General features: G+C 35.1%; 3 protein-coding genes across 3 annotated transcripts; all 3 read right to left on the reverse strand.

Moving 5' to 3' along the window:
* Window positions 1-13,450: 13,450 nt before the first annotated feature.
* On the reverse strand, window positions 13,451-14,377 carry LOC102954770 (olfactory receptor 4K15-like). Its single transcript, XM_015541674.2, has one exon. It carries the CDS (start codon window positions 14,375-14,377, stop codon window positions 13,451-13,453), a length of 927 nt encoding a protein of 308 aa, XP_015397160.2.
* A 9,303-nt stretch (window positions 14,378-23,680) lies between these two features.
* On the reverse strand, window positions 23,681-32,150 carry LOC102954483 (olfactory receptor 4K15-like). Its single transcript, XM_007091419.2, is given in 3 exon segments — window positions 23,681-23,745; window positions 23,864-23,875; window positions 31,229-32,150. Coding segments are annotated over 3 exon segments (996 nt in total). The 5' UTR covers window positions 32,148-32,150.
* A 28,508-nt stretch (window positions 32,151-60,658) lies between these two features.
* LOC102954201 (olfactory receptor 4K2) lies at window positions 60,659-61,609 on the reverse strand. The gene has a single exon (XM_007091418.1). It carries the CDS (start codon window positions 61,607-61,609, stop codon window positions 60,659-60,661), a length of 951 nt encoding a protein of 316 aa, XP_007091480.1.
* Window positions 61,610-66,236: the final 4,627 nt, after the last annotated feature.

Here is a 66,236-nt window from a genome sequence, read left to right on the forward strand (position 1 = left end):
AGTAAAAAAGCTTATCCATGAGCTTACTCGTGATCACAAGACAAGAGGAGTGACTTAAAACCAATTGCATAGGCTCTGTTGATTGGCAAAAATAATTTACATCTGTGGTTCTTGTGGTCATTTTCCATCATTAGTTGTAATCTTTTTAAGTTGTAATCTCTTTAACTCTCCAAGCGATATTCATGGCTTCATGTTTATTGTGTAATGTAAAGTCACACTGATTGACTTTACACTATTTTTTCTGAGCTTTAATTCTACATTTCAAAAAAGATAGAAGGTGGTAAAAATGCCTACCTTACAGAAGGCTTTGAAATGTAAAGATAATAGCTTCTGACATTTTGCTATCAAAGTAATTACAATATGGTAAATATTGTTAATATGTTAAATACCCCCAAATTAACAAAATTTTATGTTACTGATATCGTGGGAATCATACACAATTTAGGTAATTCCTACTAAGGCGATACTGTTATATATTATCTGGGTCTCTAGTTAATCCAGTCTATCCGTTGTTCATCTGTGTAATTTCTTAAAATGCATATTATAACTTTACCTTAATTATCTAAAACTCATTTCTACTTGCTTATTTAGAAGCAGTGCCTGAATTTTCTTTATACATTGCCTTTGCTGGTCAAAATTAGGTTTAGGCCAGGAAATTGTTAAGAGATCCTAAAAGTTCTCATCACAAGAAGAATCTCTTTTCTTTTCTTTCTATTGTATGTGAATAAGATAATGGGTATTAACTAAACCTATTTTGATAATCATTTCAAAATACGTAAATCAAACCATCACGCTGTATACCTTAAATTTATGCAGTGATATATGTCACTTATTTCTCAATACAACGAGAAAAAAAATTGGATTTAGGCCAACTTATGTTTCCCTGCTTATTATTATCCGTGACCTTATTAATACTTTTTTATAATTAATGAAAGAATCGTTGTTTGGGGATGTTTTGCACAGAGAGAAAAATTATTGAGTTATAAATGTCCCATGCTCCTAAAAATATATTTTGTTTGGAATCAGACTAATCCTAATAATTAGCTTAAACCACGTCTCTTTCTCAATCTCTCTCTCTCTCTCTCTCTCTCTCTCTCTTTTTTTTTTTTTTTTTTTTTTGGTAAAGACACAGCCCTGCTATATAAATCTAATTTCATTGAACTGGAAAAAATTTCAAGAAGTTCTATTTTAGTAAATCGTATTAGTTCTGACAATTAATTTGACCAGTTTTAGCAAGGAACTTGAGCATGATGTAATCTTAGCCCCACATGAAAGCAAAAATAGCTTTCAATTCCTGTTTATTTCATACATGAAACCAGTCTAAGTCCCTAGGATATATATCCCAAGTCTTTCATTTTTTCCCACCAGCTTTATTGAGTTATAATTGACGAAAGTTACATATATTTAAGGTATACAATGTGATGTTTTGATATACGTATACATTGTGCGATGATTAACACAAACTAACATGTCTGTTACCTCACATAGTTACCATTTTTGTTTTTGTTTTTTTGTTTTGTTTGTGAGGACAATTAAGATCTACTGTCAGCAAATTCCAAGTGTATGATGTGGTATTATTAGCTAAAGTCACCATGCTGTACATTAGATTCATTCTGAATATTCATTCTTATTCATTCTGAATATCTGAAACTTTGTATCCTTTCATCAATATAGCTGCTCATTTAGATGGATGACTATATCAGCCTAAAGTATACCACTTTGGCATATTGATTATTTTGAGTTAATGTTATTTGAGAAATAGCCAGTGCAAGAAGAACACTCTGACCTTCCTTTCTTCCCCTGAAAGGAGATAAATTTCCCATGTGAAATCTCCGATACACCAAGAGGGTAGAAGTTATCCTTATCACCAGACATAGGGAGTTTAGAGCTAAGAAGGCTCCTATAAACAAACATTATTACTTCTTCACTAATACCTCAAGCCCAAAGCCCTTTGTCATGTCAATTCCTCATATATTTATTGTTTCTTTGTCTAAAAGGTATAAAAGCTTCCTGCTTTGGTCACTTCTTTGAGTCTTATACTTTTTATGGGTCTCTCATACATAAGAGTTAAATTTGCTTTTCTCCTGTTAGCTATCGTACATCAATTTAATTATCAGCCAAACAACCTAGAAGGGAAAACTAAAAACTTTCCACTCCTACAATGTAATTACATTCCATACAGGAAAACCCTCAAGTACAGAATCATTTCCTATACTCACTAGAATATTCAGAGCAACACATTTGGTCCACATTTCAGATAGACATTTTTGTGGGGTATGGATTTAGAGCAAAAATTTAAGATGATTCATAAAAATTTAATGAATGAATTAGTAATAATTAGTATTTATAATATATTAGAGCAATAGTTGAGAAGATTCTGAAATATACTGTAAATTATGTTATTTCCTTATCCTGTATGTGACTCTTTGTTTCCCCATTTCTAAAATAAAGTGTTGTTGAGCAAGAACAATCCATAAACAATCCATATGGGTTTGTTATGTAAAATGAACTCTACCTAATGAAAATATTTATGGATGTATTATTTATAAATTAACAAATGAGGTAGATTTTTTTTAGTGATGAATAAAAATTTTTAATCTGAAAAGGAATGGAAAAGAAAGCTTGGATTTGTTGAAAACCTGTTGGTAGCATCTGTTGAGTTAGAGGTTTGTGTTTATATCAAGTGATCTGTACACCAGACCTGAGGGAAAGGTTTTATTATTATGGAGCTATAGAGGAGAAAAACAAGGATTTAGTAATCTCCACACAATTTATGTAGACTAATTGTATTTTCCCATATTACATGATAAACACACTTAATCCCATTTTGCAGTAAGAAATCAGAGTAATAGAGATGATAAGTAACTTGTCTAGAGTTATACCTGGAAAGTCAAGAACTAGCACTTGAACCCAGATCTTTGACTTCAGGTCTAACTCTGACTCTGCATTATACAGTTTTAAATCTGAATGATATGAAACCCATACTGTGTAACCCATAACTGTGTAACTCTGTTACAATTGAAGAGCTCCTCAATAAATGCTCTTGATTCTTATCTTTCCACCTACTATGAAATATTAGTTCTTCACTTAAGCCAAATTTCTCCACCTGGGCACCGTTGACATTTGGGTTTGAATAATTGTTATGAAGATGTCCTGTACACTGTAAGATGTGTAGTAGCATCCTTGGTCTTACCCACTAGATGCCAGTAGCACGTACTTCACTGTTGTGATGATCAAAATATATCTAGACATTGCCAAATATCAGGGAGGGCAGGAGTCACCTTGAGTTCAGAATCACTGAGTTAAGCCATTTTTATCTTGCCCTTGTGGTCTCTCCCACTGTCATTTTATCTTTACATCTACTGACAAAGGGTTCAGTGTGAACCATCAGAGAAATAAGCCCCCTCCCCAAAAACAAGGAAAAAATTTTCCTAATTCTTCTACCTTCTTTTGTTTCTTTTCTACCTATTCAGACCTTACTATACTCAATTATGCCTTTTGCTACCACAATAAGGAAAATTTTATTTATCAAATATTTTTAAAGACCTGGTTATGATAACTAATTTTGTTATACTCTTAAGTGAGACAACCCCTGGAATTCCTCTTGGAATTTTTTACTATCTATTTTAATAGTCTTAATTTATTATTTAACTATTTAATTTATATTTTTATTCCTTCATACACGCACTGCCCCTTACAAATAGATTTCCACTGAGGACCTGGCTTAGATTTCCAGATTTGTTCCTTCCCCTTCTATACATCTTATTCGCTTTTTCTCTTACTTTATGTTCATATCAGTCTCTCTTCATTTTGTTCCCTCTCCTCCTTGAGCATTCCATTCGCCTCTGTGTGATGACCTTTAATTTTGCAGCACCATTTCTCACTACACACCAGTAATCCACACATATTCCTGACAGTTTGTTGGTTGTGGACATTACACAGCCATCTCAGACCACAGCTCAAAATTTTTCTACTCAGTTCAGCTCTTTTTCCCTTTAAACCTTTCTTCACTATGAAACTGCCACTGTTCTTCCAAGTTATAAACTTACTTTTTCCTGGACCTCCCTCTCCCACTTGTAACATCTCATCACTCCTTGAAGTGAAAAAAGATAGTAAAATTTAAAGTCCTTAGCATGACAGACAACCATATATTATGGTGTATATATATATCACTTGCTATTCTCTAGCCAAAACCAGACTATTCAACATTTGTCAAGCTGATAAACACTTGATATTCATTTTCTTTTTTAAAAATGTTTATTTCTGAGAGAGAGAGAGAGAGAGCGAGTGAGCAGGGGAGGTGCAAAGAGAGAGAGGGAGACACAGAATCCGAAGTAGGCTCCAGGCTCTGAGCTGTCAGCATAGAGCCCAACATAGGACTCGTGGACCACAAGATCATGACCTAAGCCGAAGCCAAACACTCAACCGACTAAGCCACCCAGGTGCCCCTATATTCATTTTCTGATGACCTTCACAGATAATCTATTCTAGTGCAAATGCCACCTCCTCTAAAAGCCTTCCTAGAGGCTTAAAAGTTGAAATTTCTTTCTTAATGTTGCTTTAGCACTTTGCTTGTATGTAGATTATGTACTCTCTCAAAGAGCTTTTGTGTAGATATTCTTTCTCTGCCGTGCTCAGTGATTCTTGTATTCTTATGCTTTTTATGTACCATTCACAGGACTTGTTATATAAATGTGCATGGAATATTTTCCATGTATGTGTTTTAGTGTTAACTGAAATATATTTCACTTCACATCGGTCATTTATTCAACTTTTCTGCCTTATAATCTGTGCAAAAAAGACCTTCCCAGTGAATGACTTTCAACTCTGCAAACCATAAACCACCTATATAAAATTCATTTCTACATGGAACAAGAATATTCCATCTCATTAGTAATACAAACTCACACTTAAATCATTAACACCTTAATGACTGGGGCAACTGGATGGCTCAGTTAGTTAAGCATTCAACTTCAGTTTAGGTCATTATCTCATGGTTTGTGAGTTTGAGCCCTACATCGGGTTCTGCACTGACAGTGCAGAGCCTGCCTGGGATTCTCTCTCGCTCCCTCTCTCTCTGCCCCTCCCCCACTCGCTCTCTCTCAAAATGAATAAACTTAAAAAAAAACAGTGCCAATAATCAAACCAGCAATTACAAAGGGGATAAAATAATTCTTTTGAATCATAGCATAGAATATTATTTGTTGTATTAAAAGTAAACCATATTTTGTTTACCAACTGTTTAAAAAGTGACAGAAATGAGATACTTAGAAGAAATTTCCACTATAATTCTATAAAGTTAAATAAATGCTGTCTGATTTACTCTAAACACACAGTAAGTAAAATAAATCATTAATGCTTTATATAAGCCTGATATATATAAATACCTGAGTTTGGTATTTAACACCCACTATTTTTAAAAATAGCTTTATTCCATAAGCACATGTCCACCGAGAAATATATAGCCTTGATTTGCATTTTATTTAATTTCTTTAGGTGATAGGTAAGAGTGTAATAATGGATTTTTTTAAGTACAGAGTTTGTCATAATCTCCCAAGGTACTTTACCTTTGTACATAATTTCTAACAAATTTTCCTAATCATGCTAAGACAACATGAACATCCTCCTCTTGATTCACTTTCTTTGACTTCTAATACACTTTTCTCCCATTTATAGATCTTCTCTGAAGCACAGTGTAATAATTGAATTTGTAACTAGACATAATCTATTTCTAATATATGTCTTTTTCAGGTACAACCTACCTGATATAATGCATATCAGAGATGTAACTTGAATTTTTCAATTTTTCTGTTGTGGGATTAATCTCTTTCTAGTAGCAATATTTATAGATGTTTTTTTTTGTCAAATTGGAGTAGTCCCGTGGTTTTATCTAATTGACTAATTGAAGCTTTGGAGAATTAGTATTAAATAGCCAAGTTCCATCTTCCAATGGGGATTATTATTAATACCTTTCACTACATATGCCCAATGGAAAAAAGTAAGTAACATCTCATATTATTGACAATTACAACGATGACCATAGGAGCAAAAGACAGGGTCATTCAACTCTTGGACAGTATGTAGAGTAAATATCTTCTGTGAATTCTACACAGTTCAACCAGATACTCTAGGGAAGATGTGTGGAAAAGTACATTTCTTGCCTAAATGGAAATGCTTTGGCTTTAATGGAAGGGTATGTTGTATCCTTGCTTCTAGAGCACGTGGTGGATATGGAGGAAAGGATAAGTAATTAGAACTTACAGGACATGGATTCTTGTTCTCAGTTCTGTCAAAAACTAAGAATAAGTATTTGGACAAATGACTTAACTTTGTGAGTCTCTGTTTATCCTTACTTGTATAAGATGATTTTAAGTATTTCAAGTACACTGAAAATAAAGACAACTATTAATATCTTTGTTTAAAATGTTCATCTTTGTGACATTTTAATGTTTACCATATTTCCTTTATTTTTATTAGGACTAAAATATTGTGAAAGGTATTAGAATATGACACCCCAATCCTCAATATATATATTATAAATATAACAACATAACTATACATATATGTGTGTGTGTGTATATATATATATATATATATATATACATATATATACATATATACATACACATACATACACACACACACACCACCCCAAAATATACCACTTTGGCATCTAAATCATTTTGAGCTGAAGGTAACTGAGAAGCAGATACAAGAAAAGCTCACTACTCCCCCGGCTGTTTGCCTAAAAGTAGGACATAAATTTGTAAAGGTGTCCCCCCATCTGCTCTCTACCAGGAAGGATAGAAGTTAATTACCACAGACAACTCTAGATCCTTTTCAGCCCAGAGAGGGCACCAAAGGAATCTATATAACAAACTCACTAAAAGGCTGATGACTTTTATGTTTTATTTGTTTCTCCATATATTTGCCTTCCCACAGTTGGCTCCCGTGGAAATTCAGACACCTTTTCTTTTGTCTTGTCATTTCTCTAAAATTCATAGTTCTTTTAAAATGCTATATAAGACCAAGTTCTAACCAACTCTTTCTGTTACTCATTTCTGAGTGCTCTCATGTAGATGCATTGCACATGTTAATAAACTTCTGCGTGTTTTTCTCTTGTTTATCTGTCTTTTGTTTAATGCACAGGCCCTTAGCCAATAAGCCTAGGATGGGTAGAGGGAAAAATGGTTTTTTTCCCCTCCTACACTTGTTAGTTGGAGCATCTTATATAGCGGCACAAATTAATTTTCCACAGTTAACCTGAGTTTGGTATTTAACATCCCCATGACTTATTTTTATAGTTTTACTCACAGGAACATATCCACAAAGAAATAGATAGCCTGGATTTGCATGTGTATTTAAATCTTCTGCAACTAGCTATTTTCCACTAAATAATTTATTTGAGACAGTTATCAATAGTCATACACATAGTTTTAGGTCATTTAATTTATTTTTTTAACGTTTATTTTTGAAAGAGAGAGAAAGCAAGAGCAGGGGAGGGATAAACAGAGAGGGAGACACAGAATCCGAAGCAGGCCCTAGGCTTTGATCTGTCAGCCCCGATGTGGAGCTTGAACCCATGAGCCATGAGATTATGACCTGAGCCAAAGTCGGATGCTTAACAGATTGAGCCACCCAGGTGCCCCTGTTTTAGTTCATTTTAATGCTGTAGTTTTCTCATTGTATGAATACACTACTAATCTGTCAAGTTTTTGTGAATAGACACCCAGCTTGTTTCAGTGCTTGCTATTATAAACAATATTAAAATGAACATTTTTGTGAGTAAATATGTGCTAGAGGTTCTCCAGAATGTATTCTTAGCAGAATAATTGCTAAATTATAAAGGGCATGTATCTTTAGCAGTACTACATGTTTCCAGTTATCCTACAAAATGGCTTAACACATTTGAACTTAGTTTTATTTATCAATTTATTGCTTCTCAGCTCTGAATTCACCCTTCATTAGATGCCCTGTAATAAACAGAATGCCTTTAAATACTTCTGCTTTACAGTGAGCATGATGTTAACCTTTCTCGGAGTAGGAACCCAGAGGCACATTGCAAGATGAAGAGATTCTGCTACCAGTTCAGGCATGGTCTAGGGTCAGTGGTGTGGATGTGTGGAAACACACTGGAGGCTGTCCCAGCCAGGGACCCAGAATGCAATACTTTTGTGACCTTGTGGCCCCATTCTGGTGATAACCTTTTCACAGCATTCTCCACACAAAAACCAAGTCTCCCCACTCTGAAAGGTTTTTACCCATGCCAGAACCTAGAGTTCTTGTGCACACACACCCCACCAGTTGCTGACTACCTGTTTCCTCACCAGCACAATGAGTAGCCTAACACTTGCCCAGCCATCAAGACTAGCTCTTACCTGGCCAAACCAGTGAACTTCTGTACTAAGCTGTGAGAGGAACCACACTTTCCCCAATGAGTTTGTGCCCTTTCAAGATTGTCCTTCTTTGGGCACACATAAAATATATTGACACATATATTGATTTTTGGGCACATGGGTGACTCGGTTGGTTGAGTGTCCAACTTCAGCTCAGGTCATCAGCTCAGGTCATGATCCTTGGGGTTCATCAGAGCCCCACATTGGGCTCTTTTCTTTCAGCTCAGAACCCACTTCAGATCCTCTGTCTCCCTCTCTGTCCCTCCCCTGTTCTCTCTCTCTCAGAAATAATAAACATTTAAAAAGTAAAATAAGTATATATTGATATTTACCAACTAAGCATATGTTCACAGGTATATTATTGTGGTTATTATTGGCTTTTCCTTGATTATTACTTCTAACTTGTTTCATAAATTTATTATACATTTAGTTTTCTTCTGTGAAATGCCTGTTTTTAACAGTTGTAAAAACTATTAATGGTCTTTCTCATTCACAGAACCCAGGTGGACTTGGTTCAATCAGAAGTATGCCCATTCACAGGAAATGAACTAGATAACATGTCTAAGGTAATTGTGCTATGTCTTTCTCCCACATGCTCCTTAGATCTAGCTGATCATGTTTCAGTTCTGTAGAATTAGCAAATTTTGCTGCCTGTTATTTTTATGGTGATTGTGATATTTTCCACTTTTTCTTATAATTCTTCCCTTTATGCATTTAGAAGCTATGTCATTAGGTTTATAAAAAGCTGGTAAATTAAGACTCACTTCCCTCTCCTCTCTCCTCTCTCTCTCTCTCTCTCTCTCTCTCTCTCTCTCCTATTTGTATTTATGTTCACTATCTTATGCTTTGTTTTTGCTATGTTCCTTTCCTTTTTCATTCATGCCTTCTATTAAGCAGATTGAGTTTGTTTCACATTTGTTTCCTTTACTAGTTTGAAAATCATATATTTTATTTTTACTTTAGTGGCTGCCCTCACAATTGTAACATGCACACATAATATAATAAGTCAAAATTAATCGATATCATTATCCCTTTCCCTTGAGGTAGGAAGAATTTTCTGTCTCATTGAGAGTAGAATGATCTGTTTAGTCTATTTTCTCTCTCTTGTTCAAAATGAAAAATTTCTATTGCACATTTCACTTCACTGATTTAATCCTTTGTGTCTCCCATTCTGCTGTAAGACCATCCATTGAGTTTCGGGTGTTTGTTTTTATTTTTTTAATTTATATATGGTAATCATTAATCGATTACATTTGATTTACATTCACATTTTTATTTACATTTGATTCTTTTTTGTATCTTCTAATTGCGAAGACTTTCTATTCTGTTCTTTGCTGAGAGGTCCAATTTTTTATCATTTATTTTAAATGTATTCATAATTGGTCATTGAAGCATTTTTAGGATGGCTTCTATAAAATCTGTCAGATAATTCAAACACCTCTATCACCTTGATGTTGACATATACTGATTTTCTTTTTTTGTTCCAGTTGAGATTTTTCTGCTTTGTATGATTGATTTTGAATTGAAATCTCAACATTATGTGCAGTATATTTAAGACTCTGAACCTTGTTTAGACTTTATGTTTTAGTTGGCTTATTTTTACACTTTTCTGACAGGCAAAGACAGAAGGAACACCACTTTGTTACTGCCAGGTGGGAATAGAAATTCAGTTTCCCAACTCTGCTTCAGTAGGCACCAGAGGGGAGGTGAGGACACTTTTTGTTACTACTGGGAGGTAAGAAGAGTTCTGACGCCTCACTAGGCCTCCATTGATTTCCCTGGCTGGGAGGGTTAGGATTACTTTGTCACTGCTACTTACTTATACCATAGGAGGAGGTGCTGAGTCCAGTCTGACAAAGATGAAAGTTCAGGCTCCATCTTTGGCCTTTTCTGACACCACCTCTGTGTGTGGGAGTGCTGGGGTAGCTTGTTACATCTTGGCCAGCAGTAGGAACCTACGCTACTCATTTGGCCTTTGCTGGTATAGGTGAGGTGGGACCAAAGATTTTTTTAGAGTGTTTTGCTGAAGTAGAGAAGTTGTATAAAGTTTTCTGTCTTGCTAGGCTGACCCTTTCCTGGTTGTTTGGCTAGAATGAACAGGCTTTCGTTGGGGCTTTTTTCGGGCTGTTTTCATTAGCGTTCCTGAGTTGTTGTCATGTCATATAACATCTTGGGTCCATATCCAGTCTACCTTCTTCTCTCCAAATTTCAGAGTGTTATAATGTTTGTTTTATATATAAAACAATTTATATCAACAAGTGATTATGATTGTATTTAGGAGGAGGGATATGGAAATTATGTCTACTCCTCTTCCCCAGAACAGAAGTCACCTGCTTTTCTTTTATGATAGTAACAATTTCTTCTTTTATATTGGCTTTGTATGTTTAGACATTTTGAACATATTTGTTTCATAACATGTATCCTATCGATTTATTACTGATCTGAGAAGAGAGCAGGAAGTTAGTCTGCTGTTTGTTCCCCCTGACTGGCTGTTCATTGTGGATAGGCTCCTCGTGTGTTTTTGAATTTGACTGTAAACTCGGGTTCAGCCAAAATTCATGTATCTCAATCTTTGGGCCAGTTTTTGTGATGCAACCACTCAGAGAAGTTTTGGTCTTTGTGCTTTCAAATGACCCCCAAAATTCAGTGACCCATTGGGTTCCCAATAGCTAATGTTGATTTTTCAGGTTAAAGCTCTTCTGACTGTGCAGAGACTATAAATTCAAACTCAAAACTTATATATGGGCAATCCCATGATTATAATTTCTAAGACAAAGCAGTTTTTCTATCTGTAGGCTAGGCCACTAGCTTTTCCTTGTGCTCCATAGCACCCTCCTCTGTATACCTTCCCTAAGAGTCCCAGATTGAAAAGATCCAATCCTACATCACACTCTTGGACAGACAAAATTTCCCCCCTAATGACCAAGCACTCTCCATCATTTTTATGACCTGCAGTCACTTTCCATCAATTTTCCTCTCTCAGAGCTCCCACTATTTCAGATGCCATGAGGTCATTTATTTATTTTAATGAATGCATCTAGAATTCGTAAGTATTTTTGCAAGAGTTTCAGAATGACCTAAATTTCAATATTGTCAGAAGCAGAGGTATAATATTATTTTTCTTATCTACAGAAATTTTGTGAGAATCAAAAGAGATGACATATTAACATAATTTATAAATTATATTGTTATCATTAAGTATGTTTGGCTTTATCATTATCATCATCACCCCATCATATGACTCTGTACTATATTGGTTTATTTTTTTAATTCTGTTTCCCAAAGGAATCACCAGAGCCTTGTGGAGTGGTAAAATTATGAAAGTGAAAAGTGAATCAAAAACTGTTTAAAACATAATTGGTATTAAATCCTGTTCCAAACTACCATTTCTTCTACACACTCTGTTTCAGAAACAGCTTGCCTTTGGGGTATGGCTTTCCTTTCAAATACTACAAATCAGAAATGGATGTTATTTGTATCATTTCTTCTACTTGCTGATTTTGAATGTGCTCAAGTCACTTAACTTGTACAACATGTGACTCTTAGTCTTCTAATTGATGAAAGAGGGGATAGACTGTAAGAATTAAATATTAAATTGAAGTGTGAATATGTAGTGTTCCTTTAAAAAGTTAAAATCATTCTGTGTTCTTAGAGCTTTGAAAAAATATATTCTGAATTACGTTTTACTGGTTGTTGTGGATTAGAGAGCATGAATGATATAGATAGGTAAGAGAATAAATATATAGAGCAAAAATATATATTTAGTACTGTTGGTGAAAAGTGTCTACTTATGTATGGAGTGATACACACTTTTGTAGGTAGTCATTGAACTTTGAATGTCAGTTCTAAACTTTAATATGTGGGTTCAGCTATCGGCTTTGCCCAGCAAAGGATTACTCAAGACTGCATGCAAGTCAGGAGAGGTGAGAGGGAGGCTAACGGAAGTCTCTCTGAGCTACTCTCAAGCTCCCGTATTTATTGAGCAGACATTTAGGATAACATTGTGCAATACTCAGTGGGTACATGCCAGTAAGAATGTATAGAAAGGTGCATAAAAACAAGTTAAGACAAGGTGAAATATTCCATGCAATAACGTGGTCTAAGGAATTTATGAGCATAGGCAGGACCTAGCCCCTAAGTATACATTAACTAGCTAAGCGAAGTGAGTGCCCCTTGGATATACATTAACTAGATAAGTGAAGCATGGCATGCTGTTTTCAGCAAGTCAAGAAAGCAGTTTTCTGCTTTGCAATGCGTTCCGTATAACGTCCTAGCCCACAACATAGTTATTTGATTTCCCACATTAATATGCTGATATAAAGAAGCATTGTGGGCTCAAGTTTTAGTATCTGTAACATGGTTAATGTAAATGTATGGATCTTCCTAGGTTTCTCAGTTCAGATCATGAATCCTGAAACATAATCTATTTGCTCTTTGGTCCCTATGTTTGGGTAGTTTTTTGTGAGAGTTCATTGCAAAATATACAAGAAGAAAAATCTCAATCTACTTAGTTTCTTAATTCAGAGAGAAATCATTTGAATAGCAAAGAATGTAAGTGTGGGTATTTGTATAAATTTACAGAGGGAGAGAGAGTTGAGGTATATAATCAGAAAACTTATTCTGTCACCTAAAGATGGTAAGAACAAGATAAAATTTATGGCAATTCCTCTTTCTAATTTGTAATACAAGATAAGATGATGACTGGAGAAAAACTGCAAATCAATCATTCTTCTGAAACTTTAAAATATGAGGTAAATATTTTAATATTTTGTAAATTTTCATATTAAGTTTATTGGATAAAGCATGAATTTTGACAGACATATCTTATAGGAAAAGACATAAATAAATTTAGTCCAAATTAAATAAGAATTATTTCATAAACAAAAAATAAGTCCAATTCTGTTAACATGGTTTGTTTACTGTTAGAAAATACCAGAAGGAAGAAAATGAGTACTCTGATATTTCAGACATAACAGTAGTTTACAGAGTAAGATACACTAACCTGGCTTTTATTATAGGCTATTTATTTATCATAAGGATTATCTGGGAGACTTTCAGAAATGCACATGTCGAGTCCTTAGTTTTTGCATTGCTGATATTACCTCCTTATTTCTTAAGGTGTAAATCATGGGGTTTAAAAGAGGGGTGAAAACAGTATAAAATATGGAGAGAACCTTATCCACTGGGAGACTGCTAAAAGGCCAGGCATAAATGAAGATGCAGGGACCAAAGAAGAGGGTCACCACAGTGATGTGGGCAGTCAGGGTGGCCCTCGCCTTGGCCATGCGTGCTGAGGAGTGCCGTCTCACACTAGCCAGGATGACTGTGTAGGAGATCAGCAAGAGCACAAAGGAGGTCATGGCCATTAGACCACTGTCTGAAAGCATCAGTACCTCAAAAGTAAAGGTATTGGTGCAGGCAAGTTTGATAACCAGGGGAAGGTCACAGAAAAAACTGTCCACTTTATTGGGGCCACAGAATGGAAGGTTTACTGTGAAGGCCAACTGACTTATTGAGTGCAGAACCCCAGTAAGCCAGGAGCCCACCACAAGGATTGTGCACTTGCGTGCACTCATGATGGTCGCATAGTACAGGGGTCGACATATGGCTACATATCTATCATAGGCCATGGCAACAAGGAGCATCATTTCACCACCAGCAAAAACATGCAGAAAAAATATTTGGGTCATGCATCCCTCAAAAGAGATGGTCTTGTGCTCCATAAGGAAGTCAATAATCATTTTGGGGGTGGCAAATGTGGATAGACACACATCAATGAAGGAGAGGTTACTGAGCAGAAAGTACATGGGTGTGTGTAGTGCAGGTTCAGAGATGACTGTGAGCACGATGAGGAGGTTCCCCAGCACAATGGATAAATAGAAAAGTGTAAAAAATGCAAAATAGAAAAGTTGTAGCTCTCGAGAACCTGAAAGACTATGCAATATAAATTCAGTCACTCCCGATTTATTTCCTTGGTCCATGATTTCAAACTTTTGAGATGGGATCAGAAACATTCCTGTAAAGTGAAATGGAAAAAAAAATCATAGTATTGTGGCAGTGAATGAGCAAAGTCAAGCCTGGTATCCCATTCCCCTCAGCATATAGATCCTTATAAGCACACAAATAAATGTTACATGCAGTCATTTTGTAATGACTCTGTAACCGTGGCTTTCATCTCTGAATCCCAGCATGATAATCATGTTTTAAAAACACAACTTTAGGTGCCTGCGGGGCTCAGTCAGTTGAGCATCTGGCTCTTGATTTCAGCTCAGGTCATGAACTCACAGTTTGTGATAGTGAACACCATGTCTGGCTCTGTACTGACAGCATGGAGCTTGCTTGGGATGCTGTCTCTCCCTTTGTCTGCCCCTCCCCCTCTTTCTCTCTCAAAAAAATAAACATTAAAAAAATTAAAACATAAGTTTACATATCACTTCCACAACTAACGGCATACTGATAATAGTGTCATCCCTTCCATAACTTCCATCTCATTTTAAATCACTCCGTATAAGTAATCAACTTTACTTATTTCTGGTTTCTTCCTCCTATTTGTATTTTTGAAAAAATAAATATGTGCTATGTTGGTGGGAATGCAAATTGGTGCAGCCGCTCTGGAAAGCAGTGTGGAGGTTCCTCAGAAAATTAAAAATAGACCTACCCTATGACCCAGCAATAGCACTGCTAGGAATTTACCCAAGGGATACAGGAGTACTGATGCATAGGGGCACTTGTACCCCAATGTTTATAGCAGCACTCTCAACAATAGCCAAATTATGGAAAGAGCCTAAATGTCCATCAACTGATGAATGGATAAAGAAATTGTGGTTTATATACACAATGGAATACTACGTGGCAATGAGAAAAAATGAAATATGGCCTTTTGTAGCAACGTGGATGGAACTGGAGAGTGTGATGCTAAGTGAAATAAGCCATACAGAGAAAGACAGATACCATATGGTTTCACTCTTATGTGGATCCTGAGAAACTTAACAGAAACCCATGGGGGAGGGGAAGGAAAAAAAAAAAAAAGAGGTTAGAGTGGGAGAGAGCCAAAGCATAAGAGACTGTTAAAAACGGAGAACAAACTGAGGGTTGATGGGGGGTGGGAGGGAGGGGAGGGTGGGTGATGGGTATTGAGGAGGGCACCTTTTGGGATGAGCACTGGGTGTTGTATGGAAACCAATTTGACAATAAATTTCATATATTAAAAAAAAAAAGGTTCTCTCTTAACAACAACAAAAAATATGTGCTAAATAAAAAATAAATAAATAAAATTCTTGATAAATAGGAAACTTAAGGTCTGAGTCACACTGACAGGTTTCGAATGGTATTTCCTATAATTCCTAGCAGTGTGACCTTGGGGAAGTTAATTAAACTTTCTGTGCTTCAGTTTTTCCTTCTGTAAGTTGGGAGAAATAATAGTATATGCCTCAAAGGACTATTGTCATTATTAAGAGCATTAGAATAGATGAAATATTCAGGACAGCACGTGGCCCATAACATCAGTAGATGTTAGGTACTATGCCTTTGTTCCATCAATGATGAAAATATTTGCAGGAATAAATTAACATAGTACCTAAATTATTAAGTATGTATTCGTCCTACTTAAGACAATAGCTCCTTCATGCATTTTAATGGTGTCTATTTACATTTAAGCATGTTACTATTTGACTTAATATATTTTTATTTTTTTAATTAGTTCCTAATTTAGATTCTGTGTAAATGCATAATGGCTCTTTTCTACCCAGTGACCCTGAATTTCTGTGACTTTAACATGTGATCTTCAGTCAGCATTAAGTACAAAAAAATTCCCATGTTTACTGATATTATCAATCTATATCTTCTCTAACAATTTATGTAAAAAGGTGTTATGATTCTCAAAGAAATTCTATTTTATTCATTCTTTGATCTTTTTCTACAGTCCCTCACTCATAGATGATGTTCAATAATATTTGTTGATCCAAATATACAAAAACTAAAATTTTTGGTTTCATATCAGCCAAAAGAAAATTGCTTTTATTTTCTTCTACATGCTAATTATCCCTGTATAGTTTGTAGGGAACTAAAAAAAAAAAAAATTCTCTTTTAGAGGCTCTGATTCTTTTCTTTGAAAAATAGCTCTATGTTGATAAGTTAGGAAGTTTTATTTAAGTATTAAAATTAATTTACTAAAGATGACTCTGAAGAAATTAACAGGATGCATATTGAAGAATAACTGAATGCCACAACATAAGAAAACTTACCTTTAGATAGGTAGCGGCCCTGAGTTTTTCGCTGAACTCCTCTAACAGCAATAGTTATGACCATGTATATTACCTGTAAATTATATGTACATATCACCACAATAATATATACATTATAAACTATAATTGAAATTAAAGAATATTTCATAAATGTAGAGAACTCTAAATGTTGTTTTCTTATACTCAAGCAGCTTACTTGCTTGGGAATGTACACCCTAGTTTAGATTCTACTATTTAAGAAAGGTAGGTGGCTCTTTTTCTGGAGTGAAATTCCTCAAAAGCCTATCTTGTGAAATGTAGACCATTAACTCATTACACGTGGCACTCCATTTCTGGAAGAGAAGCCAGGAAGCCTTTGCAGGGCACAAAGAAGCTTTCTCACCTTAGGCAAAATAATCAAGATGATAGAGTCTGTCTTTAGTTTGTCTGTCTCTACTTAACCTTTGTCAACCCAGTGTTCTCTCTCCTTCTTACTACTCCATCTTTTTTTTTTTTTTTAATTTAAACTTTATCTTAAGGGGGGTGCTTGGGTGGCTCAGTCAGTTAAGTGACCGACTTCGGCTCAGGTCATGATCTCACGATCCAGAAGTTCCATCCCCGCTTTGGGCTTTGTGCTGACAGCTTGGAGCCTGGAGCCTGCTTCGGATTCTGTGTCTCCCTCTCTCTCTGACCCTCCCCGTTCATGCTCTGTCTCTCTCTGTCTCAAAAATAAATAAACATTAAAAAAAAATAAATACAAGGTCATCATGTTCCTTTGTTCACACACCTAGTGAAACCTGCAGTAGATGAGATAAATGTCTAAACTTCTGTTTCTTTTTCTGGAATTAAGGAAAAGTACTATAGGGTTCTGAAACTCATTTGCAAAAATCACCTGTATGGACATCTCTTGTTACTGTCGTATATATATAAAAACTTTTAACGACCTACTGTAAAGTATTAAAAGTGGTTATCTCTGGGTAAGAGAGTATAATAGTTTTTATTCTTTATCCATTTATGTATTTGCTGAGTTTTTCTTTCCTGCAATAGGCATATAATCTTTTTAACCTGAAAAAACAGCAAAGCTCTTTTTAATTTACAAGTTTCAGTTTTTTAATTTAGGAAAATCAAGTAATAAGATGAAATAAAATTATCTTTCATGAGAACACATAGAGATAATAACCATTAATTTAAATATATATCCCTAGGGGCACCTGGGTGGCTCAGTCAGTTAAGGGTCTAACTGGGTCAGGTCCTGATCTCATGGTTTGTGCCTTTGAGCCCCACCCAGTGGGCTTTGTGCTGACAGCTCAGAGTCTGGAGCCTGCTTCGGATTCTGTGTCTCCCTCTCTCTTTCTGCCCCTCTCCTGCTTGTGCTCTGTCTCTCTCAAAAAATAAATATTAATATATATTATCCCTATATATACAGTACATATTCTTTTATAACCTACCACTAACAATATATCATAAATATTTCCCCATGTCAATACAGTACTTTTATACCAGTTTTTTAATGTACTTGTGGTATTTTTATTTTATGGAATTTTTCAATTTTCCCTGTTATTAACGTGTAATAACCTTGCTTTTATTTAGCTAAACTTACAATTATACATAACTATTTGTTTAGGAACTCAGAAATTTTTGATTTATTGTACCAAAATTTACACCACTAAAATGATCTGTAAGAATATTTATTTTTCACCTCATTCTTTATTGAATTGGTCATTTGTGTGTGTGTGCGTGCGTGCGTGTGTGTGTGTGTGTGTGTGTATCATGATTTTGGCTCAGGTCATGATCTCAGAGTTCATAGATGGAACATCCCATCAGGGCTCTGCACTGAGGGGGACCTACTTGGGGTTTTCCCTCTCTCTCTCTCTCTCTCCCCCCCCCTCCGTCCCTCCCGTGTGCACACACACGTGTGCTCTCTCTCTTCAAAAACAAAACTTAAAAAAAAGTTTTTATATAATCAATTAGATTCATTATTTTTAAAATTTATTAAAAGGCATATTACTTAATTCAGTATTTAAACAAAACATTTAAACATTAAGCAAAAGCATATTTAAGTAGTTAGGAGTTAAAGTTCGAAAGGTTTCATCTTCCAATGCTGCCTATTATTGGAAAGGGGAGTGCCAGTGTTGGGTGGGGTGGTTGTAAAGGATGGCATTTTTATGGAAATCAAAGCCTTATATTAAAGAAAATTAAATTCTGTCCTATAAATTACAGCTATCAATAAAGAGTTGAAGGAAGGTAAGGAATGGGTTTTCTCAGCATGCTTCTCAACTTGAAATTTCTGTCTCAGCTAGCTCGTCAGTTTTCCTAATACCAGGGTAAGGAGACTTATAAATAAGCTAATCTCTTTTGCATATTCCTTGCAATTGGAAATATACTACTCCTAACCTTAATCTCTTAAAATAAGCCAAGGCTTACTATAAATATTTTCCACAGAAATATGAAAATCCCAGAGATTTTGTTGATCTGAGGATACTCTAAGACCCTGTAGGCCTAGAAATGATTACATAAGAATCCATCTAATATAGAGAGCTTTAAACACCAGAAAAATTATTACATGTTATTAATTCAGGTGAAATTTTATAAATGATAAGGAATACAGGCATATTTTCGTATAAATAGAATTCTTGGATCACTCAGTCCTGTAATTTGCAAGACACACAGTGCTCAGACTATATAACTAGCAACCAGACCAAATCTTAATCCAAATCTCTGTCTTTAACTATTTACTTTTGAGTAATTCCATTAATTCTGTAGCCTATAAATTTAAAAAAGCATGTGCCCTTCCGCCCCAAAATTATTATAGGGTAGATTAAAGGTAAAAGGACAAACAGGGGTGCCTGGGTGGCTCAGTCAGTTAAGCGTCTGACTTAGACTCAGGTCAGGATCTCATGGTTTCTGAGTTCGAGCCCTGTGTCAGGCTCTGTGCTGACAGCTCAGAGCCTGGAGCCTGCTTAGAAATCTGTGTGTCCCTCTCCCCCCCCCACCCCCGCCCTCCCCTGCTTGTGCTCTCTCTCTCTCTCAAAAATAAACATTAAAAAAAAATCTTTGAAGTGAAAAAAAACTCCATAAGAGACAAACTACAAGTCACATACAATAAAGAAAATGGGCTCTCCAACTTTTCCTAATGAAAGTAAGCTAGAGATTTTTATGTATGTTACTCTTTCTGAGCACTATATTACGGATACTTTACTCACTAGCTGAGTCACCAAAGCCAGTACACAAATACTATAAGATCCGTAAAATAATAGAGACTGAAGTAATCATTGTAGTTCACATTAAACTAAGAATGGTTCAGTGCACACAGTGTTTATAAATTGCCCATCAATAGTTTTTAATTAGAAGAACCAACGATGCCATTAAAATAACTGAAATAACTAAATATAATCATTTTTTTTTATTTCACTGATTTTTCCACTTCGAAAACCTTTTTTGGTTTCATCCAGTTAGAAATGATGTGTGTGTATGTGTGTATGTATGTACACATATATGTATGTATGTATAATACTTGATTCAGTAATTTCCAAAGCACAAGGTCTAAAAAAAATCTAGAAGTTATTAAATACAGAATAAAATTGGATTATTATATGTACCCTATAATTTTTGGATGAGATAATTAGCTTCCATTTCTTGTGTGCTTATGTGCTAAAAATTCTATAAGAATGTAGACAGAAATATAGACATATACAGAAGTACAAAGTATATATATGTATATATACATTTATATATCCTACTAGATTATGCACACATATATAATCTTCAGCAAAAAATGCATATATATACATATTATATGTACATATAAAACCTAGAATGCACACAATAACCCTTCAAGTATATTCTATCATTATATTACCAAATCTCAAGTTAAATAATGCAAGCAAGTAACAAGGCCAAAATTTTCATTGTAAAAATTGTATGCTAAGCATTCTAATAATGGTATGTTGGCATAACTATTTGCATGGAAATCAGTGCAACAACTAAAAAACTATATGTGTGTCTATATGTGTAAAGAAGCAAGTGAATTTAAGCAAATATATTGACCATTAACTGTGTCACTACACTAGGTGCCATATAATCAGAAGTAAGCTTAAAGATAACAGTCACTGAGTGTGCAGAAGAGGGTCTGAAGTTTAGTTCCATGCGGAAAAATGAACTCAATCAGAGCATTAAGAGGGAGCTCAAACATGCATATACAAAGTCAATCTCATTCCTATAATTAGAGTATTATATTAAAATAGTTCATTTACAGAGACCTATTTGAAGTGGCAGAAGTATTAAAACTTACATGAATCAACATGCAGTCGCCATACAGACTCACTAAGAGAGGTTGGAATTTGTTTACTGTTTTTATTTCAGAAGTGTCACATGTATAACCTGAGGTGTCATGACGATATGAGAAATGTTATTTTCATATGGTTTGCAATAATCCTTGTGCTTTACACATTTTATTTAAAAGGAAGTAAGGGTGACCATGTATTTCTCAATGATGCATAATTTTGTCCCACTGGGACCATTGTTAACAAGCACTTTTATATTAGAGACCAGTAAATATTATTTCTATCTAGGGATTCACATTACTGAAAAATCATGTTCCCAATTTATCTACACATTAGTTAATTTAATGCCTTACTATAACTGATATAGCATTCGTTTTCTGTGAAAATATATCCAAAGGCAAGGTTCTGAGTGTTTTAATTAGACTGTTCTTATAAAGTAACTCATTCTCTCTGCAGGTTCAATTCTGTCCCAATCACTAATATTAGCACTTTTGTGGAATACCTATTGTTTTAGGACTCATTCTAATACTGTAAAGATAGGTATAGCAAAATATTACAATATTGCAAAACTATAAATCACTTAGGCCAAATAGAATATGTCATTTTTGTCTGTATTCCCCAATTAAATTTAATTCAGAAATTTATAAAAATTGAATACTACATGCAAAACTGCAAATAAGATTTCAAAACGTAAGACAAAGCGCTTATCTGTAAGTAGCTTGCAAATGTGAAGGGCAATTAAAATAAACAATGTAACATAAAATTCAAATAGAAGATTATATGTATTATAAATATATGTATATATGTACATGCATAAATTTAAAATATTTTTTTAATTTTTTTAAATGTTTGTTTATTTTTGAGAGAGACAGAGACAGAATGCGAGTCGGTTAGGGGCAGAGAGAGAGGGAGACACAGAATCCAAAGCAGGCTCAAGGCTCCGAGCCGTCAGCACAGAGCCCGATGTGGGGCTCGAACTCATAGAGCTGTGAGATCATGACCTGAGCCGAAGTCAGGGGCTCAACCAACTGAGCCACCCAGGCACCTCACATTTAAAATATATTTATAAATATATGTACAATATACATTTATAATGTTTTAAATATATGCATATGTGTACACACATATTTATAATATATAGTATGTTTATAAATATATATGTATAATGCATATATACACTTTATAATGTGTGGAACATCAGGAGAGATTATGTTGGAAAGTTCAGAAAAGATAAAAGTGAAAATAAGGAAAAGAGGCTGGAGGAAAAGGATGAGGTAAATACAAAAGAGACAGAAGAAGACAAAAATGTATATTTGCAAAGGACCTTAAATGAGACATAAATGTTGTGAAAGGCAGAGATGGTGATGGAAGATTCCATGACACATACAGACAAATATAAAGGCATGAGTAAAGAAAATTATAAGTAATCTAAGAACAGATGCTCTAGATTGGCTAGAGTATAGCATATGTCAGAGTTTTATTGGACCATATTTTAGAGTATCTTAAACACAGTTCTTAGGATTTTGTAATTGTTGGAAAATGGAATGCTACTCACCTTTTCAGTGCAGGGGAATATGCTTTAGGAATATGTATCTGGCAGGGGTTGGGGAATTAACTAAAGCGTATAAAACGCTAGAGGTGAGTACTTCAAAACTCTCTTGTATGCCTACTGAAGTTGAGAATGGGTATAGACGAAGAAGGACAAAGGAAATAAAAATTTGGGAGATTGGATATTCAGACTTAATTATCTGCAAGCAAGTATCAAGAGGGAAAGAAATCAGAATATAAAAAAAACGCAGGAAGTACCAGAGGGATCTCTAGTCCAGGGCATTTCAAACTTTGATTCATGGAACCCTGGAGGTATTGTGCAAGTGGCCCAACGTATTCCTAAAGGGAAGTGAAGGTTCCAGATCTCCCTCTAATCTACCTTTGTAAGAGAGGGTTTATGATTATCTGTTAACATAGTAAGCTCCTATAGTTTTACATTTTAACAAAAAGTTTGTCAGTGCTTATTTTTATTTTGGCTGAGAAAAAATTAAGTAGGTACCTTCTGCACATGAGGAAATGAAATTCAAGGAAGTTGAACTGTAGAACAGATCTGAGGGTAAAAACTATGTCTCCTAACTGAAAGTCCAACCCTTTCCACCACAGTGGACAAATTAGTTCAACCAGTAACAGTATTGGAAAAAGGGTGCCCCTTGCAGTAGGAATATTTTGTAGACTTTTAGATACTCAGTAGCTGCTTATAAATCACTTTGAGGAGGGGACAATTTTGCTTAGAACTTTTCTATACGTTTGAGAAATAAATTAGCATTTTTATTTAGAACCTTTCTGTGGAATGTGAGTAAAAACATAGCTTTTACTTTCACTATGTTTATGCAGAGAGTGTTTTTTGGCCTTAATAGCAGTAAAGCCTATTGATTAAACAATATTTATTGAATGCCTACCATGTACCAGGAAGTTTTCCAAGCTTGATGGATATAGCAGTGAATAAAACAAAATGCCTGCCCTCAATGAAGCTTTTATCAGGTAGTTGGGAGAAGCAGACAGTGAACAAAATAAATAAGTATACAATATACCTTGTCAGATGGTAGTAAATGCTATGGAGCAAAATAGAAAGCAAGGAAGTGTGATAGATACTGTTGAAGGTGTTGCAGTTGTAGATGTAGTTGTTAGAGAAGACTTCACTGAAAGGATTCGTTTAAGAAAAGACCTGAAGGAAGTGAAGAAGTAAGACATGCAGATATCAAAAGGAAGAGCATTTCTTCCAGGAGGGATATCAAATGCAAAGAGCCTGAGGTAGGTGCCTGGAATTTTCTAGAAACATTAACAATAACAGGTTGACTAAAGCAGGGTGAACAAAGATGAGAAATGTTTGAGTCAAATTAGAAGAACCAGACATATTGGGGCTTACCGGTCACTGTAACAACTATAGTTTCAATATGCATGAAACAGATGAAACCTTTGGAAGGTTCTGAGCAGAGAAGTGAAACAATATGACAGATCTTATTAGGATTACTTTAACTACCATATTAGAGTAGACTGAGAAGTGTGGAAACATAGAAATTTACTAGGAGTAAGTACTTGTAATAATCTAAGCAAATGATGATGATTTGGATCCGGTGGTAGCAGTAAAGGTTAGAGGTTGTGAGAAGTGGTCAGATTCTGAGAATACTTTGAAAATAGATTCAGTAGAATTTGCTGATCTATAACAAGAGATGTAAGAGACAGTATGGAGGATAATTCCAAAGCCCTTGGACTGATCAGTTGGAAAGATGAAGATTCCATTAACTGAAATTGATTTCTCCGTTTACCTGAAGGAACAGGTATTTGAGGGTTTTTGGGGAGTCCAGTTTTAGACTTGTTAAATCTGGGACAGAGGATATCCAAGTGAGGATGGATAATGAAGTCTGGAAATTGAAGGAGAGGTCCAGTTAAAAATATAAAGCTATGTCTCATCACCATATAGTTTTTAAAGCCTTGCGGTTAAATGAGATCAACGGTGGAGAAAGACTCATGGTAAAGACTCTCAAGGAATGAGCTCTGGGGTAATCTAAGAGGTCAGAGAAAGGAGGAGGGATCCAAAAGAGGTTCAGAAAGCACCTCCAAAAATATATAAAGGAAGCCAGTGTTCTAAAGGCCAAATGAAGAGTGTTTCAACAGGGAGAGTGTGAGCAGCTGTATCAAATATTGTACAACTGTGATAGATCAAGTAGGATGAGGATTGGGAATTGATCTCTGGATATAGCAATAGAGAAGTCACTAGTAACCTTGAAAGAAGCAGTTTTAGTGGAATATGGAGCTAAAAGCCTTCCTGAAGTGGGCGCAAGAGAGAAAAAGAAGAGAACTATTGGAGGTAGCATGAACAAGTCTTCAGAGGTTTCCCCATAAATATTTTGTTTATGGACAAGGACAAAGTTGAGAAGTGGATCAAGAGCTAGAGAAGAATTGATAACAAAAGGTTTTTCTTTTTTGCTGTTTCTTTTTATTTAAAAAATTAACTGTAAATGGTGAAAAAGTTCAAGAAGGAAAGCAAAATTGATTACATAAAAGTGAGGGAAAAAAATAGTTGAAACCTTGAAGCCCATGAAAGAAAACGATGAATTAAAAAAATCATCTGGGTTGTTTTTGTTTTGTAACAAATGCAGAAGACAATGAAAGTTATGGAGATGCTGAAAAAAATCATGTATATGAAGGAACTATCAAATTATGTTAGCCTAAAGAAAGACAAAAGAAAATCTTAAACACCTGCCCAAATATGTAATGACCTAATCAATGATTATAAATTTTAAAATTTATTCTGGGAAGCTACTCTAAGACTGGTTCTTCTATATGGGAATTTTAATTAATTTAAAATTTATCATTGTCAGTGACCTAAAGTAATAAGTAGGTATTTAACATGTATAATTTGAATTAAAATCTTACATCTCTTGGAAAAAGTTGATGAGGAAAATATAATTCTGAGTGCTCCTTTGGGCATTTGCAATATAAGTCATGATCCTAACCTGTGTTTGATACACAGAATCCATTGAATACACTTTCAAATTAATAGATGTAAAATACAATAATGAACAATTGTTTTTTTTCCATTATGGTTAAATTCTTATTTTCTCATCTCCTTTAGTTTACTTATCATAATTGAATGAATAAATAATTTAGTAAAAGAGGACATTATATTGCAGAAGTACATGTATAGAAAATTAAATACTTTTCTGTAAAAGAAAATCAGACCTCAATAACTAGATTGCCATATTCCAGAGTGGAGAAACTGAATATTATATAAACAAAATTCACGAATAGTTTCAAATAATTATGCAATCCAAACTGAGCCACACTATGATATTGTGCGAAGTATATGAGATATATTGACAATTTGTTTCCAAAATTAATTAATTTACTTATTTATTTATGTAAAATATGTTTATTGGAGTGTTGGTGTGGTAACAAAACAATAGGGGGACCTCAAAATACAACAGCAGAAAGTTATTTAAATTAGGAATCCCATTACAATTTTGTAACAACTCTGAGGTTATGCTATGCTCACCACAAGTGTAACTACCATTTTTACCATGCAACACTATTTCAATATCATTGACTGTATTCCCTATGCTGTACCTTTTATTCCTGTGACTTATCTGTTCTATAACGGCAAGCCTTTATCTCTCACTTCCCCTTACCCATTTTGCTCATGCCTCCATCTTTTCCCTATGGCAACCATCAGATTGTTTTTGTATTTATAGGTCTGATCATACACTTTGTTTCCTTATTCATTTGTTTTTTATATTCCACATAGAAGTGAAATTGTATGTTGTTCATCTTTCACTTATTAATATCATACTCTCTAGGTCTCTCCGTGTTGTCACAAATGGCAAAAATCTCATCTTTTTATGGCTGAATAATATTCCATTGTGTATATACCGTATCTTCTTTATCTATTCATCTATCAATGAGCACTTTGGTTGCTTCCTTATCTTGACTATTTTAAATAATGCTGCATTTAACATAGGGGTGCACATATTTTTTTCAAATTAGTGGTTTTGTTTTCTTTAGGTGAATAGCTAGTAGCAGAATTATTGGATCATATAGTATTTCTATTTTTTATGTTTTTGAGGAACCTTAATACTGTTTTTCACAGTATATTAACTTACATTCCCACCAACAGTGCACCAGGGTTCCTTTTTTTCCACATCCTCACCAACACTTTTTATTTCTTTCCTTTTGATGCCTGCCATTCTTACAGATGTAAGATGATTTCTCACTGTGGTTTTGATTTGCATTTGCCTGAAGATTAGTGATATCAAGCATCTTTTCATGTATCTATTGGTCATCTGTATATCTTCTTTGGAAAAATGCCTATTCAGGACCTCTGCCCATTTTTCAGATTGTTTGGGGGATCTTTGATGCTGAGTTGTATAAGTTCTTTATATATTTTGGATATTAATCCCTTTTCAGATACATTAGGACTTTTAAATATCTGAGAAAATGTTTATGATATAAGGTATGGAATACACCAGTATACTTAACAATATAAAACCTGAGTGACCACAGTTGACTCAAGTGTTGCTGCAGAAATGAGGTGTTTTAGGCCAGTTGTCACCTGTCTCTGTTGCTGTTACCTGGCTGTGTAGCCTGGGTGGGGACCTGGCTCAGTGTTCCTGCTGCCTTTATCCCCTTGGCCACCTCCATCTGTGCTGGTAAACTCCCATCTGCTCCTGATCAGCTCAACTATACTTTTCTTATTCACAATGTGAGCTATACTTCATACTCTAAATGACAGAGTTCCAAAATGTCATGCCCAGCATCCTAGTCCAGGATTTAAGGTTTTTCCAAAACCAGAGGAATACACATTCATTGGAATATATGTTCAGTGCATCTGATTTAAGTTCCTGTGATGGGTTCATGGCAAACTTTAACAATTTTCCAGAGATTCATAGAATAATCTCATAGTCTGCCCTGTACTTTTTGAACAGAAGGGCTCAGTTTATAATGCATGTTGTTTCCTGCTACTTTACTTGAAGCATGCAGTGGTGTGGATGATCCTGATTTGGGTGTTTACAAAAGAAACCCTTGTATTGTGAAATGAGCAGAATAAGTGGCATAAAGCCTCAAGAAGAACCAAGGATAATATGTGATTTTAAGGAAGAACACAGGGGTTGCCTGGGTGGCTCAGTCAGTTAAGGATCTGACTCTGGCTCAGCTCATTATCTCACAGTTTGTGAGTTCAAGCCCCGTGTTGGACTCTGTGCTGACAGCTCAGAGCCTGGAGCCTGCTTTGGATTCTGTGTTCCCCTCTCTCTTTGCCCCTCCCCTGCTCATGCTCTATCTCTCAAAAAATAAATAATAAAAAAATGTTTTAAATACAAAATTTTAAAAAGGAAGAACACAAGGCAACTCCAATAACTTATTCCTTACTATGGAGTTATAGAGTTAATACAGTTTTCACAGTATGACAAAAAGATACTGCATGTGGCATATCTGTAGCAGTCATTGCTGTCTGGGTAATCTTTGATTATAATGATAATACCAAGAAAGAAGCAACAGTACGGTACAACCTAAAAATCTAAGATGACAGTGACAGTGTCCCACGATGAAGTTCTTGGGACAGGTTACACTCACAGTCCCCGTGATTGCATAGCATGAGTAGTATACCTCCCCAGAGTAAATGTTAGACTGTATTTTTTTTTTTTTTATCAGTTGAGGCTACCATTCTAGAGTGAGACCATCTTGGAGGAAGTTGGGGTGGTACATGACACGGGGGGCAACAAAATATGTTTCCAGTTCATAATGTTTAGTGATCTCCAAAGTAACTACATTTGCATTTCCTGCCTTCCCTTTAGACTGGTGTGCCCCAAAAATACCTGATACAGAGCATGTATGATGGGAGTCTCCTTCTGTTTTCACATGGTCTTATTGTCAGATGTCTAAAGCTTCATGTGCTCCCATATTTTGATGTCAACACAATTTTACAAATAAAATGGTAAGAAGAATAAATGGTACCAGACCAACATCAAGTGATTTTATAAAGCTGTACAAAAATGTGTGTGAAGACTCTTAAGTTCTGTATGAGGGGCAGAAAAGATGAAGGTGAATTTTAAAAGTATTACCTTGAGGGGCACCTGGGTGTCTCAGCCAGTTAAGTATCCTACTCTTTTATAAAAGAGTATATAAAAATTCATATATAAAATATATTGTTTTATATATATATATATTTATATTTATATATATATATAAATTATATATAAAATTTATTGTCAAATTGGTTTCATACAACACCCAGTGCTCATCCCAACAGGTGCCCTCCTCAATGCCCATCACCGACTTTCCCCTCTCCCCCCTCCATCAACCCTGTTTGTTCTCAGTATTTAAGAGTCTCTTATGTTTTGCCTCCTTCCCTCTCTTTAACTTTTCCCCCCTTCCCCTCCCCACTGGTCTTCTGTTAAGTTTCTCAGGATCCACATATGAGTGAAAACATATGGTATCTGTCTTTCTCTGCCTGACTTATTTCGTTTAGCATAATACTCTCCACTTCCATCCACATTGCTACAAAGGGCCATATTTCATTCTTTCTCATTGCCACGTAGTACTCCATTGTGTATATAAACCACAATTTCTTTATCCATTCATCAGTTGATGGACATTTAGGCTCTTTCCATAATTTGGCTATTGTTGAGAGTGCTGCTATAAACGTTGGGGTACAAGTGCCCCTATGCATCAGTACTCCTGTATCCCTTGGGTAAATTCCTAGCAGTGTTATTGCTGGGTCATAGGGTAGATCTATTTTTAATTTTTTGAGGAACCTCCACACTGTTTTCCAGAGTGGCTGCACCAGTTTGCATTCCCACCAACAGTGCAAGAGGGCTCCCATTTCTCCACATCCTCTTCAGCATATATAGTCTCCTGATTTGTTCATTTTAGTCACTCTGACTGGCATGATGTGGTATCTCAGTGTGGTTTTGATTTGTATTTCCCTGATGAGGAGTGACGTTGAGCATCTTTTCATGTGCCTGCTGGCCATCTGGATTTTTTCTTTAGAGAAGTGTCTATTCATGTCTTCTGCCCATTTCTTCACTGGGTTATTTGTTTTTCAGGTATGGAGTTTGGTGAGTTCTTTATAGACTTTGGATACCACCCCTTTGTTCGAAATGTCATTTGCAAATATCTTTTCCCTTTCCATTGGTTGCCTTTTAGTTTTGTTGATTGTTTCTGTTGCTGTGCAGAGGCTTTTTATCTTCATGAGGTCCCAATAGTTCATTTTTTGCTTTTAATTCCCTTGACTTTGGAGCTGTGTCAAGTAAGAAATTGCTGCAGCTGAGGTCAGAGAGGTTTTTTCCTGCTTTCTCCTCTAGGGTTTTGATGGTTTCCTGTCTCACATTTAGGTATTTTATCCATTTTGAGTTTATTTTTGTGAATGGCATAAGTGGTCTAGTTTCATTCTTCTGCATGTTGCTGTCTGTTAAAGCACCATTTGTTAAAGGGACTATCTTTTTTCCATTGGATATTCTTTCCTGCTTTGTCAAAGATTAGTTGGCCATACGTTTGTGGGTCCATTTCTGGGTTCTCTATTCTATTCCATTGGTCTATGTGTCTGTTTTTGTGCCAATACCATGCCGTCTTGATGATTACAGCTTTGTAGTAGAGGCTAAAGTCTGGGATTGTGATACCTCCCGCTTTGGTGGTCTTCTTCAATATTACTTTGGCTATTCGGGGCCTTTTGTGGGTCCATACAAATTTTAGGATTGCTTGTTCTATCTTCGAGAAGAATGCTGGTGCAGTTTTGACTAGAATTGCATTGAATGTGTAGATTGCTAAGAGTATCCTGCTCTCAATCTTGGCTCAGGTCATGATCTCATGGTTCATGAGTTTGAGCCCTGTGTCAGGCTTGGCACTGGCAGTGTAGAGCTGCTTGAGTCTCTGTGTCTCTCTCTCTCTCTCTCTCTCTCTCTCTCTCTCTCTCTCTCTGCCCCTCCCCTGCTCACTCACTCTCTCTCTCTCAAAATAACTAAATATTAAAAAAGAGTATTACCTTGAATTTTTGTGAAGTTATTTTTTAATGCTAAATGGATTTTTTTGATGGATTGCACAAACTTTTTTATGTTAAATGTGTGAAAACAGGAATACAATTAGGATTGTTTTTACTACTGGAACTAAATTAGAGATTACTTGAAATATTTTAGACAATAAAAGAAACAGCATTTTTGGGGCACCTGGGTAGCTCAGTCAGTTAAGCATCCAACTCTTGATTTCAGCTCAGGTCATGATCTCACTGTTCGTAATTTCAAGCTCCACATCAGGCCCCATGCTGACAGTGCGGAGCCTGCCTGGGATTTTCTGCCTCCCTCTCCCTCTCTCCCTCTCTCTCCCTCTCTCTCCCTCTCTCTCCCTCTCTCTCCCTCTCTCTCCCTCTCCCTCTCTCTCTCTCTCTCTCTCCCTCTCTCTCTCTCTCTCTCTCTCTCTCTAACAAGTAAACATTTTTAAAAAGAAACAACATCGTTTTGTTTATCCAATATGGATATCCACTGAAATTTTTATGAAATTAATTTCATAAAATTTAAATTACATAATAATTTGTGAAACATCCTGTCACTGATTTTAGGTAGCATATATAAGCAATTTATTAGATTAGCAACTGCATAATCATGTGAGATTTCTTTACTATAACTATATAACAAAGAACATACATAACATTTATCATTTCAAACAAATAAGGTAACTTTTAAAACAACAGTAACAAGAAGAGAAAAATAAGTCAATGTTTTCTCAAGTTTCTTGTCTGCTCAATTCAGCAAATCCAGTCTTGTGAGAGACAGGTGGGAAAGCAGCCTGTAACTCACATACCGGGTCTTCAGCTTGTGCATTGCTGATTTCACCTCTTTGTTTCTCAATGTGTAGATAATGGGGTTCAATATAGGTGTGAAGACCGTAGAGAACACAGAAAGGACTTTATCCACTGGGAAATTGCTGAAAGGCCAGGCATAGATGAAGATACAGGGCCCGAAAAAGAGGGTCACTACGGTGACGTGGGCAGTCAGAATACTGCGGGCCTTGGCCCTGCCCACTGAGGAATGATGTTGTACAGTGATTAGGATGACTGTGTAAGAGATCAGCAAGAGTAAGAATGAAGTCACCCCCATGAGACCACTGTCCAAAAGCATCAACAGTTCAGGGACATAAGTATCTGTGCAAGCAAGTTTAATGACCAAGGTAAGGTCACAGTAATAACTGTCCACTATGTTTGGGCCACAGAAAGGCAAGTTTATAGTGAAAGCTAACTGGCTCAGGGAGTGCATGATCCCAATGACCCAAGAGCCTACCACCAGGCCTGTACACTTGTACAAGTTCATGATGGTTGTATAATGGAGAGGTTTGCATATGGCTACATACCTGTCTTAAGCCATGGCTACAAGAAGCACCATCTCACCACCAGCAAAGACATGGAGCAAGAATATCTGGGCCATGCAGCCCTCAAAGGAGATAGTCTTAGGTTCATAAAGGAAGTCATGAATCATCTTGGGGGTTGCATAAGTGGCTAGAAATACATCAAGAACAGAAAGGTTACCAAGCATGATGTACATGGGTGTGTGCAGGGCAGGTTCAGAAATCACAGTGAGGACAATGAGGAGGTTGCCAAGTACAATGGCAATGTACAAGAAGTTAAACAACACAAAGAAGAAATACTGGAGCTTCCATGAACTACAGAGTCCCAGCAACACAAACTCAGCCACCCTAGAATAATTTCCTTGATCCATGGTCTCAGGCTACAAGAGAAGTACCTACAGAGAGAAACATTAATAGATTATTATCAACAGCAAGAAAAATAGGCCACAATACTGAAGGGTTTGTCTCAACATTAAAATGATTTAGAGCTAGTCCTATTAGGAAATAGTTTATCTGTAATTTTGACAGATATTTCTTCTGTCAGTTGTCCTTACTAATGAAGGAAAGCTATGAGGTGCAAAGGTAGTAAATCAACAACTCCATTTCATATATTTGTGGGTTAAATCTGATGCTAAGCAAATAACAGATCAGTATTACAAAACCACCTTCCTTCCTAGTACCACCTTCCTTGCCCTGCTTCTGTTCATTATCCACTTGGGATTACCAATAAGCAGCTTCGAGTCTTAGAGAATTCTCAAGAGACCACGTTTGCATTTACTTATCTTTTTCACTGTGGCTTTTAATATGGTTCTCCTTTGCCTCTGTCCTTTGTCTACTACTTAATCTCAACAACTACACCATTAAAAGTGTTTAATACATATTTTCTCTGAAGTTGTGATAGCTGTTTTGAAGTCAACTTCCTTGAAGCTAACATTGTATTATATGAAAATAAGTAAACAGAGATGGCAAATACATCAGAACAGAATATTGATATATAAGGTAATTATAGCAATGAAATGCAAAGATCTGATTTAGTTAAGGTAGTTGAAAAGTAGACCACTTGAAGGCCAACTATAACATGTTATAGTTCTTATAACTATAACTATAACAACTATAACTATAACTATAACTATAACTATAAAACTATAGTTCTGCATGTTATAACATGCAGAAAACTTCCAAAGGAAGTAATTATATCCAAGATAGAGAATTTGTAGGCTTCGATTAGGATTTCTCTAACTTACTAAAATAAGGTACATTCTTTGAAAAATATTCAACAACACCATACTTTCTCATTAGGCAAAAATTGAGATAATTAACAATAAGAAATAAATAAGATAATACACAATTGAGATAATAACTTGCTGATAGATTATAAAATAATCAATTCTGCCTCTGTTCTGTCTGCAACTTCTTTGAAAGAATGGAGAAAACATTTCCAAAGAGACAGAAAAGGATTTGAGATTGATTTTTTTTAAATTTGTGTTTAGAAACACAAGAATATTTTAACTGAAAGGAAGGCAATTTTTTTTATATATTTTTAAGAAAGAAGACTCTCACTTTTCAATTTTTGTGTTATAATTAGAAGTGATAAGTGTCAATCTCTGTAAAAAAAAAACTGTGGTAAAAAAAGTGATGTCAGTGGGAAAAACTATTTAACTTGAAATTGTTTTTACATGCAGTACATGAGCATCAAACTTTTCACAACAATCTGGTGAGGAGGAAGTTGTTGTCCTTAGTTTTCATATAAGGAAATTAAGACTCAGAAAGGTTAACTAATATGCTCAATATTACACAACTAGCAAGTAAAAAATCCAGGAACTCATTCCAGTTCTTCAAAGTTCTTTTCACAGTCATTGATAGTAGAATCTCTAATGAAACCTAAAGAGTATGGTTTAAGAATAGACAAGTGGAATTATCAAGATTGGAAAATGAGAAATTAGTTTAAGAAGTTGATGCAAAACCCTATTAAATATTTCTAAATGTACCATAAATGCACTTTGTGATAACAGCACTTTCTAGTTACAAAGGTAGGAGGGTGATATATATTTTGTTTTCTAAAATGGTTAATGCTTTTTGCTTAAAGGGATAAATTCTAGCTTAAAATTTATTCACCTGGAAAACCTTATTCCCTGGTAATATTTGCTAACTGGGTTGTTGCTATATTGAACTTTACAGAGATTCCCCCCCAAAGAAGCATGAAAAAAAAAAAAACAGTCAAGTGAATGAACAATGAATGCTGTGACAACATAACTAAAATGGAACCATTCCAAAGAATATTTAGATCAATAATTATCACTTGGAGGAGAAGGGGCATCTTCCCTGGAGCATTCTCTTGTGGGGAAGGGAATTCATATTCAAAAGGATAAAGTATGGGTTTAAGAAAAGATTGGGAGTAAAACTCTTCTTTACCATATTTTTTAAATTTATTAGTCACCTATGAAATGACAACTTTATTTTAGTGAAAGTGAATGAGAAATAGATATGGGAGACAAGAGAAGAAAAATGTCAGAAATCTTCACAGAGAGTGACACTGCATCCTTCTACTGAATGCCAATTTTGTCTAGGTGCTGGACTGGGCCGGGATGAACTAGGATAAATATAAAGTGATGTTAGTATGTTTTTGTAGAGTCTCCTTTACTCCATTTTTGGAAGAAAAAAAAACTTAGAACCAAAACTATCAGCTCAAATGTTACAGAACTTGATCCTTAAACCATTTTCCATTATACCCAAGTGAAATTTTCTGTACCACACTAACATGGATGTAAATATTTTGCCGTCAGGGCGAAGAAATTTTCACAAAACTGTAAGTCCACATATTATAAGCCATTACTCTAAGTTTTTCTCTGTAGTTAAAGGTCATATTAACATTTTCCAAAGAGAAAATCCCAAGCAAATGGATCAAGAAAATTGTTGATATAAAATAAAGAAAACATACCTGATTTAATATCTGAAGATTTTTAAGGATGTTGAGATAAGTGTTGGCTAGTTTCGAATCAAATTCTCTTATAAGAGAGCTGTATGAAATGTGTACATATTTTTGAGCTGAGCTATCATAACTATAATAAATATTGACTTAGGCAGACTTCCTCTCAGCTCTCTGTTTCACCCTTTTCCCTTTTATCATTTCTCTGTTTCATTCTAGACTGGGGATTGAACTGGGACTATGGGAGGATAGATGTGTCCCATGGTGAATGTTTTTGTCATTAGATATTCACTAGCTTGTTGAACAGGGAAAATGGCATAAGTCCGAGAACCAAACCACTTTTAGCTTTCTCTCAACAACAACACAGGCGTTTCCCCTGTGTCTTTCTTATTACCAATTACATGCACTATGTTCTGATGGTTTTAGGGAAATTTTGACATGTAGGGATTTCTGAAATACTTCATCAAGAATTGAATTTTTAGTGATATTCCCCACCTTGGTGGGAAAAATAGAAAACTCAGAGAATATCTAATCGCCCACAATGGGGATGTATAATGAATTCCTCTTTTAATCTTTCTGTTAAACACCATTAATAGAGTATCCAGTGTGGATATATTTGTATTCTTAGCATAAATTCTACTTAATTATGATGTGTTATATGAGAATATCATAGCCTGTGTTTGATATGCTAATTTTTATGTAGGATTATTGCATATAGTTTTACAAGTGACATTGGCCTGTAGTATTTTGGAGTTATTTGTGCTACCACATCCAGTTTTGGTATTGAGACAACGATAGGTTCATAAAATAAGTTGGAGTACTCAGAAAAGTCTTTTTATACCCTAGTCTTACTGTTCTTTGAAGGATTGGAAGACACTGTACATAAACTTGAGTTTGTCTTGTGACCTTGTAGATTAACTTTTTTATTTTTTTCCTCAGAGACTGAAATGTTTTTATTTTAATATATCATAGGAAAACATTAAAGAGCAGATGCATGGCTATTTTCATTTGACGTTGTCCAGATTTTTCCTTGTCTATCTTATTGGTATTTTAGGATATTTGAGTATTTGTTAGAAGCAGAATTGAATAGATACAGCCCTACAAAACGTATATGTCCCTGAAAAAAGTTGGATGAAAATCTTCACAACAAATTGAAATACACAGATAACAGGGACAAAATTTAGTTTCCACATGCTAAACATAATACATGAAATCTCTTCATGTTTGCAGTATCTGCGAATGTAATCAAGGTATAATCTTTAGCTCGCGTTATATGCCTGTATTTTTTTTCAATGGTACGCCAGAAAAGGACTGGCATTCTACTTCTACCATAGTTAAAGTTCACCCTATTAATTTCCACAACATGTTCTCTGGAAGTAGGAGGAAAACGAGAAAGAGGATCAGATCTTTCTATGAAACTGTTATTTGGTGCCATATGTAAGCCTGACTAATTGGTCTTCTAGAAGCTGTAAAATAGGACATTCTGTGAAAGGTAAGCATGGCAACTGGTTATCATGAATATAACCATCAAACCAGCAGGGTCTTGAGCTTTCTTTGAAGCTTATTGTGCTGGCCTGCCCCAGAAGATGTCTGCATTACTCTTTTTGCTCAAATTGTTGTGTAGCACAGGACTGCACTAGGATTAATCTGTTTACAAGAAGAAATTAAAACTACATTTTATTTTTACATGTAGGGGCTCTACTGAATAACATGCATCTGAATTTTAAGTTGCAAAGGTGTCTGAAAAGTTAATTTTCATGTGTACCTTTTTTTGAATATTTTGGTTCAAGAAAGAATATTTTAAGCTTTTAAAGTACTTCAGCTCTTAATGTAACTGTATCCATCTGCATTGAAAATCATAACCAATATGGCTGCAGTACACTTCTTAGTAGTATCCAGCACCACTTGCAGAGAGATTCTTTAACATTTTAATTGTACTTGGGTATAGGACTCTAGTGTACTTGGGTGTACTGCATAGCAATATGCAAAATGCAGAAGAGGCATTATACTGATGCTTGTCTGATAATATCACGTCTGTGTTAATGGAAGGTTTTGTGATGTATGAAACTTGTGAATTTATATATAAGTGAATGTGGTTACGTTAGTGTTGTAATGCTTAACTTTAGCTATAAAGTTATAGCACATGAGGGACTTCTGATTTATTGCAGTGTGCAGTCCTAGTTTTTACTTAAAGCATTCTGTTTAGTTTTCAATTCTATGTGCTTTAGTTCTCAGATCTTCAGATGTGTACAGATAGTTCATATTTATGTATTGCATGTAATCATGGTACTTAGCATTAATGCTTTTTGTATTATATAAACAACAAAAGCTATGTACAGAGGGAAACTTTTACTTGTTTGAATTGGTGTTTTCAAAATCCTTGGGTAATACCCAGTAGTGAAATTACTGGATTGTGTGGTAATTCTATTTTTAATTTTTGAGAAACTTTCATACTATTTTCCACAGTGGCTGCACTGATATGTATTCCTACCAACAGTGGCATGAGATGTTTCTTTTTCTCTACATCCTTGCCAACACTGTTGTTTCTTGTGTTTTTTATTGTAGGCATTCTGACAGGTGTGAGGTGGTATCTCATTGTGGTTTTGATGTGCATTCTCCTGATAATTAGTGATGTTGAGCATGTTTTCTTATGTCTGTTAGCCAGCTGATCATTTTCCTTGGAGAAATGTCTATTCATGTCTTCTGCCCATTTTTAATTGTATTATTTGATTTCTTGGGTATTGAGTTTAAGAAGCTCTTTATATATTTTGGAAACTAACCCTTTTTCAGATATGTCATTTGCAAATAACTTCTCCCACTCAGCAGCTTGTCTTTCAGTTTTGTTGGTTGCTTCCTTTGCTCTAAAGAAACTTTTTATTTTGATATAGACCCAATAGTTTATTTTCATTTTAATTTCCCTTGCCTCTGAAGTCATATCTAGGATACTGCTGTTACACCCAGTAGGAGAAATTACTCTCTGTGCTCTCTTCTAGGACCGTTATGATTTCCGGTCTCATATTTAGGTCTTTAATCTATTTTGAGTTTGTTTTTGTGTATGGTGTGAGAAAGTGGTCCAGTTTCATTTTTTTGCACCTAGGTGTCCAGTTTCCCACCACGATTTGCCAAGGAGACAATCATTTTCCCATTGCATATTCTTGCTTCCTTTGTCATAGATTAATTGACCATATAATTGTGAGTTTATTTATGGGTTCTCTATTATGTTCCATTGATCTATGTGTCTATTTTTGTGCCAGTACCATAGCATTTTGATTATTGCAGCTTTGTAGTATATCTTGAAATACAGGATTATGATACCTCCAGTTTTGTTCTTTTTCAAGATTGCTCTTGGTATTCAGGATCTTCGGTGGTTTCATACACATTTTTGGATTGTTCTAATTTTTTGAAAAATGCTGTTGGTAATTTGATAGGGATTGAATTAAATCTGTAGATTGCTTTGGGTAGTATCAGTGTATAAACAATATTTGTTCTCCCACTCCATGAGTATGGAATAGCTTTCCATTGGTTTCATCTTCAATTTCTTTTATCAGTATTTTGTAGTTGTCAGAGAACAGGTCTTTCATCTCCTTGGTTAAATTTATTCATATGTATTTCATTCTTTTTGATGCCATTGTAAATGGGATTGTGATTTTAATTTCTCTTTCTGCTACTTCATTTTAAGTGTATAGAAATGCAACAGACTTCTGTATATTGATTTTGTATCCTGTGACTTTACTGAATTTATTTAACAGTTGTAGTAGCTTTCTGGGTTTTATATGTATAATATCATGTCATGTGCAAATAGTGAAAGTTTACTTCTTTATTACTATAATGATGTCTCTTATTTCTTTTTCTTGTCTGATTGTTGTAGCTTGAACTTCTAGTATTATGTTGAATAAAAGTGGTGAGAGTGTACATCCTTGTCTTGTTCCTGACCTTAGAGGAAAAGTGCATAGCATTTAATTATTGAGTATGATATTAGCTGTGGGTTTTCATTATGGCCTTTATTATGTTGAGGTATGTTCCCTCTAAACCTACTTTGTTGAGGGCTTTTATCATGAATGGATGTTGTAATTTGTCCAATGCTTTTTCTGAATCTATTGAAATGATCATTTGGTTTTTATTCTTTCTCTTATTGATGTAATGTATCACATTGCTTGATTTGCAAACCACCCTTACATCACAGGAATAAATCCCCATTGATTGCAGTGAATGATTTTTTTTTGATATATTGTTGGTTGTTTGCTAATATTTTGTTGAGGATTTTTGCATCTATGTTCATCAAAGATATTGGCCTGTAGTTTTCTTGTAGTGTCTTTATCTAGATTGGTATCAGGGTAATGCTGGTGCTCTACAATGAATTTGGAAGCTTTCCTTCTGCTTTTTGGAATAGTTTGAGAAGAATAGATAGTAACTCTTCTCCAAATGTTTGGTAGAAATCACCTGTGAATCCATCTGGTCCTGGTCATTTGTATGTTGGCAGTTTTTTGATTACTGATTCAGTTTCATTAGATAACCAGTCAGTTCAAATTTTCTGTTTCTTCCTGATTCATTCGGTTATATGTTTCTAGGAATTTTTTCATTTCTTCTAGGTTGTCCCATTTGTTGGCATAAAATTTTTCATTAACAATCCCTGTAATCCTTTGTATTTCTGTTTGGTGAGTCGCTGCTCATCTCTTATTTCTGATTTTGATTGAGTCCTCCCCACCCCTCAATGAGTCTGGATAAAGGTTTATCAATTTTGTTGATGTTATCAAATAACCTACTCCTGGTTTCATTGATCTGTTCTATTGTTTTTAAAATTTTTTTTTAATTTATTTCTTCTCTAATCTTTATTATTTCCTCACTTCCAGTGTTTTGGGGTTTTGTTGTTCTTTTTCGAGCTGTTTGCTATAAACTTTCCTCTTAGAACAGCTTTTGCTGTATCCCAAAGACTTTTACCATTGTGTTTTGATTTTCATTTGTTTCCTTGTATTTTTTTTCATTTCCTTTTTGATTTCTTGGTTGACTTGTTCATTGTTTGGTAGTATGTTATTTAACATCCATGTATTTGTGACCTTTCCAGATTTTTTCTTGTGTTGATTTCTAGTTTCCAAGTATTGTGATTCAAAAGGATGCATGGTATGACTTCAGTCTTCTTAAATTCATTAAGCTTTGTTTTGTGGCCTAACTTGATCTATTCTGGAGAATGTTCCATGTGCACATGAAAAGAATGTGTACTCTGCTCTTTAAGGATGGAATGTTCTGAATGTAAAATCATTCTGATCCAATGTGTCATTCAAAGCCACTGTTTCCTTGTTGATTATCTGTTTAGAAAGTCCCCTTTATAATTGTATTACTATTGATTACTTTCTTTATGTTTGTTATTAGCTGCTGTATGTATTTGGTTACTCCTATTTTGGGCACATAACTGTTTACAATTGTTATATCTTCTTGTTAAATTGTTCTTTTTATGATTATGCACTGTCCTCCTTTGTCTTTTGTTACAGTCTTTGTCTTAAAGTCTATTTTTTCTGATATAAATATTGCTACCCCTGCGTCCTTTTCACTTCCATATGCATGATAAACGCTTTCCCATCTCTTCACATTCAATCTGTATGTCTTTAGGTCTGAAATTAGTCTCTTGTAGGAAGAATATATATGGGTCTTGGTTCTTTATCCATTCTGTCACTCTGTGTCTTTCAGTTGGAGTATTTAGTCCATTTACATACAAAATCCATTTATATACAAAGTAATTTAAGAGTTCTCTGTTCTTTTCTTCTCTTGCTCTCTTTCATAATTTGTTTGGTCTCTTTAATGATATACTTGGATTCCTTTCTCTTCATTTTTGCATATATATTACTGGTTTTTGCTTTGTGGTTGCCATTAGGTTTATATATAACATCTTATGCTTAGCCGTCTGTATTAAGTTGATGGTCACTTAAGTTTGAGCCCATTCTAAAAGCACTAAATTTTTACTCCTCTCCCTGCATGTTTTAGGCATATGGTGTCATACTTTACATCCTTTTATATTGTGAATCCCTTGAATAGTTTTTATAGATATACTTAATTTTACTGCTTTTGTGCTTCTTATTTTTATTCCTGCTTATAATCTTTTCTTTCCACTCAAAGAGTCCTCTTAAACATTTCTTGTGAGACTAATTTAGTGGTGATGAATTCCTTTAGCATTTTTATCTTTTCCCTTTATCTCTCCTTCCATTCTGAAAGACAGTCTTGCTGGATAGAATATTCTTGATCATAGATTTTTTTTTTTCTTTCAACACTTTGAATATATCACGTCACTACCTTCTGGCCTGAAAAATTTCTGCTGAAAAATCAGTTTATAGCCTTATAGGTTTTTCCTTGTATGTAACCATTTTCTTTTCTCTTGCCGCCTTCACATTCTCTCTTTATCACTACTTATTGCCATTTTAATTACTGTATATCTTGATGTGGACCTCCTTGGGTTGATATTGTTGGGGGCTCTCTGGGCCTCCTGGATCTGATATCTATTTTCTTCCCCAAATTAGGGAAGTTTTAAGGAATTATTTCTTCAAATAACTTTTCTGCCCCATTTTCTCTTTTCCTTCCCCTATAACTTGAATGTTTTTATGCTCGATGGTGTTGCTGAGTTCCCTTAATCTATTTTCCTTTTTTATTTTTTTTTCTCTCTCCTGGTTAACTTGATCACTGTCTATAACTCTTTCCTCCAGCTTGCTGATCCATTCTTCTGCTTATTGATCCCCTCTAGTGTATTTCTGACTTCATTTATTGAGTTCTTCATCTCTGATTTCTTATTTATGTTTTTTTATCTCTTTGTTGAGGGTCTCACTAAGGTTCTCCACTCTTTTCTCAAGTCCAGTGAATATCTTTATGGCCATTACTTTAAATTCTCTATCAGGCATATTACTTCTCTCCATTTCATTTAACTCCCTTGCTGTGATTTTTGTCCTGCTCTTTCATTTGAAACATATTCCTCTGTCTCCTCATTTTGTCCACCTCTCTGTATCTGCTTCTATGTGTTAGGAAAGTTAGCTACATCTCTAGCTCTTGAAGACAGTGGCTTTATGAAAAAGAGGTTCTCTGGTGCCCTGCAGTACAATGTTCTCTGTTGACCAGAACCTGGCACTTCATGGGTATCTCGTGTGTGTTTCATGTGCCTTACTGCTGTGGCTGAGCCATGCTTGCCTTCAGTCCAGTCATCTGCAGTTGTTCCCTTTGCTTGTTGCGGGAAAGGTTTGGTCCCTTTGTTGTTAGTCGGCCAGTCGGGGGCCACCTTGGGCTTGAGTTGAGTCTGACCAGGTGTTTGCCAGAAATGCAATAGCACTGAACTTCGGGGTACTTACCTGTGTTGTCTGTTGAGAAGCTTTCATTGAGAAGTTTTGTTGGTGGGTGGGGCCTATAGTCAGACCAGATATCAGCCCCCAGGCCACTACTGAGCTGGTAGGTGTGGTTTTAACTCTCTCTTGGGGCAAGTATCACCTTGGGGTGTTGCTGGCCCCTGTGAATGCTGTTTGCATATCGCCAGGCTTGTGGCACTGTTTTGGATGGATTTTTGTCAAGGGTCTGTTGTAGTGGGCAAGTCTGCATGAAACCACCGTGTGGTGGGACACTCAGTGACAACAAGATCTGTATTGGTGCTCTGGAAGGGACCTTCTGCCACTCTGGCGAACTTCAGCTGTGACTGGGCACCAGGGGGTGGGTCTGCAAAAGAGCACAGGGGTGGAGAGTGCTGTTAGCAAGCTAGGTGGAGAGTATTTGCACTGCACTGCTCTCCAAAGGTGTTGTGTATATAGGCTGGAAGGAGATGATACTTGCCACTTCTTTTGTTCTTGGAAACATCTCCAAAGATTCCTGCGCCTCCAGCACACACTCTCAGATTAGTAAACAAGTCCCCCCCATATACCCCATTTTTGCCTCCCTCTCTTCCTTCCTTCCTTCCTTCCTTCCTTTCCTTTCCTTTCCTTTCCTTTCCCTCCCTCCCTCCCTCCCTCCCTCCCTCCCTCCCTCCCTTCCTTCCTTCCTTCCTTCCTTCCTTCCTTCCTTCCTTCCTTCCTTCCTTCCTTCCTTCCTTCCGAAAGAGACAGCAGTGTGGGGAGAGGGAGAGGGGAGAGATAGAATCCCAAGCAGGCTCTGCACTGTCAGCACAGAGCCTGATGTGGGGCTCAAACTTATGAAACCATGAGATCATGACCTGAGCTAAAACCAAGAGTCAGAAGCTTAACCGACTGAACCACCCAGGTGTCCCTATACCCCAGTTTTTCAAACTGCTGCTGCTTTGCTGTATCTCAGTGGGGCTGAATGTTGTGCTGTCTCTTTAAGGATGGGGGCTCAATTTCCTGTCAGAGCTGAACCCACTGATTTTTAAAGTCTTAAGTGTTAAGCCACACTGAGTGTAAGAACTCGCAAGGTTTGGGGCGCCTGGGTGGCTCAGTCGGTTGAGCGGCCGACTTTGGCTCAGGTCATGATCTTGCGGTCAGTGAGTTCAAGCCCCGCGTCGGGCTCTGTGCTGACAGCTCAGAGCCTGGAGCCTGTTTCGGATTCTGTGTCTCCCTCTCTCTGACCCTCCCCCGTTCATGCTCTGTCTCTCTCTGTCTCAAAAATAAATAAACATTAAAAAAAAAAAAAAAAAAACATTAAAAAAAAAAAAAAAAAGAACTTGCAAGGTTAGGCCCCTCTGGTTTTCATAGCCATATGTTATGAGGATTCATCTTCCCAGTGCAGATTTCCTATGCTTGGGGTGCCTGGTGTGGGGTCTGCTCCCCTCCCCTCCTGTGCCCATGGTGTCCTTCCTTCCCACAGACAGCTCCAGGGGTCAATTTGACTCTCTGCCATTCTTATCCTCTTTGATGTGGCCTCTTCTCTACATTTAGCTGTGGAGAATTGGTTCTACTGGTCTTTGCATTGTTTTCTGGCTTATTTACTCTGAAATCAGTGGGATGAGGTGAACCTAAGCTCCTCCTACTCCACCATCTTCCCCAGAAGTCTCTTTTTCAATGTATGTTATTATAGTTATTGTTGATTTCAGTTTTCTTTCTCTTATTAAGCAAGTTTGGCAATTTATTCTTTGTTAGGAAATAAACAAATTCATCTGGATGAATGTGTCTTCTGCTTTTACATAGCATTCTTTAATTGATCTCCTCAACATATGAACTTATGGCCATTTTTCTAATCTTCAATGATAACTTCTATGGTTCCCTTTTTACTTTGACAAATACTTGTCCTGTTAGTAGTATTACCTTCCAAGAGCTGTATTTCTGGTTTCACTGGTAAATACATTATTTGTTTTTATTTCAAGAGCTCCTCTTTTGAAGACAGAACTATACTGAAATACATTCTCCAACATATCATATTAGTAAAAATTCAAAATTTCATAATGTACTGTCTTATAGGCTATGAGGGACTTATGTATTGCAAATGGTAATGCAAAATGTAGCAATTGTTATAGCAATACATTTATCAATGGCTAGAAAATTATATATACAATTGACTCTTGTACTTAGCAATTTTACTTATATGAATAGGGAAAAACATGATTATACATGTGTTGGTAACTATTGAATCTGGGTAATAAATGCATAGGAGCAACATGTGAGCATTTCCTCATCTTTTGTATAAATTTTTTAAATCGAAATAAGTTTAAAAATCACTTCTGATTTCAACAGTAGTTATAATGTCTTCATATTATATAGCTTATTTTGTAGTTTTATTATAAGCTATCAAATCAAATGCCTGGTTAATATGAAGTCATTTCTTAACAACATATTACTGCATTCATTCACTCAATAGTTGTTGAACACTAATTATTTCCCAGTTACTAAACTAGGAGGTAAGAATGCATTTGGAGTACATGATCAAATAGTTCCCAAATTCACAAAATATATATCCTAAGATAGAAAGCAGATACCTTGACAAATAAAGTAAAATTGGCAAGTAAAATTACCATAGAGAGTTAGGGAGTGGTATGAGTAAATTATGGAAGGCTTTAAGCTTATATAAAAAATTTATAGAAGGTATTGGCTAACACATAATAGATGAATCAAAGTTATCCAGGTTAGTGGATGTTCATGTTTCTAGATGGGGATATTTTTAAATCAGGAAAAAAGAAAAAGCACCAGTATCTGTGTCAAGAGGTAAACATTTGGTGAAAATGTAAAACTGAAGAAACAAAAGAATACAATATGACTGAAATCTAAAGTATGTGGGATTTATCTAGATAGGAAATATTACATAGTGTCAAACTTCCTTTAGGAACAGTAAAAAGCCATTTGGTGGGGGAAAGCATTTAATTATTAAAAGGAATATTATGAGGCACCTGGGTGGCTCAATCGGTGAAGCATCTGACCTCAGCTCAGGTCATGATCCCATGGTTTGTGGGTTTGAGCCCACATTGGGCTCTGTGCTGACAGCTCAGAGCCTGGATCCTGCTTCGGATTCTGTGTCTCCCTTTCTCTCTGCCCCTCACCTGCCTGCATTCTGTCTCTCTCTGTCTCTCAAAAACGAATAAATATTTAAAAAAATTTTTTTAAATAATAAAAAAAGTAAAAGGAGTATTATGTCAAGATTTGTAGTTTAGAAGCTTCTCTGTCTGGAGTATACAAAATCAGTTATAGAAAGGCAAGACCTACTTATGCAGAGGAAAGTAGGGATAACTCAAAAAATTAAAATTGAAAACCAACAAAGAAATTAGAACAGCATGCTAGAGGGGCACCTGGGTGGCTCAGTTCGTTGAACATCTGACTTTGGCTCAGGTCGTGATCTCACAGATCATGAGTTCCAGCCCCGCATCAGGCTCTGTGCTGACAGCTCTGAGCCTGGATCCTGCTTCGGATTCCATGTCTCCCCCACCCCACCCTCTCTCTCTCTGCCCATCTCCCACTTGCGCTCTGTCTCTCTCAAAAAATGAATAAACGTTAAAGAAATTTAAAAAAAAAAGAATAGCATGCTAGAAAATATCTATTTCACAAGAAAGTAGTAGAAAAAGTAACAACAACAACAAACACTTAGGACAAATAGAAATCAAACTTGTAGATGTAAATCCCATCATTTCAATAATTACATTAAATGCAATGAAACTGAATAACACAAACAAAATGAAGCGATTATCAGATGAGAAAAAAAAAATCCAGTTTTATGCTGGCAACAGAAGACACACTTCAGATTTCACATCCAGCTTTTCTTCTCAGCTCCCAGTCCTGCTGACATATATCAATTTCAGATTCACCACCAGATTTTGAAGCAACAACCTTTCCCAGTATTCTCCTCTAGTTCTCATTATTGTGTAAAATCTAATCTTTATAATACATCCCTTACTCCATCTCACTCTTGTGGTTCAAAGTCCCTTATTAAATCCTAACTGATATATACACCATGTTCAAAACCAAAATTGTCCCAAACCTCCCCTTCCTCTAGTATCCTCATTGGGTTTTGATATTAAGTGTAAGCTAAATTTATAGAAAAAGTGAAAGAAATTTTCATTATTTTCTGCCCTTTATAATTTTTATCCTCATACTGTTTTATCTTTAGGGTTTTTCCCCTTAATTTCTTATATAGAATGCCAAACATTATTTTTTCTTACATTTTAAAATATTTATTTATTATTTACTTATTTATTTATCCTGCTCCACTACCTACTAACCATACAACCTACCCAACCAAAGTTTGTACCCCCAGCATCACTGTGTAAGATTTAATAAATTAATGCTGCCCAAATGACAAGCCTCCAAGCTTTTATGCCTGTAAAAGAGGGAATCATCCCCCTCTTGCTCACCTACACTCCTTGGTCCTTGCAAGGATCTAATGATACTGATAGGTAGATGAAAGCACTTTCATACTCCATAGTGCTGTTACAAGAAAGATTATCATTATGATGACAGGAATGGGGGACGACTAGTGGGCATTTTGGCCATCCTGGGTTCCTTCCATCTTCATAGCAGCACCCAGATTTCATTTAAAAGTTTATTTCTTCCTCACTGGATACTGTCTTGGTGGGATGGTGAGCTCAAGTAAACATCTTTGTACTACACAAGCCAGCAGCAAAAGGAGCTTTCTGGGACCCTCCTATATTGAAATAAAAAAAATGAGAATATTGATATGTCATGGAGGATGTACCCGATTGGTCATTCTCATGTCACATTTTATCTCAGTATAGTTAACACACGATGTTACATTGGTTTCAGATGTACAACACAGAGATTCAGTTTATGTAATACCTACCTGATACTATGTTCACCTATTTGTCACTATTTGTGGCTATTCAATGTTATTGTAATATTATTGACTATATGCCCTATGCTGTGCCTCTTATTCCTATGACCTATTTCATTCCATAACTGGAAGCTTGTATCTCCCACTCTCCTTCACCCATTTTTCTCATCCCTGCACTCCCTTCCCTCTGACAACCACTCATCTTTTTTCCATATTTATTAGTTTAATTCTGCTTTTTGTTTATTCATTTGTTTTGTTTCTTATATTCCACATATGAATGAGATCATATGGTATTTGTGCTTCTCAGTCTAATTTCACTTAGCATAAACCCTCTAGGTCCATCCATGTTGTCACAAATGGCAAGATCTCATCCTTTTTCATGGCTGCATAATATTCCTGCAGGGTTAGGTGTGGGTGTGTACAAACCACATATTCCTTATCCATCCATGTATCAGTGGACCCTTAGGTGGATTCCATATCTTGGCTATTATAAATAATGTTGCAAAAAACATAGGGGTGGGTGTATCCTTTCAAATTAGTGCTTTTATTTTCATTGGGTAAATACCCAGTGGTAGAATTATTGGATCATATGGTATTTCTATTTTTAATATTTTGAGGAAACTCAAAACTGTTTTCCACAGTAGTTGAACCAGTTTTATTTTCCACTGACAGTGTGCAAGCGTTCTTTTCTCTCTATGTCCTTGCCAACACTTGTTATTTCTTTTCCTTTTTATTCTAGCCATTCTGACAGGTGTAAATTAATATCTCATTGTGGTTTTGTTTCCCTGATGATGAGTGATATTGAGCATTTTATCATGTGTCTGTTGGCCATCTGTATTTCTTCTTTGGAAAAGTGAGTCTTTAGGTCTTTTGCCCATTTTTTTAATCAGATTTTTTTGGTGTTGAATTCTTTACCTATTTTGGATATTAACCCTTATCAGACATATCATTTGCAAATACCTTCTCCCATTCAATAGGTTGCTTTTTTGTTTTGTTTATAGTTTCCTTCACCATGAAAATGCTTTTTATTCTGATGTAGTCCCAACAGTTTATTTTTGCTTTTGTTTCTCTTGCCTGGGATAACGTATCTAGAAAAATGTTGCTGTGACAGATGTCAGAGAAATTGCTACCTATGTTTTCTTCTGGGATTTTTATGCTTTCTTCTGGGATTTTTATGCTTTCAGGTCTCATATTTAGGTCTTTAATCCATTTCAAGTTTGTTTTTGTTTGTGGTCTTAAAAAGTGGTCCATTCATTGTTTTGAATGTAGCTGTCCAGTTTTCTCAGAACCATTTATTGAAGAGTCTGTCTTTTCCTCATTGTATATTCTTGTCTCCTTTGTCATAGATTAACCATATAAGTAATGGTTTATTTCTGGGCTCTCTATTCTATTCTGTTGATCCTCATGTCTATTTTTGAGCCAGTACCGTACTGTTTTGATTACTACAGCTTTGTAGTATATTTTGAAATCTGGAGTGTGTTAGCTCCAGTTTTGTTCTTTTTCAAGATTGACTTGGCTATTTGGGGTCTTTTGTAGTTCCATACAAGTTTTATGATTATCAGTTCTAGTTTTGTGAAAAAATACTGTTGGTATTATATAGGGATTGCATTGACTCTGTAGATTACTTCGGGTACTATGGACATTTTAAAAAATAGGTGTTCTCCCAATCCGTAAGCATGGAATATCTTTCCTTTGTGTCATTTTCAATTTCTTTCATCAGTGTTTTACAGTTTTCAGAGTACAGATCTCTCAACCATTTGGTCAAGTTATTTCTAGGTATGTTATTATTTTCGTACAATTGTAAATGAGGTTGTTTTCCTAATCTCTTTTTCTGGTACTTCATTATTAATGTATAGAACCACAACTTGATTTCTGGGTATTAATTTTGCATTACTTTCCTGAATTCATTTATCAGTTCTAGTAGTTTTTTGGTGGAGTTTTTAGGTTTTTTTGTATATAGATCTGCAAATAGTAACAATTTAACTTCTTCCTTACCATATGGTTGCCTCATTTCTTTTTATTGTCAGTTTGCTGTGGCTAGGACTTCCAGTACTATGTTGAGTACAAGTGGTAAGAGTAGACATCCTTGTCTTGTTCCTGATCTTAAGAACAAGTTCTCAATTTTTCCACATTGAGTATGATGTTAACTGTGGGCTTTACATTATGGCTCTTATTATGTTGAAGCATATTCCCTCTAAATCCACTTTGCTGAGAGGTTTTATGAACAGATATTGAAACTTGGTAAATGCTTTTTTTTAATCTACTAAGATGATCATGATTTTTACCTTTTATTTTGTTGATATAGTTTATCTCATTGAATGATTTGAAAATATTGAACCATCCTTGTATACCCAGAATAAATCCCATGTGATTGTGGTGAATGATCCTTTTAATGTATTGATGAATGTGATTTATAATGTTTTATTGAGGACTTTTGCACCTCTGTTCATCAGGAATATTGGCCTGTAGTTTTTGTTTGTTTTTTGTTTTGTTTTTTTGTTTTTGTGTCTGTGTCTGGTTTGGTATCAGAGTAATGCTGGCCCCATAAAATATATTTGGAAGCTTTCCTTTCTGTTTTGTTTTTTTTTTTTTTTTTTGTAATATTTTCAGGAGAATGGGTATTAACTCTTCTTTAAGTGTTTGGTAGAATTGGGGACACCTACGTGGCTCAGTCAGTTAAGTGTCCACCTTCAGCTCAGGTCATGATCTTGCGGTTCATGATTTCCAGCCCCACATCAAACTCTGTGCTGACAGCTTAGAGCCCAGAGTCTGCTTTGGAGTCTATGTCTCCCTCTCTGTCTCTCCCTCACTCATGCTCTGTCTCTCTTTCTCAAAACTAAATATTAAAATTTTTTAAATAATTAATAAATGAGTAAATGGTAAAATTTACCTGTGAATTCATCTGGTCCCAGAATTTTGCTTTTGGTAGTTTTTTAATGATTTAATTTGTTAATAGTAATTGGTATATTCATGTTTTCTATTTCTACCTGATTCAGTTTTGGAAGATTGCATGTTTCTAGGAATTTATCCATTTCTTATAGGTTGTCCAATTTGTTAGCATAGGGTTTTTGTGGTATTGTCTTACAATATTATGTATTGATGTGGTGTCAGTCATTACTTCTGCTCTTTCACTTCTGAGGCTTTTTTTTGGGGGGGGTGGGGGTGGGGGAGACCTTCTCTTTTTTTCTTAATTAGTCTAGCTAAGACTTTTTATCAGTTTTATTTATCTTTTAAAAGAATCTGTTCTTGGTTTCACTGGTTTATTTTTATTTTTTGGCTCTCATTTATATCCACTCTGATCTTTATTATTCCTGCTTTATATTCATCTTGGGCTTTGTTTTCTTTTTCTAGTCCATTAGATGTAATGTTAGGTTGTTTAAGATTTTCCTTGTTTCATGAAGGAGACCTGTATTGCTATATTGTCCCCTCTTAGAACAGCTTTTGCTGTGTCTCAAAAATTTTGGACCATTGTGTTTTCATTTTTATTTTTCCTCCTTGTATTTTTTTCATTAATCCATTGGTTGTTTAGTAGCACATTGTTTAGTATCCACATATTTGTGGGTTTTTTTCCAGTTGCTGTGTTTGATTTCTATTTTCATATGTTGTGTTTGGAAAAGATGCATGGTATGATTTTAAATTTACTGAAACTTTCTTTGTGGCCTAATGTGTGAAACATTCTGTAGAATATTCCATGCGCACTTGAAAAGAATGTGTATTCTGTTGTTTTAGAATGGAATGTTCTGTATATATCTGCTGTTTTGATCTGGCTTAATGTATCGTTCAAATACACTGTGTCCTTATTGATTATCTGCCTGGATCATCTATCCATTGGTATAAATGGGGTTTTAGGGTCCTCCACTATTATTGTATTACCAACAGTTTCTCTTTTTATGGCCATTTATATTTGTTTTATGTATTTAGATGCTCTAATGTTGGGTGCATAGATATTTACAATGGTTATGTCCTCTTGTTGGATTGACCTTTTCATCTTTATATTGTATCCTTCTTTGTCTCTGGTTACAGTCCTTATTTTAAAGTCTATTTCGTCTGATATAAGTATTGCTACCTTGGCTTTTTTTTTCACTTGCATTTGCATGATACATGTTTTTCCAACCCTTTACTTTTAGTCTCTGTGTGTCTTTAGGTCTAAGATGAGTCTCTTGATGGTAGAATGTAGATGGGTCTTGTTTTTTTTAATTCATTCTGTCACTGTTTGTCTTTTGATTGGAGCATTTAGTTCGTTTATGTTCAAAGTAATTATCGACAGATATGTACTTAGTACCATTTTGTTACCTGTTTTCCAGTTATTTTTGTAGTTCTTTACTGTTCCTTCTTCTCTTGTTCTCTTTCATTGTTACTGATGAGTTGCTATAGTGTTATGTTTTGCTTCCTTTATTTTTGCATATCTATTATAGATTTTGAGTTTGTGGTTACCATGAGGTTCATAACATCCTAAGTATATAGCCAAATATATGTGTTGATAATCATTTAAGTTTAAACATATTCTTTAAAAAAAACTTTTTTTACTCCATCCTCTACATTTTATATAAATGCTGTCATATTTTACATCTTTTTATTTATAGTTTTCTGACATCTAATTATGGCCATTCACTTTCCACTTAAAGAAGCCTCTTTAATGTTTCTTGTAAGGCCAGTTTAGTGGTGATAAACTCTAACTTTTGTCTGGGAAACTCTTTATCTCTTCTTCAATTCTGAATGATAACCTTGCTTAGTAGAATATTCTTGGTGTAGGTGTTTCTTTTTTCCTTTCAGCCCTTTGAATATATAATGCCATTCCCTTCTAGCCTACAGATTGCTGCTGAAAAATCATCTGAGAGCCATATATGGTTTCCTGTATACAGAACTTTTTGCTTCTCTCTTGTTGCTTTTAAAATTCTCTTTATCTTTAACATTTGACCTTTTAATTATTATGTGTTAATCTCTATACCGCCTTGGGTTCATTTTGTTTGGAACTCTCTGTACTTCTTGAACCTGAATATTTATTTCCTTCCCGAGGTTGGCAAAGTTTTCAGCTATTATTTCTTCAAATAAGTTTTCTGTCATTTTTTCTCTCTTCTTCTGAGACCCCTATATTGTGAATATTTGTTTTCTTGATGTTGTCCAAGAAATCTCTTAACCTATCTTAATGTTTTCTTTTCCTTTTTGGCATGTGCTTTACTAATGAGATTTAGGTAAAATAGACCCTCAGAAAGGGTAGCCTCTATTCCCCTTGAGCTACTTCGCAATATATTAAAGTAAGAAATAGCCATGTAATCTCTTTGCATCATAATTATTTTAGTTGTTGCACTGCAAAATTATCTTTCTTCATGTGTTAAAGCCTGTGTGATATGAGAGATGGGGATAGCAGATCCAAAAGGACTATAGGATTCAAATGGGAACTCTATTTTATAACAATCAGGACACCTATAAATCTATACCTTTCTTGAAAACAATTAGAAACCTTAAATAGGTATACTGATGATAACTCATTTGCATGCTTCTCTTGAAGAACATCTTCATTTAGGTAGATTTAAGATTTTTAAGTGTCCCTACAATCTCACAAATGCAATGGAATCCTGTTTGGTTTAGAGAGGCCACTAATAACTACCAGGATGGGGTGTTAATGCGTCCCTTCAAAAATTAAAAGATTACTCCCAAACTCCTAACTTGTAGTGTTCTCAGGTAATACAGAAGAATATAGGTTTTTCAGGCTTCAGCACACTTACAAAAAGAGTCATAATTTAAATTTAACATACTCAAATAAATAAAGGGATAGCTAAGGAATTTACAGCAAAACTTCCTTCAGAGTTTAAAGAACCAGAGAAACTATGGTCAACATGCCAGAGTTTATAGAGTTTGGTTCTCAAGAAATCATCCTGAGGAATCCAATAGGAAACATGCTTTTGACAAGAAAAATGACTACAGACAGTGAGTACAGGCTGTGGCATTGAATAACAATAGCTGCTATTATTCCAAAAAGAGAGGAAGATATCAGTGTCCTCCACATGGAAGAACATAATACCATCCCTAGTCTGTTTTATAAAAGGTGCCAAACTAGATATGATTAAATCTCTGGATTTGTAATTTGCAGAAAATATGAAGGACAGAGGTATGTGTTGAAATGTACTGTATGCATGCAATCATGCATTCCAGATCAGGGAGCACCCTGCCCAGTAAATAGCTATGATTATTCAGAAGATAAATTATACAGAAATGTAAGAGATGATGAGAAGGATACTTGTACATTAAAAGTACAGGAAGAGGGGCACCTTGGTGGCTCAGCCAGTTAAGTGTCCGACTTCAGGTCAGGTTGTGATCTCATGGTCCATGAGTTTGAGTTCTATGTCCGGCTCTGTGCTTACAGCTTCGCATTCTGTTTCTCCCTCTCTCTCTCACCCTCTCCTGCTCACTCTCTACCTCTCTCCCTCTCTCTCATATAAATAAACATTTAAACATTTTTTAAAAGAAAAGTAAAGAAAGAAAATGTGGGCAAGATGAAATTTGAGTGTCTCAAGATGCATACTTGGGTATACATGAACATATAAAACTGTAAAGAAATGCAAAGAATGTATTACTATAAAAGGACAGTGGTTAATTTTGGAAGGGAGAGAGAGAAAGAGAGAAAGATGTGTATTTGAGATGAACAAATACAAGAGCTTCAGGAGTGCCAGTGCCAGGAGTGACTGGCAAAGTTCTATTCTGTGACTCGAGATGTGTTTATAATGGTGTTTGCCTTCTATTTCATTACATTGTAAGTTCTGTGCATTTTTATTTACCTTGGCTTTACTCTACAATAGAAAGCCTATAATAATGAAAAATAAATATTAATATAATAGATATAGTGATGACTCAGCCTCTAATCTGTACTCCTTTAGGATTTTTTCCACTGCATAAAAAAACTTGATATCTGAGAACTGCTCTTTTTTAGCCAAGGTTTTCTTTGCAAATTATGTTCCACCAATTAGATGCACCAACAAGAGCTTCAGAAGTTGGATTGAGGCAGATGGTATGTACTGATGTAATTGCTGCTGGTGAGCAAGATGATGAGATGTGAGGGAGAAGCAATTGCATGAGCCAGACCTATATTCCAGTGACTGTGCACAGCCACAAGGGGACTAAGGATAGTGAGGCAGTAGTAATAGAATCAAGATTCTTTGACCTTAAGAGCTTACTACTGGGGTCTATTCTGGACCCGAGCAACTCTAGTAGGGGCCCCCAGAGTGCTACTTTTAATTAGTTCTTTGGATGATTTTATGAGCATCCAAAGCACTGTATTAAATCTGCTTAATATATCCAGTGGTTTCTGTTTTCATTACTGAAGGCAACCCATATAATTATACTCTGATAGGAGAAATAATTCAAAGTAAATACATAATTATGTAAAATCAAATTTCTATTTTAAATGCTATTTCTAGCACTAGCATTTCAGTCTAAAATACATTTTCTCCTTTAAATTTCCTCTAGTGGGTGTGGAGTGAGGAAACTGAGAAAATCTAGCTTTTATTGATGGCTTTAGAGTCCTAGCAAAGTTACAAAGCAAAAAAAACAAAGATAGGCAAATTAATAATAGGCTAGCAATTAGTAGTCATAGAACAGCTACTAAGAAAAAAACCTGAAACCTCCAGCCTTAAGAATTTTCTTTAATAAAAAAGTAAATTTTAAAGAGATAATAAAATGTAAATAGGTATACATCTTCTTATGTTGGCAGTATAAATTACCAGAGTAAAAATAAATATGCAAACATGATATTTTAGTACATGCTAGATGTTGGGATGTATGTATGTATTTAACAAAAAATAATAAAGAAAAAGATTAAATGTCAATTAAATTATACTGACAACCACAAAGACAGAATAATGAACCCATAATCTCAATCACAGTCCTGTCTCATTTGGATGTTAGGCCTTCTGACTCCAGTTTAAGTTGTGCATATTTACCTCTTAGGTATAACTAACAGCACTAGAAATAATTGACAACAAAAAACTATTCTGACCTTTACAAAATTAATCATCCTAACAGCATATACTGAAAGAATGTCAAATTGCTCAGTGTATTTCAGTGGACTCTGAGAGTATATGCAAAAAGCTCACATGAATTAGGTTTCCATGGTTGTTTTTTTCACCTAGTTTTCAATCTGCTTAGATGCATCCAAAAATCTCCATGCAAAATAGTGATAGGGAATAAATGGGGAGAGAAGAGAGTTTATTCAGTTCTCTTGCCAACTTTGCTTTAACTGTTTTGTGTAAAAGCTCCTTTGAAACTAGTTCTGTTTATTTTTGTGTATGGTATAAGAAAGTCATGTAGTTTCATTGTTCTGCATGTTGCTGTCCAGTTCTCCCAGCACCATTTGCTAAAGAGGCTGTCTTTTTCCATTGGATACTCTTTCCTGCTTTGTCAAAGATTAGTTGGCCATACATTTGTGGGTCCAGTTCTGGGTTCTCTATTCTATTCCATGGGTCTATGTGTCTGTTTTTGTGCCAATACCGTACTGTCTTGATGATTACAGCTTTGTAGTAGAGACTAAAGTCTGGGATTGTGATGCTCCCATTCTGGTTTTCTTTTTCAACATTACTTTGGCTATTTGGGGTCTTTTGTGGTTCCATACAAATCTTAGGATTATTTGTTCTAGCTTTGAGAAGAATGGCAGTGCAATTTTGATTGGGATTGCATTGAATGTGTAAATTGCTTTGGGTAGTATTGACATTTTAACAATATTTATTCTTCCAATCCATGAGCATGGAATGCTTTTTCATTTCTTTGTGTCTTCTTCAATTTCCTTCATAAATTTTCTATAGTTTTCAGCACACAGATCTTTTACATCTTCGGTTAGGTTTATTCCTAGGTAATTTATGGTTCTTGGTGCAATTGTAAAAGGGACTGATGTCTTGATTTCTCTTTCTATTGCTTCATTAATGGTATATAGAAATGCAACGGATTTCTGTACATTGATTTTGTATCCTGCAACTTTTGTATCCTGTGCCTGAATTCATGCTCAACATCACTCATCATCAGGTAAATACAAATCAAAACCACACTGAGATACCACCTCACACCAGTCAGAGTGGCTAAAATGAACAACTCAGAAAATAACAGTTGCTGGTGAGGATGTGGAGAAATGGGAACCCTCTTACACTGTTGGTGGGAAGGCAAACTGGTGCAGCCACTCTGGAAAACAGTGTAGAGGTTCCTCAAAAAATTAAAAAGTAGAACTACCCTACGACCCAGCAACAGCACTACTGGGAATTTATCCATAGGATATAGGAGTGCTGATGCATAGGGGTACACATACCCCAATGTTTATAGCGGCATTTCCAACAATAGCCATATTATGGAAAGAGCCTAGATGTCCACCAGCTGATGAATGGATAAATATGTGGTTTATATATACAATACTACTGTATATATATTAATATATATATATTACTACTGTATATATATTAATATATATGTATATAATACTACTGTGTATATATTAATATATATATATATAATACTACTTGGCAATGAGAAAGAATTAAACCCTGCCATTTGCAGCAACATGGATGGAACTGGAGGGTATTATGCTAAGTGAAATAAGTCAGAGAAAGACAGATATCATGTGTTTTCACTCATATGTGGAACTTGAGAAACTTAACAAAAGACCATGGGGGAGTAGAAGGGGGAAAAATAGTTACGGAGAGGGAGGGAGGCAAACCAGAAGAAACTCTTAAATACAGAGAACAAACTGAGGGTTTAAGGTGGGGGGAAGGGAAAATAGGTGATGAGCATTGAGGAGGGCACTTGTTGGGATGATCACTAGGTGTTGTATGTAAGCAGTGAATCACAGGAATCTACCCCCAAAACCAAGAGCACACTGTGTACACTGTATGTTAGCCAACTTGACAATAAATTATATTAAAAACAAAAAACAAACAAAAAAATTTTTCATTGGTCATTGTTTAAATTTGAAAACACTTCTATGAAGAGTCTGATATATCCAAATGATACTGTCTACACCAAGAACTTCTTCCATTTGGCAGTAGAGTCCAGTGATCACATTATCCCAGGACCCTATCAGTATAGAAAAATACTTCTCATAAGACTGTCCATATCATAAAAAATGTTCCTTGTCTAAGAAACTATTTACTAATCTGTGCACCTATCTATGTCTGCACCTTAATAATGTGGAGGTTCAAATATCATCATTCTTATTCTGACCAAAATTGTAGTGAAAATCCATTCTAAAATTAGTAAATCATTTTAATAGTTACTCATTGTAAAGAAGTCATCATATACTAATTAAACAACAATTCAGAATTTTCCTTGATTCATTAAAAATTATGAGCAGTGCGGAAAACGGTCTCTAGAGGCTGGAATAAGTATAAGAACCAATGTAGTTTTCTAGGGGAATTTACTGTTTTAAAAAATATTTTTTTAAATTTTTTAAATGATAAAGTAAAAAACAGAAAGTGGAAGTTACTTTTAATTTTCCTAATTAATCCTGATACACATTTTTTATACACTCATACACAAATACAGAAAATTTATAAAATAAAACTTTAATTTTCAAATTAAACATGTCAATTCTTAGCTCAGGAGAGTATCAAGTCCCTTAAACAAAATACCCAAAGTTGATGAGAAGAGTATTACAATAACATTTGTTGAACATTTGTTATGTGCTTTATATAAATGAATTCCTTTATTTTTCAAATAACTCTGCAGTGTAAGTGATATTACTATATCCTTTAACAGGTGTAGAAACAGGTTAAGTGTCTTGCCCAAGTTCACACTACTAACAAACAGTAGAACTGGCCTTTAGCAATGGTAAAAACATACCTGAGTCTAAGACGTTTACCGCTACACTCGGGGTGGATCCAGGTTCAATAGGGTCTAAAGTCTGTATAATCTAAGGGGACTTCTTTAAGAAAAAAAAGAGTCAAAACTGTGAGTAAAAACTTGTTAGGGTCCATTCCAGGACCTTGGAGGAAACCCATACAAAGAAGAGGGTCTAAAATGGGCTTCAATATAACACTACATAGTATTCTGAAATTTTCCTCAAATATTTTTGGAAATGTACATTACGTACAGTTTTTATTGCCATTACATATATTCAATTCCATCACATACTACAATTTATATTTTATCATTTCATCCAAACCTAATTTTTATATTTTTATCTGCAATTGATTACTCTGCTTAATTTTATAAGACAGCTTTTTAAATTTTTGAAGGCTCATAAGTTTGTCATTGCCCAGCTTTCCAAACACCTAAAGAAAGAGTGAGTGCTTATCAAGGAAGTCTTCTTAATTAATATCTTAATAGTAATACTCTCTCAGTTGTGTTATTGGAAATTTAGACCACTTAAAGCCACCCTCGACCTGGTATGTTTATATGTTTATATTAGCTGGCTTCTGTTCATCTAGAATGCTTTGAAAATATTTTTAGAATTGGACGCCCTAGTGGCAAATGGCACCATCTTTACTACTGCATAGGGAGCCTGTGTCCTGTCACTGTGCTTACCCTTGTATAAAAGAGTGTCAGCAGCATGATGAGGAGACAAGGTGATAAAATAACCCACCTGTAGCTCCTAATTAAGATTTATGTAATACATAGAGCTAACTTGTACATTTATTCTTTACACTGAACCGCAAGGGAAGGTAGTTGTAGTTGCCTTTATTTATGGAAGTCCTTCAGAGGCTGTGATCCTTTTCATTCTCAGCTGCAGAATCTTACTATAATTCCAACTAATCAGTCTCATTATTGACTTGTTTTGCAGAGTTGTCTGCTGATCAGTTGTACCTTTAAGGGTTTTGGCAAATGTCCTTGAGTTTTATAATTCTCCACACAAGTATTGAAGATTGATGACATTCTTTTGAAAAGGCTCAACACTTTAATCTTGCAAAAACCATTTCATTACAAAATATACTCCCTATTCAAATAAATATATTATGTGAAAGAATTATTTGGGGCATTAACAAAATACCAGTTAGAAAATTTGTACATAAATTAATTCATTGATCCTGAACACATTTGCATATTTTCACACATAAGTGAAAGTTCACACACCACATGCACACACACCCTAAATTGGCCCATTTGTATTCCTATTTCAAATAGAATTACGCTATTTGGTGGATGTAAACACATTTCAGATTGGTGTTAATACTATAGACATTTTTACCCAACAGTTTCAACCATTCCTAGGGTTTTAACACAATATCACACATTTTTAACTGTAAATTTGTTTCCTCATTGGGAAAATCACTGGGTGTTATATGTAAGTGATGAATCATAGGATTCCACTCCTGAAACCAATATTACACTATATGTTAACTAACTTTAAATTTTTTAAAAAATGAAGAAAATAAACACACTCTGATGAAGAAAAAACACATTTCTGCTGGCATTTGCCTTAAAATTAACAGTTAGGAATATCCTTTTCTTAACTTCTCTCTCATCAGTGATAATTAGTGCATATGTAATTCTTGGTTATTATTTACTCAATAATGCCAGAGAAGAACAACTTCATATTTATCAAATACTGTGGTTGTAACAGATATTTTCTTGTACATAAAAGTTGGATAATATGCTGAACACTATAAATATCATTTACCCAGTTTCAAATAGCAATTAGTTCTTTCATGTGTGCCATAAATTTAAACAAGATGATTTGCAAAGCAAGGTACGCAGAATTCTTTCTTCTGGTTTTCAATTATTGCAATTCCAGTAACAACCAGCAGGTGGCAGAGATACCTTGTGTACCTTAAAGCTAATATTGAACCTATTTAACACTTAAAAAAAAAACACCATTTGTATAAAGAAACATACTTATTACATTGACAGTGTATTACTAAGCACATATTTCTTATTTTTTCAACCATATATTAAAAGGAAAAAGTAATTTAACCAAACTGTAAACCAGTCCAGTACTTTAAAATGAAATCATAGGTTGTCCATAAACTGTTATTATAAACTGTATCTCTTATTTTAATTCCAGTTTTAACTTCTCAGCCATTAAACTGACATAGTACCTGTATGAAACAAAATATACTGCTTTGAAACTCATTTGTAATATTTTCTAATTTGTGGAATACTTCAGCCTCTTTATTCATAATGTATTATCAGAAGTTATCATGGCTGTATATCTTTGCTTATTAGCTAAAAGTGAGTGGTGGAGACTCTTCTACTTATAGCATTTGCTTTGGACCTCATCAGCATTTGTAATGAAATACATCTAGGGTTTTCTTCAATTAGAAGAGATTACAAATTGTTTTAAATGTTAAGTAGGAATGACCCAGGTATATATGGAAAAATCACTGCTTGTCAGAGGATAATCCTATAGCAGTATGGAGTTTCTAAGACTTATAGAAATCTTACTAATTTGACATACTTTAGGGACAATTCTCTGAGTAACTCAGTAACGAGTTGTATATAAATGTCATTTTCTTCTAGTTCCCTTTTAACCTATATTTCCTCTTCTAATTTTTTGTTCATCATTTCCATTGAATAGATTGTTAATGTTGGATTTCCTAACTGGAGCAGGAACTCTTGGCATTTTTATAGATAGTCTTTGCTTCTGGAAGAAATTGTTTCTGTCAACTTGATTTTGTGAAATATAACATGTATTTTAAACATATGACTAAGAGTAGTTCTAATATTTATGATTTGATTGCAATTTGATTTGATTACAATTTGATGGGAACTCCAGAAATAAGAGCCTAGTCATAATTCTGTGTACACAATAACTGTGCCATGTAATGCCTGGGAAGTTAAAACTAGAACTAGAATTTAAAATTAAAAATAATGCCAAGGAGTTGTCTTGTTAGGATTTAGAAGCCTATTTTTCAGTTTCCTCATGGCTGTCTTCACGTCTTGATTCCTTAAAGTATAAATTACTGGGTTCAGAATGGGAGTAAAGATGGTATAAAACACAGACAGGATCTTGTCTGTAAGAAAACTGCTTAGTGGCCACATATAGATGAAGATGCATGGCCCAAAGAACATGAATACAACAATGAAATGAGCTGTGCAGGTAGAAAGGGCCTTAGATGATCCTTTTGAAGAATGATGCTTGATAGTAACAAAGACAATAACATAAGAATTGAATAAAAGAATAAAGCAGGACAATGCAATTATGCCACTTGTTGAGATCATAAACAGGCCCAGAACATAAGTATCTACACAAGCTAGCTGGAACACCACAGGAAGGTCACAGAAAAAGCTGTCTACTTCATTGGGACCACAGAATGGTAATGTGAGAGCAAATATGACCTGGCTCATTGAATGCATGACTCCCACAACCCAGGAAGCCACCACAAGGGCAGCGCACACCCAGGGTCTTATGACTGAAGTGTAGTGGAGAGGCTTGCATATTGCAATATACCTATCAAGGGACATGGCCATAAGTAAAATTATCTCAGTACCAGTAAAAAGGTGTAGGAAAAATATCTGGGTGATACAACCATCAAAGGAGATGGTTTTGTGTCCAGTGAGGTAGTCTGCAATCATCTTAGGGGTGGTAAAGGAAGCAAGGGACATATCAATGATGGAAAGGTTGGTAAGTAGAAAATACATAGGAGACTGTAGGTGAGAGTCAGCTATAACCGTGATGACTATGAGACTGTTACCAACCATTGTTGCCACGTAAAACAATGAAAACACTATGAAGAAAAACAGCTGTAGTTCCCAAGAATTAGAGAGTCCAAGCAAAACAAATTCAGAAACAGACTTATTGGCCGCATCCATTGTCCTGATTGATAGGTGGAAACCTGTATCAAAGGAAAAAAGAGACAGAAAATACAATTCTATTTAAACAAAAGCTCTAAGAATCCACTTTCAAAGATGTTGTTTCCTCTGTGAAAACTTATCTTTGCTATTCTTTCCATCTTCATTCGTATGTTAGTTTGAAAGATAATTATAGGGTATTAGAGATTATAGTGAAATAAAGCTTAAGTCATAGATATTGAAAATAATATCTGTTATTTGGTACTATACAGCAATTAAATTGAGAATATGTCATTATAATGTATCTACTTAACTATGTATTTGTCCATCTATTCATCTATATAATCCTAAGGATAATAGCTAACATTAAGGAAGCACCTGCTCTGGGATGGCTGCGTGTTATACACATGCACACACGTGCACACACACACACAGAAGTCATTTAGAATTCATCACTAAGAATACCCTTACTGAAAGAATATATAAAAATTATTATATATATATATATATATATATATATATATATATATATATATATATATATGTTGCATTATAGACAGGCTTCAGTGAACAATTGCAGAATGCTTGCAAATTTCCAGAGAAGATTTTCAACATAATTGCAGATAAGTTATCAATCAGTTGGACCCATCACAGAGAAAATTAGTTTTGCTGATCTTTATCAAATGGAAGAAGACTGCTTTATTATCAGGTTTACTACATTATAGCCATACAGCTCAGAGAAAGGCATTTACCTTTTCTTCACAATTTCTTTTCTGTTAAAGTATGAATCTGTTCCTCCTACAACTATCTATAGTTCTATGACTTAAAAATGTACCTTTATCTCCTAAAGACTACTATATCACATCCTTTTTATGGGAAAGAGCTCCAAGATTAAGCTCTTTAAGCCCTCCCCTGTTGAGTTGTCCTTTCATATATGCTAATATATGCAAACTATTTTATTGATCTTAGCTCCATGAAATCAGGGTTAGGAGATGGAGGTAGGAAGGGCAGAGATTTAAAATCTTTCAGTAGAAATAATTTTGTAAAACACCTAAACTTACCAGATCTACAGCAGAATCAGGGCCTGAGATTATTCAGTGTTAGGTAGGCTCTGACAGAGAGCATATAGGAGGTAATTTTATATATAAATAAATGACCTAGTTGATCATTAGTTGTTTAGCAGCTGTAGATAAAATGGATATTGTAGAAACTTGGGGCTTGACCAAGAAAACATCTTGCAATGGGATTCATTAAATAGCAAAGATGGTATTATTTGGCTCACAACAAGAATATATGTCAAAAGTCTTATGGGAATTTACAATGATTATTTTCATCTGGACCAGAGAGATTCATGGAATGGAAGTTAGAACAGCCATCATTTAAGAGTTAGCCAGAAATATCAAACCAGTGAGCTTTAATAAGCACCTCTGATTATCTAACCATGTTCTACAGGCAGTGGAGAATAAAACCCAAAAACATTCACCTCTGCTTCAAGTCATTTATTATTTCTTTGGGTATATTGAATACCTATAAATAAAAAATTAGTGAAAAAAATACAGTCAAATCTAATGTTCACACAATTCTCAGAGATCATTAGTGAACTGAATTTTAGATAAAACTTATAGAATGTTTAATCAAGAAAGTGGTCTTGCAGGGGCAGGGAAATGATGCATTTTGCTATTTATATGGATTTGAATATTTTTCACTTCTTACTATTTTTTACTGTTTTGTGTCAAAAACTTATACACAAGTATTCAGAGCAGTACTATTTACAACAGCCAAAAGGTTGATAAATGAATGAACAAAATGTGCTAGAGCGATGCAATGGATTATTATTTAGCCATAAAATGAAATGACGTATGAAGACTGATACAAATTACAGCATAGTTGAATCTTAAAAACATTTTAAGTGAAAATAGATATGTCTACCTTTTAATGTGTGTGTGTGTGTGTGTGTGTGTGTGTGTGTGTGTGTGTGTGAAAGAACAAAATCACAGCAAAAGAGCTTAATTAAATGGAGATGAGTGATATGCCTGATAAAGATTTCAAAGCAATGGCCTTAAGTATATTCACTGGACTTGAGAAAAGTGTGGAGAATCTCAGTGAAATCTTCAACAAAGAGAAAGAAAATATTAAGAACAATCAGAGATGAAATTCAATAACTCAAATTAAAAATACACTAAAAGGAATAACTAGTAAACAAGAGGAAGCAGAGGAATGAATCAGTGAGCTGGTAGATACAGTAACGGAAAGCACCCAAGCACAACAGCAAAAGGAAAAAGAACAATAAAAAAATGAAAATATGTCAGAGGAACTCAGCAATGTCATTCACATTATAGGGATCCTAAAAGGAGAAGAGAGAGAAAAAGGGCAGAACATTTATTTCAAGAAATAATAGCTGAAAACTTCCCTTATATATGGAAGAAAGCAAACATCCAAATCCAGGAGGCATAAAGAGCCGCCTAAAAAATCAACCCAAGGAGGTCCACACCAAGAAACATAATAAGTAAAATGGCAAGAAGTAGTGATAAAGAGAGAATCTTAAAAGCAACAAGAGGGGAGGGAAAAAAAAAAAAAAAACAGTTACATACAAGGGAAACTCCATAAGGCTATCAACTGATTTTTCAGCAGGAATTTTTCAAAGTGCTGAAAGGTAAAACATACAGCCAAGCATACTCTATCCAGTAGGCTATCATTCAGAATAGAAGGAGAGACAAAGCGTTTTCGAGGCAAATAAAAGTTAAAGGAATTCATGACCACTAAACCAGCCCTACAAGAAATGTCAAAAGGGACCTTTTGAGTGGAAAGACCATAAGTAAGAGTAAGCAAAGCGGGAAGCACAAAAGCAGAAAAAATATATCTGTAAAAATAAGTCAATAAGGGACTCACAAAATGAAAGAATGTAAAGGACCCCATATACCTAAAATGTGGCAGGCGGGAGGGAGAGAAGTAAGAATGGATACAAACTTAAGTAACCATCAATTTAATATAGATGGCCCTATGCAGAAGATGTTATATATAAAATTAATGCTAGTTACAAATCCAAAACTAGTAATAGATATGCAAAAAATAAAAAGAAAGGAATCCAAGTCTATGACTAAAGAAAGCCAAGTTTTTGTGAGAGAAGAGAACAAGGGAATAACGTAAGAGAAGAACTATAAAAACAAGCATAAAATGGGGCGCCTGGGTGGCTCGGTCGGTTAAGTGTCCAACTTCGCTCAGGTCATGATCTCACGGTCCATGAGTTCGAGCCCTGCATCAGGCTCTGTGCTGACCGCTCAGAGCCTGGAGCCTGTTTCAGATTCTGTGTCTCCCTCTCTCTCTGCCCCTCCCCTGTTCATGCTCTGTCTCTCTCTGTCTCAAAAATAAATAAATGTTAAAAAAAAATTAAAAAAAAAAACAAGCATAAAACAAGTAACAAAATAACTATAAATACATACCTATCAATAATTACTTTAAATGTAAATGGCCTCAGTGCTCCAGTCAAAAGAAAGAGAGTGATGAAATGGATTAAAAAAAATCCATATACTGCCTACAGAGGTTCATTTCAGACCTAAAGACACATGCAGATTGAAAAGGAAGTTGAAGTAGCAATACTTATATCAAACCAAATAGACTTTAAAACAAGAGACAAAGACAAGAGACAAAGAAGGACACTGTATAATCATTAAGAGGACAATACAAGAAGATATAACAGTTGTAAATATTTATACATCCAAAATTAAAGCACCCAAATACATAAAACAGTTAATAAAGATAAACTAATTGATAGTAATACAATAATAGTTGAGGACTGCAACATCCCGCTTATATCAATGAACAGATTATCCAAACAGAAAATCAACAAGGAAACAGTAGCTTTGAATGACACATTGGACTAGATGGATTTAACAGATATTTTCAGAATATCCCATCCTAAAGCAGCAGAATACACCTTCTTTTCAAGGGCACACAGAATATTATCCAGAATAGATCACAAAACAAGTCTACAAAACAAGTCTCAATGAATTCACAAAGACTGAAGTTATATCATGCATTTTTTTTTACCATGAATCTTTCTGACCACTTGCTCTGAAACTAGAAATCAACAAGACAAAATATGGAAAGACCACAAATACATGAAGGTTAAATAACATGCTACTAAACAATGAATGGGTCACCCAAGAAATCATAGAAGAACTGAAAAAACATATGGAAACAAATGAGAATGAAAACAATTGGTCTAAAACTTTGGGATACAGCAAAAGCAGTTCTAAGAGGGAATTTTATAGTAATATAGACCAACCACAAGAAGCAAGAAAAATCTCAAATAAACAACCTAACCTGATACGTAAAGGAGCTGGAAGAATAGCAAACAAGACCTAAAACCAGCAGAAGGAAGGAAATAATAAAGATTAGGGCAGAAATAAATGATACAGAAACTAAAAATAGAATTGATCAATGAAACCAAGAGCTGGTTCTTTGAAAAAAATAATAAAATTGATAAACTTCTAGTGAGACTTATCAAGAAAAAAAAAAGGATAAAGGACTCAAACACAATCACAAATGACAGAGGAGAAATAACCAACACCACAGAAGTACAAACAGCTGTAAGAGAATATTATAAAAAACTATCTGCCAACAAATTAGACAACACAGAAGTAAGGGA

The sequence above is a fragment of the Panthera tigris genome, chromosome B3 (genome assembly GCF_018350195.1).
Source record: "Panthera tigris isolate Pti1 chromosome B3, P.tigris_Pti1_mat1.1, whole genome shotgun sequence".
Classification (NCBI taxonomy): Eukaryota; Metazoa; Chordata; class Mammalia; order Carnivora; family Felidae; genus Panthera; species Panthera tigris.

What these genes read in the sequence shown, in the direction of transcription:
- LOC102954770 (XM_015541674.2), bottom strand. Translation starts at nt 14,377, where the DNA reads ATGGACCAAGGAAATAAATCGGGAGTGACTGAATTTATATTGCATAGT.
- LOC102954201 (XM_007091418.1), bottom strand. Translation starts at nt 61,609, where the DNA reads ATGGATGCGGCCAATAAGTCTGTTTCTGAATTTGTTTTGCTTGGACTC.